This window comes from Hemicordylus capensis, chromosome 3 (genome assembly GCF_027244095.1).
Source record: "Hemicordylus capensis ecotype Gifberg chromosome 3, rHemCap1.1.pri, whole genome shotgun sequence".
Classification (NCBI taxonomy): Eukaryota; Metazoa; Chordata; class Lepidosauria; order Squamata; family Cordylidae; genus Hemicordylus; species Hemicordylus capensis.
Genome location: NC_069659.1, coordinates 38525599 through 38597687, shown reverse-complemented (window position 1 = coordinate 38597687; position 72089 = coordinate 38525599). Strand labels below are relative to the sequence as shown.

Sequence of the window (72089 nt, the reverse complement as noted above, 5' to 3'; positions counted from 1 at the left end):
AAATGAGAAAGAATGTCTGGATAAAATAAAGAGGAACACAATTTCAGTTAGTTTTTACCAAAATATTTGTGCAGCTGGGAGCATATATATTGTTTAAGTGTTACTTAGGTTCTGATTTTTATAGTCCACTTGTTTCTGGTCTGCCAGTCAGCAAAATTCACCTAGCCAGTTATTAATCTCAAGTGGAGTGATTATTTTCGTTTTTGATTATTACTTTAAGTGCACAGGACTAGGCCAGGCTGTTTTTCTGGTCAGCTGGTAACCCTAAATCTGCTGAAGTCTGGAGATATGGTAAATATGCCTGAGATAACAGGTGATCTTTAAAAGGCTGTGAAAATGCTCTTTGTTTATGGAGATTAGAGGCAGATCTACAAGCAAGCTCTCAACACTTCTGGTTCAATGCTGTAGCACAGGGTTTCTTAACCTTGGGCCCCCAGATGTTGTTGGACTACAACTCCCATCACCCTCAGCCACAAAGGCCATGTCTGGGGATGATGGGAGTTGTAGTCCAACAACATCTGGGGGCCCAAGGTTAAGAAGCCCTGCTGTAGCATGTACTTGGAAAAATGGGATCTATTCTTGTAAAAAGGCAAGTGCCTTTTCCCTTAAGACATCCATCCACTGACCCATCTGCAGCAAACAAGCTGTGTACTGCAGGCTGTTCAACCTGTGCTGGTCCCAGAACTGACCCTGCCAGCTGTGTGGACAGAAGGGAGGTAGACAAGGTTGGAGAGTGTCTCCCCACATTTCCATGGCACTGTGCACATCGGATGCATTATATGAGCAAACCCAACCCCTGAAAAGAACATTATGTAGGCATGACTTTGGCAACCAAAGCCCTTCTAAGTAAGTTTTATCTGGGAACCCAAAGAATTAAAAGTGACCCCAACTTTATCTAAACATCATTATCAGTAGAATGAAGCTGAAGATGGGGCCAAGACCTGTAGATTACTGGAAATGTTACCAATAACTCCGGCATCAGATGACTGGTGAAACAGCTGTCTAGTGCTATAAGGATGCCCTAACCCTAGACTGATGACAATTTGGTAAAAGAAAGAGAACTAGACACAAAGCTAGGTCAGGCTACCATCTATGGAGTGGGAGAAATGAAAGGATTGGAAATGAGAGTTGCCAGCTTTTGAACCAATCTCTTCAGCTCTGAGCCCTTTTGGGACAAAGGACCATCTTATTTTTCGACATAAATGACTTTGAGAACTTTTTGTTGAATGCAGTATATAAAATATAATATTCCCAGAAAAGCAAGTGGGTGGGTTTTTTCATATTCTAAAGATGTGTGTGTAATTGATAACATTCCACTGTGCTTATCAACCATTTCTACACTGTGGATATCGATGTTATTTTTGATGTTATTAAAACATCATGATTGTTAAAAATAACGATGTTATTTTTATATACTATGTATTTGGCAACAGCATCACTGTCGTAATGCAAAAAGGCAAAGCCAAAAATGCATAGATCTTATAAGGTACAATATACCTGTCCATTCCTTGGATGTCAAGTGAGCTGAACAATTTGCATGGAGCAGCAAGAGTCATCTGATGAGACACACTCCAAACAGGCTCCTCCATACATTAATAAATAACACTTTCCCATGGCGGGTACAAAAATTCATAGAATAGCAAGGTTCATGCTCCCTTGAAGAAAGCCTGTCTCAGTGTGTGTGTGGGGGCTCCGCCTTGTACCCTTTAATCTGGCCCTGGGTGGTTATCCATTACAGATAATTCCTAATCCTATCTGCAATGGAAGTGACCATCCATTCAATCCTGCTTAATTAACAGAAGTGACTTCCCCTTCTTCAGAAGTGCCCTTCTTCCTCCAGCTGGCCGTTTACAATCTATTGACCCCTAGTACTGGAAACAATTAGTGTCACGACATATATATATCATCTGGCACAATTAGCACACTCTCCGAGCTCCTTTACTCCAATGCAAAAGGCAAGCTAAACAACAAGCGGGCACCCAATCACTTACAGTCTTTACTGCAGGAGGGTGAGAGGAAGCAACATCGAAGGGGGAAAGGTCAGGCAATCAGAGGGAGAACACACGGCAGCAACAAATAGAGCAAGCCTGGAAAACCCAAGGGCCCTGTTCACAAGGGGGAAGCATTCTAGGCCCCTTAGTCATCCTCCAGGTGCTCTTTGATGTCAGAAGCCATTGTTAGCTCTTCTGGTCCTTGCCTTTGGGCCAGAGCCTCTTCCTTTTACTTTGGCTCTCCTGACTTCAAAGAGTCTTGGGTGCAAGTTTTTCTGAGCGTGGACTTTTTTCGGAGGCTGGAAAAGAATGGCGCAGGATAACCAAGTGTTACTTTAATGCAGAAGGAGGATACTGCACTCTGCTTGCTTCCTGCAGCCTTGGAACAGGGCTTAGATGCATTCATCATGCAGCTAACAGGCAACTCCACTCCCCCTCCCCGCCTCAGCCCATATGCCCATGGGTTTTCAGCTTATAGGGCACTGGTTCCTCACCCATCTGCAGGGCAGATGGGAACAACAGCAGGACCAGCACCAGCTGCTCTGTTGATGTGGTGTCAGTGTAAGGCTGACCCATGCAGCGCCAGACCTTCTTGGTGGGGCTGTCAGAATTGTTCCTATCTGTAAATAAGACTTCCTTCCCCACACATGGGCATCTGGAGGGGGGCAAGGGGAGGGGGCCAGCCTCAGATTGAGCACCCCATTGGATTCAATGGGGCTTACTCCCAGGTAAGTGGGTATAGGACTGCAGCCTTTCCCCGCCTCCCCCAGAAAACATCCTGTGGGTGCCCATGTTCCCACATTAACTTAAAAGCATTCAAGCTGTTGTGCTGTATGCTGAACGTTCTAGGTCAGGGCTGCACAACACTGTTGTGCAGTCAGGGCTGTTGGTCTGCAGTTCCCTTAATCCCCAGCCACAATGACCAGTGGGGTATAATGGGAGTTGTATTGCAACAACAATGCAGCCCTGGTCTAAGTGATGTGGGAGGAGCATGGGAAGTTGCTCCATCCCACCTTGGTACTGCCCCCATTTCACAAGAGGTTCGTGTGTGACTCTGACGTTGGGTGCGTCATGGACTCTTTCTAAGTTGCCCAGACCTAGAGTTGCCACCTTGCAGACTTTGCTGCAGTCCTGGGTTCTCCCACCAATTTCCTCCCTGATCCTGTTTTCTGCCTCCTCCCTCTCAACTGCTGTCACAGGAAGGACTCCAGAGGAGTAGGGCAGGATCAGGAAGAGAGAGAGGCTGCCATGGTCTCTCCCCTTCATTTTCCCATTGCATCAGGGCTTTGAAGACATGCATTCAATTCAGATTACAAGATCGTAATCCTATCGAGAGTTTCAGATGTTATTGTTGTGGAGCAGGAAGAACACACTTTGCAACAGCTCTCCTGCTGATAAAGGGATGGGAGGAGGGAGCCTAGCCCATCGGACTGGGAGTTCCATTCTGCTGGGAACATTCCAATGCAGATAATATGCTCCAGGGAGGTGATTGCCTGTTCTTCTGGGATGTGACCAGCAGTGCTCTTTGCAATGTTTGGACATACATTATGAAGTGCAGGGAGACGTGCTAGAGGTCTATAAAATCATGCATGGTGTGGAGAAAGTGGATAGAGAGAAATTCTTCTCCCTCTCACATAACACTAGAACCAGGGGTCATCCCATGAAATTGATTGCCAGGGAATTTAGGACCAGCGAAAGGAGGTACCTTTTCACACAACACATAATCAACTTGTGGAATTCTCTGCCACAAGATGTGGTGACAGACAACAACCTGGATGGTTTTAGGAGGGGCTTGGATAACTTCATGGAGGAGAGGTCTATCAACTGCTACTAGTCAGAGGGCTATAGGCCACCTCCAGCCTCAAAGGCAGGATGCCTCTGAGTACCAGTTGCAGGGGAGTAACAGCAGGAGAGAGGGCATGCACTCAACTCCTGCCTATAGGCTTCCCCATGGCATCTGGTGGGCCACTGTGTGAAACAGGATGCTGGACTAGATGGGCCTTGGGCCTGATCCAGCAGGGCTGCTCTTATGTTCTTATGAAGTCTTTGGCGATCCCTTGCAATCGTGCTGCTTGAAAGGGTAAAGTTGGGCACTTACCTGTGAGAGCCCTACTCAAGGGTCAGTATCCCAGGCTGCAGTTTCATGCAGCAAGTAGATCTATGCATAAGTGAATGCCTCAGTCTGATACTTGAAATGGCAGTTCCTCTGCTGGGGGATTCCTCTGCTGTTCTGCTTATGAGGAAGGATTCCAGTGTGCTCTTTTACAAATAAGGTTGGAGCCTTCCAGTCCCTTCCAGTGGATTTATTCATGAATAAGTGCCCCATCCCTTCAGATGACCTTGCACAAACTGGTTTATACAGCATAAGTTGAACCATGTTGACCCAGGAGTCCCATTGATCTCAGGGATATTTACTCTCAGGTAAGTGCTTTGGATTCCAACCTTAGGCTTAGAACTAGTGCCATCTAGTGGCATGTAATAAAGGCTGGGAAGTTGGACTTAATGAAACTTTGGTCTCTGCCATTGATTTTACCTTGCAAAATTAAACACGTCACATCAAGTTCTTTGCCTCAGTGGCTCTCTTTATAAATGCATACTTAGTTTCTCTCACATGATCTTAGTAAGTGCTCATTCATGTTTGCATGTAGTGAGATGCTGTAAATTTGGGGTTGCATTAAAACAATGCATTATATATTAATTTTATTTATTTTTATTCTTGATCTACATAGCACTTTTAATTTGCAAATGGCTTTACTGTCTTTTTATTACTCTTTTTATTACTTGTATAAACATCCCTGTGAGGTAGGTTACTGCTTTCCCCCATTTTAAGAATGGGGAATTCAGGGTGAGAAAGAGGGAGACCTACAGAAATCTTCAGTGAGCCCTGAAATATGCACTGTTAGCTTTCCATTAAGTTCCTCATTCTTACAAGGCAGTTACTGAAAATTCCTCCAGGACTTGATCCCCAGGGCTTACTGAGTCAATGGAAAGTTTCCAATTTACTTACCTTGAAATTGGACATTGCTCTTTAAGACCCTTAAAGACTCTTGTAGATTACATAGAGCTTTGTAGCCTGGAATGACGCATTAGAAAATAGTTTAAAATATCAGAATACACAACTGGTTGGAACAATTGTATTTCTTCTGGTGTGCAAATATAGATAAATATGGGCCTAGCCATTAAAAAAAAAAACCCCTCAAAAACCAGTCAGCACAACTCTCATTTCCAGAATGTATCCCCACAAAATTATTTGTGGATATTTGTTTCCACAAAAGGAAAGCAAGGAAGTGTGATCATTTTACTGATCATGTCATGTTTTTATATGGTAGGTGTGTATGTATGATGCTTATGGTTGATTCACTCACTTATGGTTACAGACTTCTTCATCAGTTAGAAAGCTGAAATACAGTGCACACATATTCTAAGCTGCTCTGGTTATTAGAAAAGTTGTACGAACATGTATTTTTATATAGGTCTCCCTAGAGAGGCATGTCATATTTTCAGATTTCTCTAGTAATCGGGGTGCTTTGGACTACACCAAATGTCTGAGTTACCCGTGATCTGGGTTATCTGCAGCAACATTAACTGTTTAAAAATAGTGACGGCTGATGGCACTTCACTGGAGATAGCAATCCATATTTGCAAGGCGATGGGGTAACAGTATGGGTGAAAGCAATAGAGGAACAGCCCTGCTGGATCAGGCCCAAGGCCCATCCAGTCCAGCATCCTGTTTCACACAGTGGCCCACCAGATGCCCCTGAGAAGCCCACAGGCAAGGGTGATTCCCAAGACAAGGTGACTCCCAAGAGTTGCTGCAAAAAGATGTATCACTGCATAGATGTATAACTCTCAAGACAGTGATACAGAGGCTCCAGTTTGTACATCTCCTGATTTCCCAGGGATATATACCCATGTGTCATGGGTATATCTGGAGTTAGCATGGTTACAAGGGTTTTCCAAGAGTGTATATGAACTGTGGAAGCCCCATTCCAATGCTTTAGCTTCCATCTCTTCCAGGATTAACCCACAAAGCAGGAGGAAGAGCAGGTGAGTTATTAATGTCATTCTGCACTTGCAACTTCAGAGTGCCATCCTAGGGTTCCATGGCTACTTCCAGATGACAGTGGTGCCATCCATCTTCAGCCACCTTCTTCTGTTCTTAAGGGTGGTCCTAATCTAGTTTCTTGGAGGAACCCTTCAAGGCGGACACTGTAATGCAAGGTATCTTTTGGGCCTTGTGGCCTAAAAAAGAAGTGGGTATCTGGTAGTGCAGTTTCTGGGAGGACGACTGTAGCTCAGTGAACCAGTATCTGTGTTGCATGCAGAAGGTGCTGAGTTCAATTCCTGGCATCTCCAGGAGGTAGGGCTGGAAAATAACCACCTGAAACCCCAGAGGCCTCTGTCAGTAAGAGCAGACAGTCCTGAGCTTATAGATGGGGCTGAGAGAGACTCCTGCCTGCAACCTTGGAGAAGCCGCTGCCAGTCTGTGTAGACACTACTGAGCCAAATAGACCAAGGGTCTGACTCAGTAAAAGGCAGCTTCCTAGGTTCTGATGCTTTTGTAGAAAACAGTGGTCACAGTCAGTGTTCCCTCTAACAGAGATTCTCAGATGTTGTTGACTACAACTCCCAGCATCCCCAGTTGCAATAGCCTTTGGCTGGGGATTATGGGAGTTGTAGTCAACAACATCTGGGAATCCCATATCTGGGTAAGAGCGCTTCTGTTGTTAGGTTTCTGGGTTTTTTGTTTGTTTATCTAAAAGGGGGGGATTTGAGAAATGGGATGGGTATTTATATATTTTATAAAGTTGAGTAAAAGAAATAGACAATGCAGCAATATGTACTTTTTTGTATATAAATGTTTTAGAGAAATAAATAAATAAATAAATAAATAAATAAATGATTTAAAAAGATCAGGTATGTTTCTTTATCTTAATGTATGTTTGTTGAAATGGTTAGTCCTGTATGGAGAATTATTAATAAAAGAAAAAAAGAAAAAAACTGAGCTAGATGGTCCAAGGTATTCTGATGCATGAGGTAAAGAACACCTATCTCTGTGTCGTGGGTGCTCAGTATCCCACTGCCATTGCAGCAGCATCACACAAAGCACTCCCAGACTATACCACCAAGCCAGGCAGTGGCACCAGGGGCATCCCTAGCTCAGATGAGGAGGGGAGAGAGGAAAGAAGAGGTGCACCCCAGCATGGCGAGGGGGAGAAATGAACAGCTTGTCCTAGTGGGGTGAGGAAGGCCAGCAAAGTCCATGAAGTGGTGTGGTGCCCGTGGTGATGGCACCATGGACAGCGCTTCCCCTGCAACCCATGTGCCCAAAACTTCATGGAAGGGCTACTCCTAGATGGACCAATGCTCTGATTCAGTATAAGGTAACTTCCTACATAACCGATGTCTGCCAGTGGCCCACTGCCCATTTCTGGTGAGCCTTTCTGTGCCTGCTGGTTTCTGAGATTCATTCAAGAATGCCGCTATAGGTGGGCCTTGGTGTGATTCAGTCAGCAAGACACTTCTTTATTTTCCTAAGCAAGAGTGGATACTCAGGATCATTTAACCCAGTTTATTATTTTTATCCACAGAAAGCACTATTCAGGAACACTTAGCACAGGCTATGTATTACTGTTGTCAAGAGATCCTTCCTGAGTGTGTGTTCTTGCTTCATTACATCTTGCTTGGCCACTGAGTATCTAATAAGTTTACAGTTTATGTAAGTAGGGTTGCCAACATTCCACTCCCCGAATAAGAGACATGAGGAGGGACTATGCAGGATGAGAGTAATTGGGAGCCTGAATGCCCTATATGTTTTTAGCAAACCCAGCTTAAACTACGGTATAAATCTCAGCTTAGATTAGTTCTACTCTACATCTTGATATAACCATGGTTAGCCAAACTGGGTGTGATGTCATTTTGTTTTCCAGAAAGAGAAGCGCTATTAGCTAGTAAAAATAGGTCTCAGACATGAGCTTGCATGTTTTTCATGAACCTGATACCTGGATAGTTTTTTTTTAAAAAATGTCCCCAATATGGGACTGTTGGCAACCCTAAGCCTGCAGCCCACCAGAAGCATAGAGTACTCTGGTAGGGAGGGAAAAGGGAAAGGAGCTGGAGCTCATTGATTATTTAGTTATTGGTGAAAATAATTGGTTTGATCGGAGCCATAGGTTCTTCCCAGTAGCTGAAAATAAGGGATGAATGGCATCCTAAAAGGGACAGACAATTCTGGGCTGAAATTAGGGACATCTCTGCTAATCAGGGGCTGTTGGTAACCCCAGATGTAAGACTAAAACCAATTCATAACAGAATAATCTCGAGGCGTCCTAGACTATTTTTTGAGCTTGACAAGTGTCTGTTCTTAGCAGTGTTGACAAAAGGCCAGTAGATGGCAGTGTTGGCTCTTACTCAGGAGTCGGACAGAAATGGTTTCAAAAGTATGAGACTATTGCTGGCTCCCTGTCATCCCCCACCCCCCGAAATTCCAGAGCAACTCTTCTGGACTAGTAAGGGGAGGTTTGCAGCCACAAACTTGTTCTAGGCAGACAGCTCTTGTGCGCTAAATGAATACAACTAATGCAAGGATTCTAACACCTCTCAGTTGCCTCTTGGAAACACAAGGCTCACGGGGCGAGGTGAGTACAGCCTCGTAGGAGCGGCTGTCAGGACAGCTGAAGCACGATCTCAACACCTGCGCTGTCTTATTTGTCACTTTCCCCGCAGATCTGCCACCTATCCACGAGCCCCGGGCCATCAAGTCTGCTCGGGAAGCTGTCGGCGAACTGCAGGCATTCTAACGAAGCAGGAAGCCACATGCAAAGCCCAAAGTTCTGTTTGAGAAGGCTGTAAGCAAAGCGACTCCTATTTAATTCATGCCGTAAAAGCCGTAAAGCGAATAAAAGTTCTGCTGTGAACTTGGCGGATTTTCACACGCATGGGTAACTCTGCAGGACACAGTAATCCTGTGTCTCATCATTTAATGACCTCGGTTGCAGTTGCATGGCGCTTGTCTCCGACCTTGTTTTTATCCAACACAGACTCAAATAGGGGCTTCTCCTCATCTAATCATCATCATTCAAATAGCAACTCAAATATGGGGAGTACGCACAGCTCCCGAACTAGTCCCTAACACCAGCCTAATAATAAATGTAATATTAAGTCTAGCCTAATAATAATCATTGTAAGACTGATCCAAAATGCGCCCCCGCATTTTCAGGCAGTAAAAATGGGGAGGAGCGAGAAATTCACTAACTTTGGGGGAAATTTCAGAAATTTCTCCACCCACAGGTGGCCACCATATTTACACAGAAGCCTCCTTGGCATGCCACTATGTTATGGACATACAGTAAACCAGAAATCAGACTTGATTCAAGCCATGCTCCCAAGCCTGCATTTCATACCTTTCATACAGATTTCATCATTGACCTTAGCTGTGGAATGCCGGGCACCAGGTCTGACTTCTTGCACGAGTGTAGAGAGCGGGAAGGGGGAGAGTATTTAGGGCTTCAGGGGGAGGAAGCACTTGGTTCTTATAGACAAATTTAGGAGGACAGGTCTATCAATGGTGGAGGCAAGAAGATACCTCTACCTTTTTCTTTCTTTTTTTTTAAGATTGTGAGCCCTTTGGGGACAGGGATCCATCTTATTTATTTATTACTTCTCTATGTAAAGTGCCCTGAGCCATTTTTTGGAAGGGTGGTATAGAAATCGAATGAATGAATGAAATACCAGATGTAGGGGAGCAACAGTAGGAGAGAGGCATCTGGTCGGCCACTGTGGGAAACAGAATGCTGGACTGGATGGGCCTTGGGCCTGATCCAGCAGGGCTGTTCTTATGTTCACTTGTTCTTGAGATCCAGTCTTGTCTTTCCCTTGCTAGGACCAGTTAGCTCTGATGGGACCATGACTCAGAGCAGAGCACATGTTTTGCCTGCCAAAGGTCCCAGCTTCATCCCTGACATCTCCAGGTAGGGCTGAGAAAAGACCCCTGTCTGAAGTCCTGGACAAACCCTGCACCCTAGGCACGCATGGTCAGCTGGAGCCTGTAACTGTGCTCTCACACTCCCCTAAATATAGTGTTTTATCTTCATTACAAGCAGGCAAACCTCCTGCTCACAGCAAAGGCGAAACTGAGCAGATATTACTAACCTCGGGCTGGAGCCTGGAAGTGAGATCCTAAGTACATTACTCAAAAGTACAGTCTTGTTTGCTTCATTGGGAATTGCTCCCTTAGAAGTAAGAGAAATGAGGGATTCATTTGCATAGGGGTGCTTATCAAAAGAGAAATCGGGAGCTTGGTTGTTGCTGAATGTCAGCTGTGATGGTATTTAGTGGGGAGAGAATGAGTAATGCTTGGGTTTGTATACAGGTTCATCTGTATAAGAAGGGAGATCATCTGGAAGTTGGAGAGCTGGTCTTGTGGCAGCAAGCATGACTTGTCCCCTTAGCTAAGCAGGGTCCACCCTTGTTGCATATGAAAGGGAGACTAGAAGTGTGAGCACTGTAAGATATTACCTTCAGGGGATGGAGCCGCTCTGGGAAAAGCAGAAGGTTCCAAGTTCCCTCCCTGGCAGCATCTCCAAGATAGGGCTGAGAGAGATTCCTGCCTGCAGCTTTGGAGAAGCCGCTGCCAGTCTGTGTAGGCAATACTGAGCTAGCTAGACCAATGGTCTGACTCAGTATATGGCAGCTTCCTATGTTCTGCAGTATAAGTGATTGAATGAGGATAGCCATGGCAGAGAAAAGCAACCTTGGTGGTGGTGGTGGTGAGGAGCCCTCTCATGAGGCAAGGTGAGGTGGTCACCTCAGGCAGCAGATTATTGGGGTGCCAGTAGGGCAGCAAGGTGCCAGCCAGATGCTGCTGCTGCTGCCACCACTGCAGTGGCTCTTTGGGACTTCTCTGACTCTTACCACCTTTGCCTGGAAAACCTCTCCCATCACTCCATGCAAAGCTGTCAAGGAGCACAAGGAGAGAAGCTGAGGCAGCCACCTTCCCTCCTCTCTGCCGCCCATGCCGCTTGCAAACGTGCATGGGCCAGTTGTGAATGGGGGGCAGCCCCCACCAGGGCTGTGGGGCAAGGAGCATTTGGTGCCTTGCCTCAGGCAACACAGCCTCTTGGGCCCCCTCTGCCTGCTTGGTTTCAATGGGAATTCCAACCAGATGCGTCTGGTTCAGGTAAGTGGTAACATGGGCCTGGGCTGCACATTTCCACCTGTCCAGATTTCTTCTAGACCGCCAAAATGCACAACTGTGGGGCAATTGTGGGAACTTGAGGGAGGAAATGGAGAGGTTCCAGGACCAGCCCTATCATGAGGTGAGGCAGTGACGGTAAGGCGGCAGGTTACTTGGGCACTAGCAGGGTAGTAAGATACCCTCCTGCCTCCCCTCTTTTAAAAAGAAAGAGGGAAAGGAGGTTGTACATGGGTGGAGGGACATTTGATACCATGCCTTGGGCACACAGAGATCTCTTTGCATGTTCTTGTGGCGTGTTCAAACTTGGCCATGCTGGCTGACTTCTGTTCAGACATTATGCTCTTGTAGCAGCACACAGGTGTCTGTACACAATGGACATGTGTTTGTGTGATTTCATAGTGAACCTTGGTACAGGCCCCTCAAAATGCAGGGTACAGGCAGGGTTGTCGTTGTGCAGGCGCTCTCCATGACAGCCCCCAAGGCCATGCCCACCCCAGCAGCCAGAGAAGCCAAGAAGTGCCCTCCTGGTCCTCCATCCCTGCGCATGCCCCCTCCAGGACACCCCTGGGTATAGGAAGTGCACTGGTGGTGTGCATGGGCTGAACATTGCGTGTAAATAGGGCTATACATGTTTTAACTGTTAATGGTTTTATGCTGTTCTTAAATTGTTCTGTAAGGATTGTTTTTAAAGGACGGATTTGTGGGTTTTCTTTTTGTTGTTGTGCACCGCCCAGAGCCGTCTGGATAGGGCCGTATATAAATGTAATAAATAAATAATGAATAGATGCATAGAGATGGATCAATGTTTCAAGGCGGCTTCATATGCTCTATGATTGTAGACAGACCCAAAGCCAGGGAGAAAGCCCCCCTGCGGTCAGGACTTGCCCATCCTGGACATCTTGCAGCCCCCTCCATCCTATTTTTCACCCCTCCCTAGATTCTTGTATGCCAGACCTCCCTCTCCCATGTAGACGAAAAGGCATATATTGGGGTTTTTCGAACCAAGCAATTGTATTTCCAGCCTAGGGCATGTTGAAGAAGGGCGTATTAATCTGCTTTACATTCAGGGATCTTTCTTCCCACCCATATCTCTCCGTCGTTGAATATGTGTTACACTGAACAATCATTTAGATATCCCTTTTAAAAACATTTAACCTAAACGCGTTTCTTTGCAAGGATTCTAAACGGAGACTGCATATGTGTGTGTCTTTTAAAAAAAAAAATTACAGAAAGGTGTCAAGGAAAAGTACCCGCGCCTCCTCCCCCCGCGCCCCCCCTTCCTTACACACTCGAGCCCCCAACCTCCACTCCTCCCCAGGGATGAAGTAGTCACTTTGGAGTCAATGGGGGGGGCTACTCCAGAAATTCCTCCAGAGTTTCTTGTGGTTGGAGTCCTCCAGAGGCTGACTAGTCTCGCACGGGCGCCCAAAGGCTCCGGATCAGCCGCTGGCTTCTCCCACAGGCGCCCCACACTCTCGAGCGTTGGCAACCCGCTTCACCGCTTGTCGTGCTGCCGCCGCCTGGGGGACTCCGTGGGGCTGGAGGGGAGCAGCTCCATGGAGGCCAGATTCCCGGCAGGGCGCTCCTCTTCCGACTCCTCTTTCCCGGGGAGGTCCCCCGAGGACACCACGCAGTCTTGCTCCGGCTCAAGGCTGCCGCCGCCGCCGCCTCCTCCCGCCCCGGCTCCCCGCTTCTTGTCCTCCTCCTTCTTCCACTTCATCCTCCGGTTCTGGAACCAGATCTTGATGTGCCGCTCGGTCAAGTTCAGCATGACGGCCAGCTCCACCCGGCGGGGCCTGGAGATGTACTTGTTGAAGAGGAACTCCTTCTCCAGCTCCAGGAGCTGCGCCCTCGTGTAGGCCGTCCTGGTCCGCTTGTTCTCCTCGGGCTCAATCACGTAGGGGCCACCTAAAGAAACCGGAAAGTTAGAAACGGCCCAGAGGACGCCTTCGGGGCTCTTAGGGACTAGAATCTTGAAGAGCAGCTCTTCTTAGGGCCATCATCCCCAGCCAAGGCTGGTGTGGCAGGGGGTGAGATAGGAGTTGTAGGGCAACCACATGTGGGGACCCAAGTTTAAGAACCCCTGTCTTGACGGAATGGCACACCCGGGTTGCAATCCTGTGCGCACTGACGTGAGAGCAAGCCCCACGGGACACAGTACAGTAGGGCTTGCTTCGGGGTAGGCATGCACAAGACTGGGCTGTGAATGGTCTCCTCCCTCCTGCCTGTCTAAAGGAAAGAGATTCTTGGCTTCAGAAGGAGATGCAGCCTGGCTTGTTGTCTAGACCTGATGCTAACTGAAGTCTTCTGTCAGAATGTAACCAGCGTTATTCGGGTCTTGGGGCAGAGCTATAGGAAAACTGGGGGGGGGGATGAATTGGAGCTCCCCTGTATAGTTATTTCTAGTCCCCTCATATTATGGACCCCATATTGTTATCTATAGACGATTAAACAACTATTGTGGTAGGTGTTCGTGAGAGTAACGTTTTCCAAGGTCACTGGATAAAAATGACACGGAAAAATAGTAGGAGTCGTTTGCATCCCAATTACTGACATTTTGGTTTACAAATTTACCTAATCTATGATTTAGGAAGCTGCCATATACTGAGTCAGACCATTGGTCTACCTAGCTCAGTATTGCCTACACAGACTGGCAGCGGCTTCTCCAAGGTTGCAGGCAGGAAGCTCTCTCAGCCCTATCTTGGAGAAGAGAGGGAGGGAACTTGAAACCTTCTGCTCTTCCCAGAGCGGCTTCATCCCCTGAGGGGAATATCTTGCAGTGCTCACACATCAAGTCTCCCATTCAGATGCAACCAGGGCAGACCCTGTTTAGCTATGGAGACAAGTCATGCTTGCTACCACAAGACCAACTAGCCACATTTCTACCCCAGAATGCATTTCTGTTCAGTTTATTCTCTGGATATGTATCTATAACCAGCATAGCATAGTGGTTAGGTGTTGGACTAGCACCCAGAAGACCTGAGTTCGAATCCCCATTCAGTCATTAAACTCACTGTGTGACTCTGGGCCAGTAGTGTATCTCTCAACCTAACCTACCTAAAGATAACCATGTTCACTGCTCTGAGCTCCTCCGAGGAAGAGCAGGATATAAATGTAATATATCCTAAATAAATAAATAAAAATAATTAATGAAGTGCTGGTGACAAAAGCATAGCCATTTAATGGAAGTAAAATTGTCCATATGTATCCATATCCAAAACCTACAGGTGGCAACTTCTCTCCAGTGGTTGCTGGTGTCTAATTTGTCTTTTCTTTTTAGATTATGGACCTTTGGAACAGGGTACAATCTTATTCCTTTTTCTGTATAAACTATTTTGAGAACTTTGTTTGGAAAGAGACATATACCTCTTCTTAATAATATGAAATTGCACATTGCTAAAACAGGCAACTCTATTAATATGCAATACGCAAAAGAAAACCCAGATACCTTACACTCTTATAAGCAAAACGACATTCATCAGTAGAAAATGTTTAATTATTTTCTTTTTCATTCCGTGTCACAGCGATACACCAGAATTAAAAAGACCCGAGAAGGAGAAGGATATATGCTGAAGCCAAAATCATAGCCCTGTAGTGGAAGTAAAACTGTGTCCCTATGCAAGACCTGCAGCGAGGGAGAACACAATTACCCCTGCTAACTTTGCAAAGAGGCACCTTTTAACATGGTGATTCTCTTTATTTAGCAGGGGGAGAGTAACTGGCCCTATCCACCCCCAGCACAGTACCTCCAGTGACTGTTGCTGGTGTCTATCTTGTGTTTCTTCTTAGATTGTGAGCCCTTTGGGGACAGGGATCCATCTTATTTATTTGTTATTTCTCTGTGTAAACTGCCCTGAGCCATTTTTGGAAGGGCAGCATAGAAATCGGACAAATAAATAAATAAATAAATAAATAATGTCCCATCTATTTTATCATTTTATCTTGAGAGACTGGCCCTATCCACCCCTAGCACAGTATCTCCAGTGACTGTTGCTGGTGTCTATCTTAAGTTTATTTTTAGATTGTGGGCCCTTTGGGGACAGGGAGCCACTTCATTCATTCATTCATTCATTTCTCTGTTTAAACCACCCTGAGCCGTTTTTGGAAGGGCGGTATAGAAATCGGATAAATAAATAAATAAAAGTCTTCGTGAAATCAATGGGATGCTCCTCCTTTGCAGGGGTGTGGCTATAATTGAGCAGATGGGTCCAAATAACCCGCCCCCCAGCTTCTGAGGGCCCCCCAGCTCCACCCTCTCTATTTGCTTCATTATCTCCCTCACTCGGAGGGGCAAACGTGGCCCTACCTCCCCTATCTACACCCCCAAAGAGCTGGCAATGGTAGAATCCTTAAGGATGGAGACCAGGGATTGCCGCTTGTGGGAGATATGGACAGACCTGGGGTGATCCACCCAGAGACGAAAGTTTTTGGAGGTATAAAAATCAATCAACCAATCATACAATCGGTGGACAAATAATTCTAAAGGGAAAAAATCAGCCTTAAGTGGCCTAAAAAACCAACCACCCTCAAAGTTCTCCAAGTTAGTCAATGGGACAGAATGCAGGTGAGCGCGTAGACTGTTAAGCAGGTGGGTGGGGCGACTAACGGAACTCATTGGGGAGGGGAGGTCAGCAAAAAGAAGGGGAAATCCCCCAGTTTGAGCAACCCTTCCTGTAAGGGGAAAGCTGGTTCATAGTCTCCACAGAAGAACTGAAAGTCTAAGGCTCCGCCAGCAGCCTTTTTGACACAGTTAATCTGCTTGTTATGAAGTTCTGCCCTCCCAGGTGCTTGTGGGCAAATTTTGAGGCAGTTTCCTCACAACCCCCCAACTTTATGGGAACACTCTGGGGATTCGGATAACCACAATAATAGAAGAGAGGCTCCTTCGCCCGCTCTGTAGCAGTTACCAAAAATGGGGACAGCCCTGCTTCTTAATATTAGCTCTCAAAGCTTTAGGGCGGGATGAAAGTGCCCTGCCCTCGCTACAACCCACCCACCCCCGCCGAAATTGGGAAGAACCGCACAAAAAGTTAGACCCAAGTAAGAGGAGGGACTCCACTCTGGTCACCACAGGCTCAGATAACACATGCACACTAGGGCAAGAGCGAGGTTGGTGTCCTTCCATCCTTGCGTTTTTCTATATCGGCTGGCTGATAGTCAAGCTAAGTTACTAGCCACCAGTAGAAATAATCACGACTAACTTGTTACGATGGGGCGGCTCACAAGTAATTTAGACTTTGGATGTCAGTCCTGTACAGAGTTCAATGGGACTCACTCCCAGTTGAAGATATCACTGGACCGCAGCTGGAAAAGTGCTTCACGTTGACTGGTTCACACCGCTATAACTGCCAAAAGGGATACAGAAATGTCTTGCGTTGCGGCACCATCACAAAAGGTAAGTAGGAGGTAAGAAACAAAGAGAAATTAGGAAATGAAATTAGGAAGTGTGTGTGTGTGAGTGAGTGAGAAAGAGGGGGGGGACTTTGCTTTAGGCCAGCGTCCTAGGTTGGGGAGATGAATTCGCTTGTATTCCGAATGGACTGTAGGCACAATTTAATATCCTCCACCGTCCAGCCCCGTTGCACAAGTCAGATCGATGTGCTTTCGTTATTGTTATGGGAACAAACACTTTAAAAAGAAGTGCAGGGTCATCCTGCCCAAACCAAGTATTTGCGAGTCCCATTTAGTTAAATGGGGGGATTTAAGCCTAACCCAAGGCTCTTTCTGCCTTGGTCTTTAGAAGTGCTTGCTTGCTTTGGGCAAGATTGCATCTCAGATACTCCTATTTATTTAAAAGAGTTGTGTAAAAGAATCCCGGCCTTCGGAACATGTTCTCTGAGCGGCATGGTATCATTAAAGAAAATTAACAGTAAAGCAAATACTTTGGTTTAACTCATTTGTGAATCAGTTGCTAGGCTGGAATAGCTGGAAGCTGAATTACCAAAAAACACTACAAAGCCAGGCCCATACGTGCTTCTGTGGACCAAGGTCAATTTAGAAGAAGCAAGGTTAGAGGGAAAACTGGGGTAGAAGTGATTGTGTGGAAGCAAGGTCAGTGGAAAAACTACAAAGGTTTTCCTCCCACCTTGCTTCCACACAACTGGAAATTGGGAGCACAAACCTGGGTAGAACACAGTTTTTGATTGTGTGAATGACCTCATTGTGTGTCAAGTTTTGGTGAACTACAGTTTTCCTAGAAATTTGGAAAACCTACTGCTTTATTTATTATTATTTTTTATTTTTACATTTTATATCCTGCTCTTCTTCCAAGGAGCCCAGAGCAGTGTACTACATACTTAAGTTTCTCCTCACAACAACCCTGTAAAGTAGGTTAGGCAGAGAGAGAAGTGACTGGCCCAGAGTCACCCAGCAAGTATCATGGCTGAATGGGGATCTGAACTCTGGTTTACCCGGTCCTAGTCCAGCACTCTAACCACTATACCATGCTGGCTTCCTACACTATTGCATGCCTCCATTGCTATGCCAGAGCAAGCAACTGGAACAAGGTGCATTCTTTCTGAATTAGGGGTTTTGGTGTCATTATATTGAATGCCCAAAATAGCCTCTTCCCAGGAAACTATGGGGATTTCATTCACTGATGTACAGAAAGGAAGGGCTGGGGAGTAGGGCAAAGAACAGTCACTCCTGTTAGGGCATCTGCTTTGCATACAGAAGGTCCCGGTTCAATCCCTGAGATCTCCAGATATGGCTGGGAAGGGAAATATCCATCTGGAACCTGGGAGGGCTGCTGCCAATCGGTGTAGACAATGCTAAACTGAGATGGACCAATGGTCTGACTCGGTATAATGCAGCTTTCCACACAACCGTATGATAAACCTCCCCTGCTAAGTGAGCAAAAAGATACCTTTTTAACCTGGTGATTCTCTTTATTTAGCAGGGGAAGAGCAAATGGCCCTACCCATCCCCTGCACAGCATCCCTCCAGTGGCTGTTGCTGGTGTCTGCCTTATGTTTCTTTTTAAGATTGTGAGCCCTTTGGGGATATGGATCTATTTCATTTCTTTTTTTTAAATATCTATGTAAATCACTTTGGGGACTTTTGTTGAAAAGTGGTATATAAATATCTGTCATATTTGTAAAGGATTTGATTGCTTGATTAAGTGCCGTCAAGTCGGTGTTGACTCTTAGCGACCACATAGATAGATTCTTTCCAGGATGATCTGTCTTCAACTTGGCCTTTAAGGTCTCTTGGGGTGCACTAAGAACTTAAGAACATAAAAACAGCCCTGCTGGATCAGGCCCAAGGCCCATCTAGTCCAGCATCCTGTTTCGCACAGTGGCCCACCAGATGCTGTTCGAAACCTACAGCAGGAGTTGAGGGCATGCCCACTCTCCTGCTGTTAAACGCCCCCACCCCCAGCAACTGGTACTCAGAGGCATCCTGCCTTTGAGGCTGGAGGTGGCCTTTAGCCTTCTGACTAGTAGCTGATGATGATGATGATGATGATGATAATGATAGACCTCTCCTCCATGAAGTTATCCAAACCCCTAAGTTTAGCCTGGCCATTTGTGTCTTGAGTGAAAATTCTGGACTGATTTGTTTGATGTTCCATTTGTTTGATTTCCTGGCTGTCCATGGTCTCCTCTAAAGTCTTCGCCAGCATCAAAGTTCAAAAGCGTCAACGCTTTTTCTCTCTTGTTTCTTCATTAGAGCAATCCATAGAGGGGGGCAGGGCGGGAACCATTGTCCTAACTATTCTAATCTTTGTAGGTGTAGACACTTTATGGCATCTAAATATCCTTTCCAAGGCCTTCATTGCAGCCCTACCAAGTTCTAGTCTGTGGTGTATTTCTTGACTGCTGGGTCCTTTATTGTTGACGGTTGAAGCTATCCACCACTTCAACTTTTTTTCATTGTCAATTCTAAGAGTGGTTGCTGTACCCATTGTCATTAGTTTAGTCTTCTCTTTACATTTAGCCATAGTCCCATTTTTTCACTGTTCTCCTTGACTTTCATTACTAGAGCTTGCAGATCATCTGCATTCTCAGCTATCAGAGTGGTGTCATCAGCTGCGGGGGGGGGGGGGCAGTGGTAGGCAGGCAAGAAGATGGGGGTGGTGGTGGAGAAAACTGCAGCAGCAGGCAAAGAAATGCAGCAGTGGTGGGCGGTGGTGGTGGGGGAGAGAACTAGAGGCGCCATGGTCTGTGCCCAACCCAGCTAGTTATTCATTAGTACATTTGCATTCTGTCTACTTATGGGGCTTTATGTTATCCTGGAAAAAAAAACTGTAAGGTCAGGCTGGAGCAGAGGTTCCCAACCTTGGGACCCTAGATGTTCTAGGACTACAAATTCCATCATCCCCAGCCTTGAGGCTGGGTATGATGGGAGTTGTAGTCCAACAATATTTGTGGAGCCAGGATTGAGAACCCTTGCTTTAGGCAGTTTGTCTTAGGCCTGGCCTAACATGTAGCAGAATGAATTGGTAGAATCCTGGGATGAGAGGATGGCTTGTACCACTTCAGGATGCAGCTGGGTGGGTGCCATGTTTGGATGCTCCCCACAAATACTATCTGCAGATAAGAAATACCAGCACAGTGGGAGGCAGAACTGTTTTCGTCTAGCCTGTTTCCTGCTGTGCTGGTTTTTGTACTTGCAGGGCATGCTTTTATGTAAAGGAGAATTCAACAATGTGGTTTCCCCCTATCAGTAATCTGAAGTGGTCCAATCCACTCTACGACTTCGACTTCATTCTGCAAAAGGTGTCGTCCTGGCTTGGGAAAGGGGCCCTTCCAATGTTCATTGATGCCAGAAATGAGGTAAGATGCACTCAATCACGTTAATTACTGTGACTAGGTGGTGGTGGTCCTGCTCCCGCATTAATTCACGAAGGAAGATGGAGGATATGCGCTTCATGGAGGATATGCTGAAGGGTGACATAACAGACAGTTTATTGGTTCTAAATCAGGGCTGCACAACTTTGAGTCTTCGTTTGTTGTTGGACTACAACCCCCATCACCCCAAGTCACAAAGAGAAGACCAATAGTAAGGGATGGTGGGAACTATAGTCCCTACATCTTCAGGTGGGCGGAAAGTGCAGCCCTGTTTGTTCTGAAGGCTCTGTCAGGAACCCAGGAGCCTAGGAAGCTGCCATTGAGTCAGACCAGTGTTTCCTGGGCCCTGCCTCGTCTCCATCTCTGCAGAGCTCCCAGAGGTGGAGGCCCCCACCGGCTCGGAATTGGTTTGCGGGGCAGAGGCGTATCTAGGGAAAATAGCGCCCAGGGCAAACACTGAAATTGCGCCCCCTGTCCAAACATCTGACACCATCTTTCAGATAACTTTACCATAATATCAGCTGAAAAATACAAGTCAGGCTCTTTAATCTTTTAATCTTTCAAAAACTATTTCAGCAGTGGACTTAGCCAGACCAAAAAATGCTGGAAAACTACAAATTTCAGTATGTGGGGGCTCATGAAATACCCAAATACTACGTGGAGGTGTACTTGGAAAACTAAACAGAAGTGCCTGTCTAATTCTCTACTATGCATTGTAGCATCACCATTACGTAAGCTTTAAAAATAAATGGAGAATTTGACTTTTCCCAGATACTCTGTAAATAATTAAAGGATATGCAGAGTAAACTGTGTCACTGCTTGGAATATATTCTAGTCTTTCAGAAAGACAGTTAAAATGAGAGAAAGAGAGCAAGAAACTCCCAGTGGGCCTTAATATTAAGGATTTCACACTGATTCAAAGACAAATTCACCATTAATAGCCATATTAGCAAGACATCACATTTAACTCACTTATCACAAGAAGCAAAGTAAGAGCAAGTGAATACAATCCTAGCTCATAAGCATCAGCTCAGTATTCACAAGCCCTGATTCTCTGTACATAGTGCCAATCTGAATATGTGTACAGTGACTTATATTATATATTATTATCTTTTTACCTGTAGCCCCTTTGGGGGGCTTCCTAAAGGCTGGGAGGTTTGCAAAGGTTCCTCCTCCCCCCACTGGCCTCTAGGGCCTCACAAGGACCATTTGAGCATGTGCAGTGGCCATTTTTAAAAATCTTTTTTTTTAAACGGCCACTGAAAACAAAATGGCCACCGCACATGCTCAAATGGCCTCTGCAAGGCCTGGCATGACTTAGGGCCTCACAGAGGCCATTTGAGCATGCACGGTGGCCATTTTGTTTTTGGCAGCCATTTTTTAAAAAATTAATTTTACAAAGTGGCACCCCCTTCAAGTGGCACCCAGGGCACGTGCCCTGCCTGCCCTACCCCTAGATACGCCCCTGTTGCGGGGAGGGGTTAATTCATCATGGACGGCACTCACGGGTTGAGAAACACCAAGTCAGACCACGGGCCCATCTCAGCCAGATCTTGGAGATGTCAGGGAGGGAACTTGAGATCTTCTGCATGCAGGTGCGCTTCCTAGAGCGGCCCCCTCCTTTAGGGGACTATCTTACAGTGCTCACAGATGTCTCCTATTCAAATGCCAGCCAGGGTGGACCCTTCTTTGCAAAAGGGACAATTCATGCCCGCTACCACAAGACCAGCTCTCCTTCTGGCTGAAGGAGATGGTGCCAAGTGAAGCACTCTTTCTCCTACCTCTGTTCAACATAAATGTGTTTCTTGGGAGTCAGTCTCGCTTGACTCAATAGAACTTTCTTTGCAACCCTAGGCATGTGTTTTCAGAATGGGGCTGTACCTCGCTGGTGGTGGCCGTGTTGAGTGTAGAAGGTCTCAGGTTCTGGCGGCATCTCCAGGGAGGATGGATGGACCAAAGACTTGACTCTGAATAAGGCAGTTATATATGAAGAAAGAAGCCTCGCTGTGTGTCCAGCGACACAGTTCCCGATTGCCAGCCTAGATCTGCGGAAGCAAGCCCTACCGATTTCAAGGGAGAGGGCGCAAGGCAAGCCGTTGCTTAACAGTGTCTTCCGTTCCTGCAACCAACCAGCCACAAAAGTACCTCACTTCCACTGCGTCGTGTGTGCGTCCGATATTATTACTGTCATTATCGCAAGCAAGCTGGGGGGTTGATGAGCAAAAGTGATGCTGGCGAGCAACTGCAGCCTGAAATGAAACCTCCACATGAGACGAGCATCGGAAACAAGGAGAGGATTCGAGTCCGCCTGTGCAGGTCTACTCCGAAGCAAGTCCCGCTGACTGTGGGTCGGAACACACGGCGAGTCCCTGGCAAGGCAGGTAAGGTTCTTCGTTGTCCTCGCGTATCCGTGTAAGGGGCAACGTCGTCAGAGAGCAACTGTCCTTCAGAGACGTCCCTACAGCAGGGTCTGGTTGGGCGCCTGTGAGACGACCACCGCCCCACCGCAAAACATCCCTCGGGCCTCGTTGCACGCCCCCGCCCGAGACAACAAGAATAAACATTTACTGGAACACGAAACCCCTCGGGATCCGCTGTCCAGAAGGAGTTGGGCGCCTTCAAGACCAATCAGCCCCTCGGCCAGGATGTCGGATCTCTTTTCCCTCGCTTGAGTTGCTGTCCTTTTCACTGCAATTAGGTCGGTTTCGAGTCCATTTTCAAGCCCGCATAGCAGACCAAACAGCTTTTTGCCACCCATGAGTAACCAAAGATTTGCCGCCCTGGCTTGAGGGGCTCGACAGCTATACTTTGTAAAGGGGAATCCGACAAGGATTCCGTTTACAAGTCAAGGGCTTTAGTGGGGGAGTCACTAAAGTGGCTTGGGTGGGGGGAATTTAATCTTCCTTCTCTACCTTTTAAAAACCACCAAAGCACATCGGGATGGCGGCAGCGAGAGCTCCTCCCACGGGTCCACCTGCCCAAACACTGGGAGTCACTAGTGGGGGAATCTTTTTCCCTTGCGCAGAGAGCCGCAAATGGGCGGAAAACGAAACCTGTCATTTCGGAGGCAGGTGGACCGTGGGAGGAGCTCTCGCTGCCGCCATCCCGATGTGGTTTGGTGGTTTTTAAAAGGTAGAGCAGGAAGATTTAATTCCCCCCACCCAAGCCTTTTACATATACACCACTCTCAAAATTTGCTGCCCTAGGCAAGTGCCTATATTGCCTGCCTATGCGTTCATATGCCCCTGAATGACGCATTGACCGCAAATGGGGTGTTCGGCTTTCCCCTTGGTTTTCTAGGCTTCTCTGGAAAACGGATAACGGGATGCGATCCCGCCCCAGGTTGAGAAGCCCCGTTGAAGGCAGATCTTCGACGCTCTGTCACTGAAATCATTGGGACTGCTCAGTGTTGGCGGCATCTTGCGCGACTTGTGTTGACTTTCCCAGTAGCACGAAGACCTCCGATTCGTCTCATCAGAGTATGAGCGGCGGTGGGAGATATAATCTTCCTGGGGTGTTTATGTGGGGTCGTCTTCCCCTCTTTTTGATATGAGAAAACATATAATGAGAAAATGAGAGAGGAAGAAAATATCCTTGACATTGTCGAGGAAATCTTGGACATTTAGAAAGTAATTAACTGCGTACGAAGGAATCCTCCGACCGGAGGCAACTTTTTCGAATTATCCTGAATGAGGTCTTCCTAGCCAGGGGTCCTCAGATGTCGCTGGATTACAACTCCCACCATCATCTCTATCCCCAATGGCCTTCTGAGAATGATGGGAGTTGTAGTCCTCCTCCCACAAGATCTGGAGACTCAAGCCTGGGAACCCGCCCCGCCACCGAAACCGAAAACTGGTGCCTTGACGTTGGCGCAGTTTCCAGAGATGTAAGCAGGCGGCTGGGGGAGGGAGGCAACAACCTGCTCGGAGGAGGGTCTCAAGTGGCAACCTGGGAGGGGGGCGGGGGGGAGGCATCATCACCAGGCCTTGACAACAGCTGCGCCAGCTCTTTGACAGCTTTGGTGTTTGCTTAGGAGGCAGAAGCGGCGGGAAGCCACACACCGTGGAAGCGCCCCTTCCAGTAAAGTCTTCATTTTAAGCCTGTTAACATTTTGAGGTGATCTCTGAGTGAGGATGCTGCTCCGTCCCCACAGTAGACTCCTGCCAAGAGAAGGGCTGCCTTGCACTCACTCCTCACTCCTTGCCGGCTTTCCAGAGGACCCAGGCGTCCGGGCCGCAGGGAGAGGGAGAAGAAGGTTCCTCTGTCGGGTTCGCTCCTCAAGCACACTTTCCTGACCTTGCCATCTCTTTTCGAGGGACATAAACACGCTTCGCTGTCTGGATCCTATCCTACCTCGATTATGCATGCATACATACGTGGGGCTGCAAAGAGCTAAATACAACAACACCTGTCAGCGCCATCCTCGAGTATTTTATATCCTTGCACGTCGAACACACAGAACTAGAGACAACCTCCCTTCTCTGAAACGTGGAGCTTCTAAAATCGATGACATGAACGCAGTAATTGGGGTTTGAATCCCAGAGGTTTGCAGGCGGACCCGATCCATTTGGCTTGGAAGTAAATTTCATTGAGCAGTCAGGAAGTGCGCAAAGGACTGCAGCCCTGATAACTTTGGGGCTTACTCCCGAGTAAAATGAATAGTATTTTTGCAGCTTGCCTCACCACCTGCCGCGTTGTGAGTTTGACACTCAGCTCCTTGATCGTTTGAGCTAACCCACTGCCGGATCCTAATCCTGATAAGCAGGATTCATTTCAATGATTCCTACTTTTGTTCTATTTAAGGGATGCAATCCTTAAACATACTTATTGTGGAGTAAATCTCATTTAACTCAATGGGACTTACTTCTGACTGAGTAAACAGGCTTAGGTTTCCTCTGCAGATACGGCAGCCTTACTTGAGACGGGAGTAAATTCTATCTGTCTATCTGTTTATCTATTTATGCCTCCTTTCTGTCACACAGCGCAAGGCGGCTCACACAAAAACAGACCATTAAAATAAAAAGCAGAAATAATATAAAAAGCAGCCGTAGAAGATAAAATAAATCCATATCGCAACGCAGCAAAAAGACAAATCAATGCAATGCTAGTAGTCACAACCCATAATTAACAACAACCAGAACAAAAGTTCCCCAAAATTATACCTTTGTTTTTAATAGGACTCCCTTCCATGTAAATATCTTCGGGGACTGGGAGTTATAAATCGGTTTAAAAAAAAAATACTTGAAATCTAAATTCTCTACTGATAGATTGCCTCTAATCAAAAACCTCCCCGGGTGTTACCAATAAAATCAGCATTAAAAAAATCTGATTTACATTGCCGTTCAACCCGATTACATATATACACATATATAACCCTAATACACATACCCCCCTAATGCATATACCATGCAAATCCTTTTTAGTTGGATTACACTTTAAGTTAACTCAGGTAATTCGGAGTGCTTGACACCTGTTCGCAGGCCCCGGTTTAAGGGGTGGGGGTGTCGGACTGATACCATTGGAATATTTGAAAAGCAATTGAAACGGACGAAATATCAATTTCAAATGCTGTTGAAATCAATGAAGTGTCGCATTGGATTGTAGCATAGTTTATTTAAAATAATCCAAAAAAGAAATTGAAAACACAGCTTTTTCACGATCAATTCCTAGCATTTGTGATTTCCTATGAATAATTTATGAATAACCTGTGATTTCCTCTCCAATTATCAATAGAGCCATTTTGCAACCATAAAACAGCCTAGTCTTAGTATAGAAACCCGGACATTAAGTGCATCACTTGTATGTCAGTATAATTGATTAAGTCTCTTTTCCGATCGATTAATTCATCCTGGTATCTCTCCAGTTAAGTCATTTCCACATAAATGAGTTTAGTAGTGGGTTTATTAATCGAGCTCATTTTAGCGGATTAACTGTTTACGAAATCCATTAAAATTGTCTGTTATAACGAAACAAGGAATGTTTTGAAAGTGTTTGGTGCTTTTTTACGAGCAGATTAAACCGGATTGCTTCGATATAAATTGGCTGACAATACAGTGCTAGAGACAGTGGCCGGGGAGGACCCCATAGATCTCGAGGGACTGAACTGGCAAGAAACATCCGGATGCAGAAGTTTTTGGAGCTGAAACAGTTGTTGAACCGTCATGCGTCTAAACGCACATGCGTAAAAAGGATTGGATGCGTAAAAAGGATTTACGCACATGCGTAAAAAGAACTGGTAATAATAATAATAATAATAATAATAATAATAATAATAATAATAAATTCCGTTTCTATACCGCCCTTCCAAAAATGGCTCAGGGAAGTTTACACAGAGAAATAATAAACAAATAAGATGGATGCCTGTCCCCAAAGGGCTCACATTCTAAACAGAAACATCAGATAGACACACCAGCAACAGTCACGGGAGGTACTCTGCTGGGGGTGGATAGGGCCAGTTACTCTCTCCCCCTGCTAAATAAAAGAGAATCACCACGTTAAAAGGTGCCTCTTTGCCAAGTTAGCAGGGATAATTAATCTATTAAATTATCGAATGTGGATATAAATCAATTTGGTGCAAAGAACTTTTAAAACGAAAGACATCACCTTCGGATTGCTGCTGGTTAGGGCCAGAAGGCTGCGATTCTGTGCACACTTGCTAATAAATCCCACCGAACTCAGAGGGATTTATTTCCGATTAAACATGCATAGGATCGGGATGCAAGGCTGCTTTCCTACGCACTCTAATTTGAGACTCACTTTTCACAAAGTGGACTCGATCTAACCAAAATTAAACGCTGATAAAGTAGCATTTGGGAATATGCGTCATCAAACTTACTTCCGAGGAAGCATTCAGAGGATCTTCCTGCAGAGTAAGGATCGGCCAAATCGTCTGGACAGGAGGTTAAACTGCAATACTTGGTAGTAGTAAGATTATTTAATTCAGAGGGATTTACTTAGGAGTAAATGCGCCGAGGCTTGAGCTGCCCTTCTCTCCTACACCTGCAATACTAACATGGGATTTCAAAAGCTCTTGTTTGGCTAGATCCTGTCTGAGCTACTGACAATCGACTTCTAACTCCAGGCTCCTACCAGGTAGGAACATTAGAATTGGTGTCGAAAGTCTATAAAATCTGGATGGGAACTTTTGCATCACTTAAAGGCAAAGTGTGCCGTCAAGTCGATTTCGATTCCTCACCCACAGAGCCCTGTGGTTGTCTTTGGTAGAACACAGAGGGGTTTACTATTGCCTCTTCCCACGCAGTATGAGATGATACCTTTCTGCATCTTCCTATTTCTGCTGCCCGATATAGTAGCAGCGGGATTCGAACCGGTAACCTTCTGCTTGTTAGTCAAGCATTTCCCCAGTGCGCCACTTAAGGTGGGCTGTGGCACATTTAGCACATTAAAAATAGCAAATAGAAGCTTTGGTCCATTAGGGGGGAAACCCCAAAGCCAAAATTCTAATAAATATTTTTATTAGGTGCGGGGGAGACCCTGAAGTTGCTTAAACAACAAAAATTCGAAAACTTGCTGAAGATTGACGGGATTTTGGTTGGACCCAATTATTATTAGATCCGCGGCTTTTAAACGCATTTAATGTGAATGCGTTGTTCTACATCTGAGTTGAAGCACTGCCAACCCAGTATTTTAACTTCAAACACTTCTTACAGGGAGTTCTTCCTTTCTGTTCTACTGTCCTACAGACCTGTTCCACACACTTGATTCCAACATCTGGCTTTCCCTTAAACGGTTTTATTAGAACCTCACCATCTGAAGTCCCCCGCTCCCAGGGGACACTTTTTAAAAACAGAATAGGGCTATGTGTTTATTTAATATTCTTTTGGCCGAGGTTAGCTTGGCACTACGGGACGCGATATTTAAATGCCAACGTGAATCTGAAAGCTATTTCTCCGACATGCAGACTGATTCCAAGCAGTTTTACTTGGAAGTAAGAAGTGAGATTTGCTCTCTAGAGGAGGTGGGCGGAGTGCTGGAGCCTTGGACAAATTTTCTTTTAAAAATGCTTTTATCCCTCTTAGATTCCGGCAGTTGCCTTCCGCAATTTGATGATGGGTATTTGCAAACAAGAGCGAGCGAATGATAAAAGAAATGGCTACTGTCTCATCGCCGCGGGCCTACTCGACTGTTATCCGGATCAATTATTTTATTTAGACTAATCTACCACTTTTCAACAACAGCAAAAAAGTACTCCAAGCGGTTTACCGGGCTGTCCCAAAAGGGCGCACAATCCAAATACACACACAGGACGCACACAGTCAAAGCCACTGGAAGGGGCGCAATGTCGGGCTGAATTGGAACAGTTGCTTCTCCCCTGCTACATATAAGAAGGGCCCCACTTTAAGAGGTGCTTTTTGTCCCGTTAGCAGGGGCCTCGGGGTGCCGAAGGAAAGCGGGGTGGGGTGGGGTAGCAACTTCTCACTTAAATACTTTGGGTGGAAGGAGAGGAAAAAACTCCGAGGGAGGAGCAACATGGAAGATATGGGCAATTAGATTTGGCAGGAGCGTTCAGTAAAAGGAGGCGAGGAACTCCTCAAAAGTTGAGGGCGATTTGCACCCCTACAGGGGCCAGTGTGCCCAATCTCAACGTGAGAGCACCCAATTACATCTGCCTACTTGGAGGGTAGCCACCTAATGGCGCCCTGGGGAAGCAACCTGCCTAGAGAGCAGCAGGAGGCTGTCGGTTCGAATTCCCTCTGGTGTGTTTCCCCCTATATGGGAAACTCTGAAACTGCCCGCGAGAAGGCAATGGAAACACCGACTGGACGGCACAACTTTACCAGGGGGGTGACTCTGTGTTGATTTTAGTCAACGTGTATGTGTTTGCTTCTTTTTTATGGAACTAGCACCAGAACTCTATCTAATTAATGAAATAAACGAACACACGCCCCTGACCTTTCCCATGCGATGCATATTTCATACTGTTCATACTGTTTGTTCTAATTTTGCACACAAGTTTTTGTCATGGCAGTCATGGTTCCTGTGGGTCCCCCGTAGTGTTGCATTCGTGGTTCTTGAAACAAACATGCATAATGTGAACGACAACTGTTACTAATTATGTCCTCAATCATATATAGAACATAAACGTTTAATAAAAGTTTGTGCTGATGATATCTCGATTTGTGCTAAAAGCTGGTTCATTCATTCGTTCATTCAGAGAGGCTTGTTTGCCCCCTTTCAGTTACAAAAACTCCCAGTACGGCTAACAACTAATTCGAACAAAACAAACCAGGTCTCCAAAACAATCCACAAAATTAAGTTTGGACAGAATGAAAACAAATCAGTCCGGTCTGACCTTGGTTCTTTGACTCGGGAATACACAGGGGCCTCAGACATGCTTTCCGTGTGTTTACCGTGGGAAACCAAAAGTAACACTGTCTGCTGTACCTGCGGCAAACATGAGCAAAATAAATCGCGGAATACATTCTATATCCTGTTGCTGCAGCCGCCTGTGACTCCTTCCAGGCCGTCTTCGTACGGACCATGGATTTCTGTGGGGTTTCAAATCTGCCTTGCGCGTAATATGGCAGCTGGGTCACCACCACAGCGTGTCTTCTAGCAGCAGAAGGTTCAGCCTGGAGCCCATGTCTCACGATGCTCACCCAGTGTGTTTAATACGGCTGGAGAAGGTACCTCTCCATAAATGCCATAAGTTGCTGTGCACAACTCGAGCTGAAGCCGGACTGTCATATGAAGCTGCCTTATTCTGAGTCTGATCTTCTTTGGTCCATTTAGGTCAGTGTTGTCTGCACTGGCTAGCAGGAGCCCTCCCAGGTTTCAGGCAGGGATATCTCCCAGCCCCACCTGCTGCCATCTGCATGCAAAGCACGTGGCCTCTGCTAACTGAGCCAGGAGGTTCCTTTTAAAGTGGCCACTCTCCGATATCTTATTTTGGGATTCCCATTCCCAGCATAGTCTCCCTCCCATGACTTTTGCAGGGGTCTATTACCTTATGTTTCTTTTTACACTATGAGCTCTTTTGGAACAGGGAACCATCTTATTTATTTATTCTTTATTTTCTACCTAAAGCACTTCGAGAACTTTTTTTGAAAAGTTTGTAGGATACATAGTAGTAGAAGTTCTATTGCTCAGCTAAAGGCCCTCCATTATTATTCTGAAGAGTGTGTGTGTGTGTGTGTGTGTGTGTGTGTGTGTGTGTGTGTTTAAAGAACCCCCCCATGCATGTATATTATGGATGAAATGTGCTTGGGTACTTTTTTTAAAAAAAACCCCAATACTTTTATATGTCCTTTGAACACTTCTATTACGACCCACCATTTCTCTCCATTGCATCCATGTATATACTCACACTGTACACAGCTTAGTTTCACTTCAGGCTGCCAACCTATATCAACCTGCAGCCCAAGGATTGGCTGGTGAGTTGACATTGGGATGTGAAATACCTGGCTCTGAGTGCTAGGGTTTGTTTGCTTGTTTGTTTGTTATATTTGTATACTGCCCCAAACATACGTCTCTGGGTGATTTACAACATAAAACAAAAACACCATTTTTTTGCCATTTTAACAGCAGCCAGACATAGGCAAGCTTTTAATGGGAAGCAGCTGCTCTAGGCTGCCCCAGCATTTGCCCCCCCATCCCCAGGCAAGGTGCCAAATCTTGCCCTGATGAGAGCCAGCCCCCTTTCAAAGCTGACCCTTGCAAGCTTTGAGACATTGGCACAAGTGTCGGGGAGGAGGGAGCGTTGCCAGCAGCCTCCTCTTCTCTCCCTGTGCCTCCTGCAAGCTTTGTAAGGAGTGTTAGGATGGGCACTCCTTGCAAAGCTTGCCAGGGTCCCCAGCAACTGCTCTGATGGAGGCAGCAGGACAGGGCTAGCCTGTCCCCTAGGCCAAGGAGGCAGTCGCTTAAGGCGCCAAGTGGGGTGGGGTGCCAATGGCCTGGGTCACGTGCCCCCCGCACTGGCACACGGTCATTGCAGCAAGTGAGTGGGCAGGTGGCCGCGTGGGTGCTCCCCACCCCTTTGGCCTGCCCAGCCGCTCTCTTGCTCTCCTTGCCACCTCTGCCGCTGCTGCAAGCTGCTTCTGGGCAGCCTGCCTGCCACGGTGGTGCATTCTCCTCACATTACCATGTCAGGTGGGCAGCTGGGCAAGCGATAGAGAGTCTGCTCACCTGCCCGGTGAGAGGCACCTGCCCATGCGGGCGAAGGGGGAGGGTGGGCCAAAGCCAAGCTTTGCCTGGGGCACCACCTATCCTTGGGCTGGCGCTGCAGCAGGAGAGATCTTGCCACCCTGCTGGCACCCCAGCAATCTGCTGCCTGAAGGGCCCACTTTACCTTGCCTCATGAAAGAATCGCCCTGGGCGGGAGGAGTGAAACCAGTGGGGAAAGCTTCACCTCTCGTCCACCAGCCCTTCCCTCAGCTACCTGCTTCTCAGCCCCACTTTCCCCTTCCTTCAGTCACTGCCTGCAGTCCTCTCCCTACAACTCAACTTTCCTATCGCCCGGATTTGTATGTTTTGTCCGCTTGTCAGGCCTGAGGCCTTCTACACACCGCTGCTCCTGCCCTGAGGATCTGTGTGAGGTCTTAATCCTAGCCAATGGGCAACTTTCCCTGGACTGTCTAAATTAGTTTGTGAAAACATTTCCCCCAGTGCTGCAGTGTGTTAAATGAACATCCCATAGAGCAGGGTTTCTCAACGTGTGGGTCCCCAGATGTAATTGGACTTCAACTCCCATAATTCCCAGCCAAAGGCCACTGGAGCTGGGGATTATGGGAGTTGAAGTCCAATAACATCTGGGGACCCACACATTGAGAAACCCTGCCACAGAGCTATGTAACTGAAAATCTAAGCAGGTCAGTGCCTGGGTAGGTGACCACCTTGAGCTCCATGACGAAAGAAAGGTGAGATACAATGTAATAAACAAACATACCCTCCCAACAGGGGTGTAACTACAATAGGGCAAGGGGAGACAGTTGTCTGGGGGCCCACTGCCTTGGGCCCCCCCAGAGGCAAATCACATGACTGACTCCCCCAGCCGCACACCCACCTGGGCTTTCTTCAGTTGTATTCATCCTCCGAAATTGATGTGGGTGTTAAGACCTGGAGCTACCAGAACAGCATGTTTTTCTCTAGTACCATGAAATGACTTGCATCGTCCACAATTTACATAACCTTAAAAAAAATAATTTAAGATGATGTTCTATTGTGGCACATAGTGGAGATATATATGCTTTTTGTTACCACTACTCAGCCTCATTTAAGATTTCTTTACTTCATGTGCTGAGCTTCAGTGGAGGGGGGGGGCATTTTAAAATCTTAAAGTCTCTGGATTTAAAAGTCTTTAAAATCTTAAAGTCTCTGGGCCCACTCCAACCTTGCTATACCCCTGCCTCCCAACATGATATTCCCAAAAGCACACTCATTTAGAAGTAGTTCTGGGTGCAGTCTGTGGAACTCCATATAATCATTAAATTTATTAACTGTTCAATATAGTATATTCTTCGATAGTATATTCTTCACACAGAAGTAAGTTCTAGTCTTTTCTGGCACTTGCTTCCAATGAAGTAAGATCAGGGCCCACAACCTAAAATTAAGAGCCAGTGTAGAGGAGTTAGCGCATGGGGCAAGGACTTCAACCCTTACTCATTGAGTGACCTTGGGCTAATTGCTATCTTTCTCCTGAACCTACCTCACAGGGTTGTTGTGAGGATAAAATGGGGAGGGGAGCCATGCAATAAATTTACACTCTGTTGCTACTAGTATTATCAATATTTATATACTGTTTATTTTCTAGTAAGCAGCAGGGGAAGCAGCTTGCCGAGGCTGTAAGTTCCAATCCTGCCGGCCTGCTTCCCACACTGTGCTTTGTAAATACATTTGTAGTCACCTAAATTGGGCAGCAGTGATATAGGGAAGTGCTGAAAGGCATCATCTCATACTGCATGGGAGGAGGCACTGGTAAACCACTCCTGTATTCTATCAAGAAAATCACATGGAAAGTGAGGACACAATCTTTCCTTTTCTTTAATAGTTTGATGGTTCGTAATAGTTTTGACGTTGTTTTAAGTTGTTGTAATGTTTTAACTTTTTTACTTCTTGTTTGTATTGTTTTGTTGTAAACCGCACAGAGACTTGTGTTTTGGGTGGTATACAAATATGTTAAATAAATAAAATAAAATAAATAAGAGTGTATGTTGGCTTTCAAATACTTAAGAAAGGCCGTTGTAATGCCAGTCAGCTATTAAATATTGCCAAAAATACAGTCAAAGACTGAAATCAAATAACAGAAGATGAAAATAAAAAGATAAAATTTTCAACAAATATTTGAGCATTTAAGAAAAATCTGGAGAATATTAGATTCCAAACCATTCAAAAGAGGATTTCTATGGACAACTTAATTTCAGCCACAAATGATATTTCATTCAAAATAATGAGAGTGTTACCACCAACTCCTCTTTCATTTCTTTAAAAATATACTGCAAAAATAGAAATAGTTTCCCCTTTAGATGGGTTGATTAGTTACTGTCAGATTTAGGACCAGGCACATGGATTCTGCTGCTTTAACTGCATTGTAATCTCCTTGAAGAACCTCATATGGAAAGGTACTATAATCGTTTGCAAATAAGGAACAGTACATTATGCTATTTGTGACAAACAGTTTTCCATTGTTCTTCTGGGAACGATTTTGTTATTTTGCACCCACCTTAAAATTCGAGTGTTACACGGTTTGAAGAATTCGCTGGTTCTTCAGACAGGCACAGTGGTATATTTCTTTTAAATTTCAAAACAACCACCAAAACAATGAAAGCACATGTTTTTGGGGGTTGTTGTTTTTTGCGAAAGTCCCTTTAATTTCAGTGAAACTCATTTCAAACATACCTTCATTTGCACCAGAGTACTAAAGAGTTCTACCCGTACCTAAGCACATTTGGGCACAAACCAGTGAGAGGTATTCCTGCGCAACTCCCACTGAAATGAATGGGGCTTGGGAAAACAGCGCGTCTCTGCTCATGCGCACTTTCCATTTATTTCTATGGGATTGTGTAGGAGTGCTTCGCGTTGGATTGTGCTGATAAAGGCTTCCTTGCCTTTCCTACGCGGAAAACTCTAGGCTTACATATTTGAAATAAATATACTCCTATGACATGCCGCACTTGGAAATGCCTTGTTAGAGTTCAAGGAAACTGAACCACTCGCGAAAACATTCCTCTAAATTCAGCCTCCTCCGACAACAGCTTTTCTATTCGTGACCACCATTTCCGACCCCCACCACCATTCACACCCCTCCAACACATTCAGATGGCGAAAAGCACCAGTCGAAACAAATCGGACTTCCAGATAATACAGATGGTGAGGATGGCGCAAGGGACGATCTAAAAAGAATCGTTACAGTAACGCAGAAACAGTGCACGGGGCGCACGGATAAATCTAATATTATTTATGCGGGAGGTCTGCAAAGGAAAGGTGAAGCCAGGGCGCGGACCCTGAGCTAAGTCAGGGGCTTCCGGTAGGTTCCTTCGTCAATGACTGTCAGAAATGAGAGAGAGAAGATCTCCGATCCTCTAGCTTTTCATTCCAAATGCGCTGGGCTCTCTCTCTCTGGCTGACATAAATTACTCATGATTGACTACTCCCATTAATTCTAGTGGGACTACTCCTGAGTAATTTAGTCTTCCGGATTAAATTACTCACGAGGTGTGTGTGTGTGTGTGTGTGTGTGTGTGTGTGTGTGTGTGTGTAGATCTAAATCTAGAGAGGTTAATCCAAAGTACAGAAGCGCAGCCTGCATTGAAAGGATTACAGGAGAGGTTTTCTCATTCTGTGCTCTTCTATGTATGACAGAGAAGCGGAGAGCTTTTTGTTTCCACTCTAAGTGTTGTTATCCCGCAAGCACTTAATCTCCAAGTGGTGTTTGTCTTCTTGAGCTGGAAGCCTACTCCGTAATTCCAAATAGACAGTCATAGGATTGGACTGCATGGCTGTTACATGAGAAGCTGCTTTATACCGAGTCAGAGGCCAGTGTAACTCTAGCTCAGTATAGCCTACAGTACCTACCACTGCTAACGAGGCAAAGAGGTACCTTTCAAAGTGGCGATTCTCCTCTATTTAGCAGGAGGAGAGCAACTGGCCCTATCCATCCCCATCATTGGCTGTCGCTGGGTCTACCTTGTGTTTCTTTCTAAACTGTGAGACGTTTGGGAGACAGGGAAGCGTGTTAACATTAATCATTAATTATTATTAACTATTAACTATTAATGTTCCTATTTGAGAACTTTTTCACTGAAAGTGCATATAAATAATAGTAGGAAGTAAATGCACTGACCGGGGGTCTCTCTCCCAGGTTTCAGAAAGGGGTCTTCCCCAACCCTATCTTTTGCTGCCAGGGATAATAGAACCTGAGGCCTCCTGCTTGTGCAGCGGTGCCCTTTTGCTGCTACAGTGAAAGCAGCAAACTAACAGCCGTACTGTGGCAGAAGCTTCCCCCGGCCAAAGTCAACTGCTCCATCCAAAGCAAAGCATAAAATATCTGTCTGTCTATTGTTTTCATTTGTAACCTTTATGATGCCAATTGGGGGGCGGGGGCGTTATTATCTAATTCCCTAGGATCTTTGTGGGAAACAGGGATTATTCCCCTACTGTTGTTTCCTTTTGATATGAACTGACCTTGCGGGAAGGACTATTTCTTACCCCGGGATTCTCTCTCTCCCCCACCCCCACTTTCCTGCTATCTATTTTAACAAAGCCCTTAATGCAATATTTGCAGAAAGGCGTGACCTGGAGCGCGCAAGACGCAAGGCCCGATAACATTGTGCAGCCAGAGACAGGAAGGTTGTTCGGTTCCCAACCTTGGAGAGTGGCGGGCTCTCTACCGGGAAACTGAACTATGCCTTCTTGACCAGGGTCCCCTTGGCGGATTGAAAATAGGAGCGGGCGGGCGTTTGCTGGCACGGACTACGAGGCTAGCAAAACAGCTGGGAGTCTGTACAGTTTTGAAACCTTTATAATCCAGAAGGTCTCCTCGGAGGAAGGGAGGCATTAACATGTCACATTAATTAAAATAAAATAAAATAAAATATTAAATTGTGTTTAGGATCGAGGTGCCATTCATTAAAGATATGTAGAGGTCCGGGCATGTTGAGGAAAATGACTCAAAGAAGTCCCAATGAAATTAAATTTCAATGCATTGCCTAACTTCTCCTTTTAACTTCAATGGGGCTCCTTTGATTAATTTCTTCCTTTCCCTAAACTCTCGACTTAACCCAGCTGTAATCTAGCAGGGTTTCTTAACCTTGGGCCCCCAGCTGTTGTTGGACTACAACTCCCATCATCCTCAGCCACAAAGGCCATGTCTGGGGATGATGAGAGTTGTAGTCCAACAACATCTGGGAGCCCAAGGTTAAGAAACCCTGATCTGTCTCCCTTCCTCCTCACAACCGGAGGCTGTGCGACTGCTGCTGGTCTACAACTCCCAACACCCCCAGCTCCAGTTTCGTCTACAATAGCAGCTGGAGAGCCTCTGATTGGCCACCCTTGAGCTCTCTAGAGGCTCCGGATGGGGACGTGCACCCCCGTCAGCATCCGAGGAGGACGCAGTCAGGTCGTCCGTGGGCCGGGTGAACATCCCTGACTGGACCAGGATTCAGATCGCACACCGGCACCAGCAAAGGCTGCTGCCAGACTCTATTTTCTCGGGCGAATCATCTCCCTTCCTGGAGGGCTCCGCAAGGGTACGTATTGCATATAGTTCCACACCATTTTCTTTTTGACACCACATTAAAATACAGGCATGCATAAAAAGGCAGACCTGCGGATCCTAAGCATTAAAAAAAGAAGAAGTTCACTTTAAACTCCTGGGGGTTCACTTTTTAGTAAAGAAGTTTAGAATTAGAGTGTCAACCCGGATTTAGTTTTATTTTTACTACCAATATTTGTACACCGCTTTTTAACCACAACAAACAAGTTTACAAAGCGGGTTAAAATAAGCTGCTTCCCTGTTCCAAAAGGACTCATAGTCTAACAAGAAACACAAAGTAGCAACAGCCACTGGGAAAACGCTAGCTGGAGTGGTATAGGGGCAGACTTATATTTATCCAGATTCCTTCCGTTACATGCATGATATAAGTTCCATTATGCTCAGTTCGCTACTCCTAGGCATGTTCACTGGGTGGGAAAGTCCCACCACGACTTACTCCCAAATAAGCGTGCACAGGACTGTCATTTTAAAGTTATATTGAACATTTCTGAAAGATAACTGAGGATCACTGCCCCTATAGAGTGAAGAGTCGCTCATTCTGTAAGGGGCGATAGGTTTGGCGGGGAGGGGGCAGGTTCAAAGTGGTACACACCTTCAAAGACACATGATGAGCCCAGGCCTGTAACTCTGCTAAAGGAAATTTGCTAATATGACATCGGACGGTTGTGATCTCTTCAAGCCGGTTAAGACGCTGCACGAAGGTTAGTGCAGCGCATATCCCGGGTACACCTTCTTGGGAGTAAACCTAAGATTCACCCCTGCTAATTGGAAAAGTCATGGCACTCACTGGGTTACTCCGGGCCAGTCATTTAACTCTCAGCTAAACCTACCTCACAGGGTTGTTGTGAGGATAAAAATAACCATGTACTCTGGGCTCCTTGGAGGGAGAGCAAGATATAAATGTTAAAGGGGGCTGGCGGGTTCCAAGTGGTGGCTATCTTATATTTAGGGTGATGTAGTACAATCAAGGATGTAGTACACCGCTCTGGGCTCCTTGGAGGAAGAGCGGGATATAAATGTTAATAATAATAATAATAATAATAATAATAATAATAAAGCATCCTTCCCAGAAGTTGTTGTTGTATTGTATCTCTTGTTTTGTTTCTAGATTGTGAGCCCTTTGGGGGACAGAGAACCATCTTCCGTTTTCTTTTGCTATGTAAACTGCTTTGAGAACCTTTTTCTTGACAAACGGCAGGTAAATATTTTTCATAATAAGTATGGGTAGGCTTGGACAGTAGCTCCGATTGATTTCTCTAAGGCCCACAACCTTAGTCCTAAGACTGTAAGGACAGCCCTGCTGGATCAGGCCCAAGGCCCATCTAGTCCAGCATCCTGTTTCGCACAGTGGCCCACCAGATGCACAGCATAGCTAACCTGAAAGGCTTGCTTTCACATCCAGGCCTGTGGGCCAGAGTGAATCCTTTTCAGCCCTGGGCAAGTTCAAGCACAAGTAATTTCCCCTGAGTTCAGTAGCACTTGCATCAGGGGGTCCCAACAGGGGTTTCTCAGAGAGCTCTCCTACCTCCCCATGGCTGACTCCCCACGCTGCCTGCTGAAACTCAGTGGTCACAGTGGTCTGTCTCCCTAACTTGCAACGCTTAAATTTGTGTTTTTATTTATGTGTGTACACACACACACACACATTAAGATTTTATGGTTATGAAATGGGCTTCTCCAGTCACTGGTTTACATCCAGATTAAATCATTCGCAAACAGTCTTATTGAAATGAATGAGGCAAGTTTACTTTCCCCATTAATTTCAATGGGAGTACTCACGAGTAATTTCATCTGGATGTAAGCCAGTGGGTGGAATAGCTTGGCTCATAACAGTAACATTTTAATTTGTGTACACACACACACAGAGTTTCTATGGGGTACTTGAGCTGAAAGTTTGCGACAGAATGGGTAGACTTGTTTTAAAAGGTTGGGACCCCTGGTGCAGTGTATCGCTGTCTCTGCTGCTCAGCTGGGCTAGAGATCCAGTCCCCGGTATTAAGCACAGAGGTAACCACCTAGTTGTTTGTGTTTTCCTGTTCCCCATTTATAGCTGTGTCGGAAATGGTGACTTGTCTGACAAGCGATGATTTCTAGGCTCTCTTGGCGTCAAGATAGGTTACTGAACTAATTGTGCACAAGCAGCCAATAAAGCGGCAGGAACGACCCGTATTTCTGGTTCAGATTCTGTTAGAACTGAAACAAGCGGCGGGTGGGAAAGTCTCTCTTTCCCCACTTTCCGGCTCATTTTCCGGAAGGGAATTAGCAGAGGAACTCTGAGATCCACCCCCAGCGAAATCAAAGTTGTTGGTTTTTCAGTTATTCCGATAATTTCATTTTGGGTGGAAATCAGTTTCTTCTTTCCTCTCTTCCTTGGAAAGCACACAGAGACTTTTTATTATTATTTTACTTAAAATGATCAGGTTGGTTTAAATTCAAAGATGTTCCTGAAAGATGTAGGTTACATCAGAGGAGAGTGAACGTGGAGTATGGATTTATCCAAATCCAATAATATCGTCTTATAGATGTGGCATTATCCTAACTATTTGTTATTTGCATTGTTTTGTTTTGTTGATCGTTTTGTTGATTAACTTGTTTAATTATCCTGTTCCTAAGCCTCTTTGAGACTCTGGGGAAAGGCAGGGCATCTGTCTTAAAATAAAGGAACAGAACAAAATAGAATCCTCCTTAGTATCTGTTAGAATATTCCAGTGTAATTAATTTCCAAGAAACAGCAAAGGACTTAATTAAGATCGAGAAAAGGCTGCCAAAAGTAGGCATTACAATATGGGAAAGCCGCTTCTTTTTACCGCACTTGTTAATCCGCATTAAGGGTGAAGGCTGTCCAAGGCTATTCTGGAGCAACTCTTTTATGGGCCGTAAATGAAAGTAAGCGGGTAATTCACTGCAGTCGTCGTGGGAGAAATGATAACTTTTTCTGGATCTGCTTTTTGGATCCCGAATAAGTGGAACAGGAAACCAAATAGTGCATATAGATTCAACTTCGGGGTTCAAGTGGCTGCTAGTAAATTGGTTCCCTGTCTTGTCTTCAAGAGATTCTGTAAACCTCCACGCATGTTGATGGCGCCACAGAAATCCATTACTGGCTAACATTCAGATGGTATTAAATATTAATAGTATTGAAATTAATAATAATGGCAGTTTCAACGCCATCAGTCCCCTTTGCATTTCAAGTTCTTTTGCCTGTTAGGTCAAATATATTACATTCTTGTCGTTTCTGATACTGTTAGAAAGTGACAGTGAACGAGAGAAAATGAAAGGTGTTGAATCCCAGACTCTCAGTTAGAACCGGCACTTTCTCCTGGATTAAGGCCTCTTGCAGAAACAAAGGTATAACCCTTCCATTGGCACACCATTAAACTTACCTTAACGAGTATGGAGGCAGACGGTGCACTGCCCCTTGAGCTGCACCGCAGTATACAAACACCTCTTAGGTAGATGATAATAATAATAATAAAAATCAATCATCATCTTCATCTACAATTTGAAAATCTGCTAGTCTGCTCTGAAAGCAGACTATGAAAACTGGGGTCTGTTGCCATTAAAGTAGCCCATACTTCAGAGAGGAAACGGAAGAGATTCATCATCCAAACAAGAGATATTTAATGACAAGCTTGCGGTGGGATTTTAAATGCAGGGGAAGGAATATTTTAGTGGAACTTACTCCTGTCTCCTTGCAATTCATTTCATTTCATTGCAAGTTATTATCAACTGAATGTGTTTAAGGCAGATAAGTTGGGAGTGAGTTTCTTTTTCCCTAGACAGACTGGAACTTCACTAAAGTCCTATTCACACATTATGTTCAATACTCGTACAAGGAATGGACAATGCACTCAGGTATAGATAGACCTGTACACAGGTACAGTTATTCACACCTTCTGTCGAACACAGATACAGCGGCGCATTTCCTATCTGTACCAAGCATACGAGGGGTCTGTGCCCAGGTTCCCTTCTAAAATGGACGCAAGTACAACCATTCATACCAAAACAAGCACAGTCCTAGCGTATAGACATCGTGCAACTTAATGTCTGAATAGGGCTGAAGTGTTTGCCACAGGTAAGCCTGAAGTGAAGGATGAGAGGCCATACTTCTCAGCCTGGACCAAGACCAAAGGGAAGGGAAGAAGGAAGGGGAAGGAGGCGCCTTACCTGTGCCAGCCCACTGTCCCTTCCAGGCGTGGGATTTGGTAGACTTCATCCAGGGGAAAGGCAGCTGGACTCTCGGCTCCTCTAACACGCCAGTGTCCGTCCCATCACCAAAGGGCAGGGCTTCCTGGTGCGGATGAGGCAGGTGATGGTGGGGCTGGTGGTGATGCTGGAGATGGGGGATGCCGGGATCTTCTGTGATAGGGGGTACCTCGTAGGGGGAAATGTCTGGCGGACTGCCTTGTTCCAGGGCCCCCAAAACACTGGGGTAAGGAGGCTGCGCTGCCTGCTGCTGCTGCCTGCCCATGTACAGGCAGGCTGGAGGGCTCTGGTTGTAATCCGGGGGCTGGGCTCTCTGAAAGGCGCACGGCTCCTTGTAGAAGGGTCTGGAGGCGTAATACTGGTCTTCGGCGTTCATGGCGAACGGGCTGTGCCGGCCAGCCAAGCGCTCGGTGCAGGTTGGGCGAAGCCTTTGACAGGTTCGCTTCACCTGCCAGCGGTGCTGATGGAACCGGGGAGGACCAGGACCCCTTGGGCGCCTTTCCCATTGGCTCTCCGGAATCCCGCGTGAGTCCGCCTGGGATTCCTATTGGGCGGCGCCTCTCCAGTGCCAACAGCAGCGCTTCTGGAGCTGGGGACCTGCGAGTTCCTTTCGCTTTCTTCATCACGGGATAATTTTTTTTCTTTTTCTTTTGCCAGGATGGTAGAAATAGTACGTAGCACTGCTTCCTTCGCCCTCCACGCAAGGCCACTATATCTGTGACGCGTACATCACGTGGTTACTCTAGCCGCTGGGTTTAGCCTGGGGAGCAAAAGGAGTCCCCTTTGCAACGTGGGAAATAATAATAAACTCGAGAGGATCTCTGAGCATGTACAAACTGCGTTGTCCTCATGTATCTGGGGTTAGAAAAGAGCACTAACTGGGGTTGGAAGGGAGATTTCAGATGAGTCATCGACTTCTTCCTCCCCCTTAACACCTCCCTGCGTGCGTGAGTGTGAATTAAATAAATATAATAAAGTAATTTATTTCGGTCATAGACCAGTAAAGAGTGTGAATTATATATCAGCCTTTACTATCCGAACCACAAGCCAGTTATGCTGCAGTACTGATCATGGTTCTTTCTGCTAAATTTTCAGGGCGCAGAATACTGCGCAGAGGCGACGCACCTGCTCAACGGTCTCAATTTGACTGGGCTTTACTAGGGCGGAAATCCCGGTCCCAGATTTTTCTGGCCGATGGGGAGAACCACCTCTCTGACTGCGAGAACCACATGCCGGCGGGAAGTCAGCGACCCAGCATTCGCGTCCGGAGTGTTAATGGGAGGGCTGCATTGCTGGTTGGCTTTCTGTCGTCAAGTGATTTCTACTCCTGGCGCCCACAGAGCCCTGTGGTTTTCTTTGGTAGAATACAGGAGGGGGTTGCCATTGTGTCCTCCCGCGCAGTGTGAGATGATGGCTTTCAGCACCTTCCTATACAAGCGGGGATTCGAACCGGCAACCTTCCGCTTGTTAGTCAAGCATTTCCCCGCTGCACCACTTAAGGTGCCAAGGTGCTTAAAACCACAGCTACTCTGTGTGTGTATAAGGGGGGAGGCTCAGGTGTGCGGGACAAGCTCCCCACACGTCACAGAACGAGGCAGGTGCTGCTGGAGGCTCGGCTTGCCCTCAGGTTTGTTTAAGCTCAATCAACAAGTGTCCAGGATTGTTGAATTTTAAACCTCCAGCCTGGGAAACCTGTCGTCGACCTGAGTGAATTCTATCAGCCAGAGATTAGAAAGGGCCACGGGTCGCTTATCGCCTTGCTCAGTTCCTGGAGACTCAGCAGGCAGGGAAGGGGAGTGAGAGAGCGAGAGGGCTAAAACGTTCCATAGACTGCCCCCTCCTTCAGAAAAACCAGGGAACTCGGTTCCTATATGCATGGCGAAGATTTGCATATATGTTGCTTTCCGATGACGTTGCGAATGATATTGTAAGCTTGCTTTTTTAGTACTAGAACATACAGGAACTTGCTCTGCTTTGAGGTAGAGTGTGACTACTATCTCAGGCAATAGATATTGGGTGCCATGACTGAAAACTGACAAGTGATGTGTCCATTATTCCATGCATTGTTATAACACTTATTAGGGGTGTGCTGTAGTGGTTAGAGTGCTGGACTGGGGAAACCTGGGTTCAAATCCAGGCTCAGTAAAAAAGCTCATTGGGTGAGGATCACCTGATGTACCTCACAGGGTGGTTGTAAGGAGAAGAGGTGGAATATGTATGCACCCTACCCTGAGTTCCTTGGAGAGCTGGTCTATGGAAGGAGAGCTAGTCTTATATATGAGCACTGTAAGATATTCCCCTTAGGCGGTGGGGGTGCTCTGGGAAGAGCATCTACATGCTTGCATACAGAAGGTTCCAAGTTCACTCTCTTGCATCTCCAGATAGGGCTGAGAGAGATTCAACAACAACAACAACAACAACAACAACAACAACAAATATTTATATGCAATAAGAACATCAGACCAGCCCCGCTGGATCAGGCTCAAAGCCTATCTAGTCCAGCATCCTGTTTCACACAGTGGCCCAACGGATGCCTCTAGCAAGCCCACAGGAAAGAGGTATGTGCATGCCCTCTCTTCTGTTCTTGCTCCCCTGCAACTGGTATTTAGAGGCATCTTGCCTCTTAGGCTGGAGGTGGCCTATAGCCCTCAGACTAACAGCTATTGATAGACCTGTCTTCCATGAATTTATCTAAACCCTTCTTAAAGCCACCCAGGCTGTTAGATTTCAGTTCCACTACATCTTGTGGCAGAGAATCCCATAGATTTATTATGCATTATATGAAAAGATACTTCTTTTTGTCTGCTTTTCAACAAAAGTTCCCAAAGATTTTACATAGAGAAATAAGAATAAACTAGCTGGACCGGATTCTCCCTCCACCACCTTCTCCCCCAGCATCGCCTGCCACCATTTTCTCCCCTGCCTGCCCCTGCCGGCATTTTCTTTGCCCACCCACCCCTGCAATTTTCTTCCTTCTCCTCACATGCCCAGCACCATTTTCTTCCTCCCCCAGCCTGCCCACCTGCTGCTGGCATTTTCTTCCTCCCTCCCACACACCACTGCTGTTTTCTTCCTACCCTGCATGCCACAATTTTCTTCCTTCCCCCTGCCCACACGCTGCCACTGGTTTCTTCTTTTGCCCCCGCTCGCATGCTGCCACCATTTTCTCCCCCTTGCACGCTGTCATTTTCTTTCTTCCTGCCCTCAGGAAAGCGTGTCCTGCACTGCTTTCCTCTCCCCTTGCCGGCAGCTCGCATGTGAACTCTCGCGAGAGGTGCCACGCATGGGATTAGCAACGGGTACACCTAAGATAGATAGATAGATAGATAGATTAGATAAAGATGAATCCCTGTCCCCAAAGTAAAATCTAAAAAGATACATAAGATAGACACCAGCAACAGACACTGGAGGGATGCTGTGCTGGGCTTGGATACGGCCAGTTGCTCTCCCCATGCTCATTAAGGAAAATCACCACTTTTGAAAGGTGCCTCTTTGCTCAGTTAGCACCTTAGAGAAACTGCTGGCAGTCTGTGTAGACAATATTGAGGCGATTCTCACGATCACCCAAAAGCAGGCTAAGGGAGCCTAGCCTGCTTTTGGGCAATCATGTGCTGCAATGGGAGCCACACGGCTCCCGGCAGCTAACCGACCTAAATATGCCTCCCCTAAGATGAAGTTAACTGAGCGAGAGCTCTGTTAACCTCCTCTTTTTGCTCGTGTGTTGCTGTGGTGCACGCCAACACCTTATGGTGTTTTTCACTCGCCTCTCTGTGTTCTCAAGAAGTGCGGTTTAAATGCTCAGCCAAGGTTTTGCACTGTTAAATTCCGGTAGTAAGTAGAAGCTAATTCCTGATCTTACTTGGAAGACTGGCTGATACAGGATGACCAGAATTCAATAGGAAGTGTAAAGAGAGAGGTCAAGAGAATGCACTTGAATATTGGTGAACAGTCATAGATCACCTGTTTGTGAAAATGGTGGTAATACTTTTATCATTTCTAGTGGCCTCCGTTGGACCACGATTTTATTTCCTTTGCTCTGTAAACCACTTTGTAAACTTTTTGTTGATGTTGAAAAGTGCTATATAAATGTTCATAACCAGAATCATAATCACATCTTTACTGGAACAGGGAGACCCATGTGGAACATAGACTGCCTATACTGAACCAGACCATTGGTCCATCTAGCTCAGTATTTTCTACACTGACTGTCAGTGGCTTCTCCAAGGTTCCAGGCAGGGCTCTTTCCCAGGCCTACCTGGAGATGCCAGGGATGGAAACAAAACAGATGCCCTACCACTGAGCTATGGCCTGAGATGTACAACAAGGCATGGTGCGTTTGTACATACACAGAGCTATCCAGAGGTGGTGTCTATGTGGCTGTGCAAGTTTCTCAGGGGAAAAAATCCACCTGGATACCAGTCTTATGGTAGCTGGAGACAGCGAGAAGGACGGGAGAGGGAGGGGGGAATACATACACAAGAGAGTAAAGAATGGCTTCGTTTGGTGGACTGACTCCCCTCTCTGCAATGACACCTGTGAATAAGCTCATTGTATGGCAGATGCAGTGTGCAGTGCTTCATCTAGATTGAGCTCATTGATTAGTCCAGGGCTAGTTTGGTAGCCCAAAAGGGGTTGACCCCTGGAGATAAATAATCTGCTCTTTCCCAGCTGGGACTGGTTGACTTGGCGACGAGGCTATGAAGGGGCGGAAAGCTGCCAAAGGACAAAGATCATTTCCCTTACCTGGTCTTGCTTGCTTGCGTACTCTCACTCATGCACTATTCATGTTGACTTTGCACTCTTTGCCTAATTGCACCTCTCTCAAAATCAAACCCCATCTCATGGCTTCATCACAGGCTCCCAGCAGACGCAAAAAAGAAGAGGAATGAGGGAATCAAGGTAGGCCGAGCTGGAGGAGATAGAAGCAGAGGGAAGGCCACATTGATCAAGGAGGGAAGGATGGAAACAATGAGCAATGTGTCCTTTGCTCCTATGGCTCTGCCTTATCTGCTCTTTCACAGTTAGCTGATGATCCCTGCCCACTCTCCCCCTGATTTAAGGGCCAGTTCACACATGCATGTACATCACGATTACTCAGCACTCAGCTGTCAGATGAAATGTGCGAAGAACTGACTTTAAAGCATAGAGTTTAAAGTGAGATGAAATGATTGTTCTGCCTGTTGATTTACGTTGATTTATCACACATGCGAATTAAACCGGATTTGTGGTGGTGAGCATGAATTGACTAAGGAGGGTTGGCCTGGGTAATTGATCCAACACATTCTATTAAAACATCTATCTCAAAGGGTGAGAACCATAGGAGGCCCATGGTATATGTGAACATACCAAAATAAAGCATATTATTTTATAAAGGAAGGGTTCACCTGGCTTGCACTTGGATGGGTGACTCTATGTGAGCCCTCTCTACTGTAAGATATCCCCCTTATGGGATGGGGGCTGTTGCTCAGTGGCAGAACATTTGCTTTGCATGAAGGCAGTCTCAGGTACAAGCCCTGGTGTCTCCAGGTAGGGCTGGGAAAGACACTTGCCCAGTGTCTTTGGAGAGCCGTTGCCAGTCAGAGTAATACTGAGATAGATGGACCAATAGTTTGACTCCGTATAAGGCAGTTTCCTATGCTCCAAATCATCCCTTGACACCAGCAGGAAGAGAGGGTACATGTTTAGTGGGAGAGCACATGTTTTCCATGCAGAATATCCCAGAGTCAAGGTTCAGGTATGTCAGAAAAAGAAAACTGGAAGAATCACTGCTAGATAGTAATGAGCGGGATGGACCAACAGGCTAACTCAGTGGAAAGCAGCTTCACAAATACATACGAGAGAACTGCCCTTTTTCAGTCCCTGAGCTGAAATTTGGTGTAGTGGGTTAGTCTGCCTTGGAGTGTGACAGAGCTAAAGGGATATTTCACAGCAGTTCAACCTTTGGCAAATGTTCAGATTTCACAGTTCAGATTCTGAAGCTGAAATCTGCCATCTGAAGGTTGGAATTAAAAATCTGATGTCAAAATCTGGTCATTTTGATTGGAATGAGCAAAGGGAGTTACTATTAAACTAACCTGTTGCTCATTATCTATTGGATGCTGTCAAATACAAATGGCATCTGACGGCTGTCTTGTATGGTCAGATATTAATTGCAGCATGTCAGATTCTGTCAAATGTCTGCAAAATAGTTGGATAGCAAATGTTGATGAAATATCCACCAAATTGTTGCACAGACAAAGAATATTTGCATCCAATATTTTCAGAGGAGAATGTTGAGAGATTGTTTCTATTAATTTCTAACTAAGATGAAAAGTGTCCTCTTCAAATATCACATCTATCATTAACTTAAAAGTTATTCATAGGGAAGCTTCTACTCTCTAAACTCAACCCCCTCCTTAAAATATGCATTTATGAAAATATTTTTATCCTTTCTCCTACAACAAAGCTCCCAAAGTGACTTACAACAACAAACTAACATATCAATAAAACATGAATAATAAAAAGCATGGGTAGGCTAAAAACCAATATTTAAAGAAGATTGAAGGATGCCTGCAAATACTGTCCCTTGAAAAGGACCATCGTTCAGTGGTACAGCATCTACTTTGCATGCAGAATGTCTCAGGTTCAATCCCCGACATTTCCAGATAGGACTCAGAAATACATATCTGATATCCTGCCACTGCCCGTCAGCATAGAAAACACTGAGCTCGATGGATCAAGGATCTGACTCCATATAAATTAGCTTCCTATGTAAATAGCCTTCCACAGAACACAGGCAAGGAAGGAACCAGTCTCACTTCATATGGCAGGGAATTCCCCATGGAGGGTGCTACTTCCGAGAACACCTGCTTATGTGTTAATACCAACCGAACTTTCAAAGACAAGCGAACATGCAAGAGGGCCTTTCTTGAAGATCTTAAGGATAGATTCCCAAGGAAGAAGGTGATCCCAGGGGTGTAGCTATAATTGAGCAAAGGGGTTCAAAGAACCTGGGCTCACCAGCTCCTGAAGGCCCCCCAGCTCCACCCCTCCCTATTTTCTTCATTATCTCCCTCACTCCAAGGGGCTGTCAGAGAGAAGGGCGAACATTAGGGCTTTAAAGGTAACAACCAGCACCTTGAATCATGCTTCAAAACAACCCATATGGGGTGGGTTAATAATGCCAGCTTAACCTGCAGGTAAGCCTGTGCAAAGTCAGATCAGTAAAATCGGACATGTTCCAATTTTGCCAATCCGACTTCGCATGGTCTGATTTTACCAGAACCAGAGGGGTTTGGAAAGAATCCAAACCCAAACTTAAATACCCCAGTTTGTGTCGGAATTTTCCGACCTCTTTTGGAAAAAATCAGAGCTCTCCAGAGCTCCAAATGGCAGCAAGGTTTCCCTCCCATCTTTGCAATCACGGCTGCAGGGGGGGAAACCCCATCTTCTCTCCTATCTGCCCACCTGTCTTCCTGTCCCATGCATATTCAGTTTTGTAAAGGTTTTTAAAAAGTTTTAAAGCCCATTTTAAACTATCAGTAGCCACCAGCCAATTTCTAGGTTTTCCGTGCAGTTCTCTTGTTATTTCACTTCCCCTTGGATTCTCTGTCATTACGTCAGTTCCTCTGCAGCTCTCTGGAGTTGTGTTACTTTTCTTCTGGGTTAAAATAGTGAGTTTCCATGGTTATTAACATAAATTTTCTGCTTGTCCCAACTCCGACCTGTACCCAATCCCGACCCCAACTTTGAATCAGACCCCGAATCTAACCACAATCCGACATTTGTGGGGTTGGTAAAAGTTGGGTCAGACCCGACTTTGACTTTTAGGACTGTGCACAGACCTACTTGCAGGACTGTTGTATGACTTGCTCAGATAATATATATAAAATGCTGAACAACTGGCACATGCAGATAAAATATTTAAATAAGAAGTGTTATTATACAATACAATACAATGATAATTAATTATAATATTATGTTACATTACATTACATTAGGTATTATTCCTCCTTCCTTGTAATCAATTGTTCATTCATTCAGTTAAGCCCTCTGGAGCAAAGAGGTTCCACTTCTACACAATATGAGCACAGTGTTGGAGTGTAACTATATGTTACATAGTAGTGAAAAGTAAACAGGAAACAATTCCCTTTATTTTTAGAAACAGAATTTAAGAGTTAGAAGGAATTTTGGAGGTCTTCTACTCCAACCCCCGCTCAGTGCAGGAATCTGTTACAGTATCCCTGACAAATGGCCGTTAGGGGTGTGCATGAATCGCCTTGAACTGGGCTGGTTCGACAGTTCAACCGCAAACCGGACCGGAGGTGGTTCGGTCCATGATCGAACTGAACTGAGCCTGGTCGAGGCAGACCGGGCCGAACCAATTCAGCAGTTCATGTCATGAACCCCAAGTCTGACACAGAGGAGTCCCAGGATGAAGGGGTCACTACCCCTGTGTTGGACAACAGGGGATCTTGAGGTGAAGTGGTTCTGACCCCTGAGCCTGACCGAGAAGACTCAGTGGACAAGGAAAGCTTTGAGGGGCCCTCACCCCTACCAATGGAAATGCCAGCACCTGCTGACCCCCTCAACACAACCTTGCTTGTGTCCTCGGAGTTGGAGGTTGAACCCGAAGCACCCCAATCCCCATCAGCAGCCCACCCAGCTAACCCACAGCCAGCGCTCAAGAAATAGGGTGTAGCCCCTTTAAGACATTCCAGGCTTGGGTGGGGCTGCAGCGCTGGCTCTGTGTTTAAGGCCTCCGTTTGCCTCCACCATTGCTGAAGCAACTTGGGTGTTGATGTGTGCGACCTTGATTCTGTGTCTGCTCCCTGTTCTTGATTTCCCTGGCTTCCCATTGCTTGTTTTTGGACTTCAATCCTGCCTGCTCCTAATGGACTGATCTTTGGCTTATTTATTTATATTTATTTTATTGTTAAATTTATATACCACCTTTCATTAAAACAAGGCGGTTTACAGCAAAACTTAAAAACAAGATTATAAAAATGATACAGTTAAAATATTAAGCTAAAAATATGAGACAAATCTGATGAAAAAATTTAAGACACAAGTATAAAAACAATACAAAATTCAAAGTACAAAGAGCAGCAGCAGACAATCATGTAAAAGCCTGGGTAAAAAGCCAAGATTTAACATGCTTTCTAAAAGCTGTGATGGAGACTGAGGAGCGAATAACCACTAGGAGAGCATTCTGGAATCCGGGGGCAGCAACAGAGAAGGCCCTGTCCTGTGTGCACACCAACTGAGCCTCTCTCATTGTTGGCACCCAGAGCAGAGCCCCCTCAGATGACCTCGTCAAGTGGGCAGCAACCCTTGGGAGCAGGCAGCCCCTCAAAGATCCAGGGGCCAAACCGTTAAGGGCTTTAAAAGTCAAAACCAGCACCTTGATTTGGACCCGGAAACAAACTAAATGGGTGTTATGTGCTCTGATCGGGCAGCTCCAGATAAAACCCTAGCTGCCACATTTTGCACTAGCTGCAGTTTCTGGATATTCTTCAAGGGCAGCCCCATGTAGAGTGCATTACAGTAATCTAGCCATGATGTGACTAAGGCATGGGTAACTGTGACCAGATCTGCCTTCTCGAGAAAGGGACGCAGCTGGCATACTAGCCGAGGCTGTGCAAAGGCACCCCTGGCCACTGCCTCCACCTGAACGTCCAAAAGCAGAGCTGGGTCCAGTAATACCCCCAAGCTGCGTACTTGCTCCTTCAAGGGGAGTGCAACCCCATCCAGAACTGGTAAAATCTCCTCATCCCAATTGGCTCTCCTACTGACCAACTGGCCAACATTCCCTCCGTCTTATCTGGATTCAATCTCAGTTTATTAGCCCACATCCAACCCATCACGGCCTCCAGCCCCTGATTCAGGACATCCACTGCCTCCCTAGGATCAGCTGACAAGGAGAGATAGAGCTGACTGTCATCCGCATATTGCTGACAACTCAGTCCAAGTCCCCAGATGACTTCTCCCAGCGGTTTCATGTAGATGTTAAACAGCATGGGGGACAAGACCGAACCGAGGGACCCCACAGGCCAATGGCCATGGAGCCGAGCAGTAGTTCCCCACCACCACCTTCTGGACCCTCCCCCTAAGAAAGGACTGGAACCACTGCAACACAGTGCCTCCGATTCCCATACTCGAGAGGCGGCCCAGAAGGATACCATGATCGATGGTATCGAAAGACGCCGAGAGGTCCAGCAGAACCAACAGGGACGCACTCCCCCTGTCTAGTTCCCGGCGTAGGTCATCCACTAGAGCAACCAAGGCAGTCTCAGTCCCATATCCGGGGCGGAAGCCAGATTGGAAAGGGTCCAGATAATCCGTATCATCCAAGACCCTCTGCAGCTGGGACGCCACCACACGCTCTATCACCTTGCCCCCAAAAGGGCAGGTTAGAGTATAGTAGTCTGGGTTGGAGGGATCGAGGGAGGGCTTTCTAAATAATGGTCTTACCATCGCCTCCTGACACTTTGCCTGTTTTGACTTTGCCTTGCCTGCCCTAATGGCTCCTGATCTCCTGCATGGTTGACTTTGCCTTGTCTGCTCTCACAGTGTGCTTCCTGCCACACCTGACCCACCCAGGCACAACAGCTCAAGGGGGCCATGCTATGCTTGTAAAGGTGAATCTGGTGAGGATTCCCCCTTTACAAGCAAAGGGATGGGGGAATCCTTAAAAAAGAAAACTTCTAAAGAGCCTGAGCAGCCTGGTGGCAGCCACACCACCACTCCTAGGAGGCCCCCAGCACTCACCAGCAGCCTGCCTGCATGGTGTGGCTCTGGCATTGATTGGCCTTTGTGTATGCATAGCCCCCTTGAACCTCTGAATTGGTTCGAACTGGTTCGACCTGGTTCAACCAACTGAACTGAACCGGTGGCCGGTTTGACTGGCCCAGTTTGCGGCCCAGTTTGAATTCAACTCAGATTTAAACCAAACTACAATAAACTGTTCCGTGCACGCCCCTAATGGCCACCCAACCTCTTCCTGAAACCTCCAGGAAAGGAGTGCTCACCATTAAGCAAGGCAGGCTATTCTACCATCAAACAGTTCTTACAGTTAGGAAATGCCTCCTAACGTTGAGTGCCTAAATCTGCTCCCTTGTAATTTCTTTTCTTTCTTTTTCTTATTAGTATTATAAGTAGAAACAGAAAGGTTACATCTCGGAGAGTCCAACAAAACCATACAAGTTTGTGTACAAGATCTTGTCCATCAAAAACAAGACATAAGAAGAATACAACAGTATTAATTGTGTCTAAAAGATCTAAGACTAGGCATCAATAGCCATCAATAAAGAATCTTGAACCCCTCAAGGAAAGATCCCCCCCAACCTAACTGATCATCATACTGTTGAGCAGTCTAAAGAAAAGAGAAACAACCCAGCTGTGACATACAAAATTTAAGCAATGTAAATAATTCAAGCACAGAACCGGACATCCTCAGTGCTCTGCAGTATGAGCTCCCCCCGCCCCCACCAATCCCACAAGCTCAAAAGTGTTGTTAAATATTAATGATTGGTTTCTATATTCTATAGGAGAGAGTATGAGTTCCCTCACTCCAATTTTGTCCTTCATCTGATTTAAAATCTGTATAAATAAAAATAAGAAAACCTAAAATTTATTCAAAAACTTTCATTTGGTGAATTAGTTGAATATTATAATGTATATGTTTAATAAAATGTTTTATTATGTATTATTTTCCAATACTAAATAAAAAGGAGAGTTCTAAAAAGTCATAGATCTTCTAATCTTTTCTGTCCCAGCTTCATTAAATGAAAAATTAAAAAGTTCCATACAAAATAATAAATGGTATATGCCATCATTTAATAATCTTATATATTGTTATATCCTATATTATGAATATAATATATAATCTTATATATTAAGCTTGCAAGCTGCCTTGTAATTTCTATCTATTGGTTCTAGTTCTATATTATTATTTATTTAAAGTGTTTATACCCCACATCTCCAGTACACTATTGCTTGGGGCGGCTCACATTCATAAAAAGATACAATGTATTGTAAAATAAGACTAAGTTAACTAGCTTTAAGTTAAACAGGTTAAAAGAGCAAGCTAAAACCTCATTTAAAATAGCATTTTTAAAAATTCATATTAAAAAAAGTTATTTTAAAAGCTAAAAACTGAGAACTATAAAAACTAAAGAACCTACCAGAGATGAAACATTAAGAATCCTCTTTAAAAAGATGTGTCTTCAATTATTTTGTTAAAAAACACACTGACGGAGGGAGCATGGCAAAGCTCTTCAGGGAGGATGTTCCAAAGCCAAGGGGCCACAACTGAAAAGGCCCTGTCTCTAGTCCCCGCCAACCGGATCTCTGTTAGTGGCAGGGCTATGACCTCTTTACCAGCACAGAATAGAGAGGAATGATTCCACATTCTCTGATCTTGGACATTATGCCTCTGTTTATGCAGCCCAAATTGCATTAGGTTTTAGCAGCTATATCACACAGGCTGATGTTCAGCTTAGAGTCCATGAAGACCTTTTCACATATGCAGCTGCCAAGCCAGGTCTTCCCATTCCTATACTTGTGCATTTGATTTTTCTTACCCAAATGCAGGACTTTACATTTGTCTCTGCTGAGCTTCATCTTGTTGGTTTTGGCTCAATAGTCAAGCCTGTTCAGTTCAGATTGAATCTTGATTCTGTTTTCTAAGGTGTCTGCTGTTTACCCTGCCCCAGCTTCCTGTCATCTGCAGATTTGATAAGCATCTCATCTACTTCCTCATCCAAGTGACTCAACTGCCCTGAGCCATTTTTGGAAGGGCAGTATAGAAATCAAATGAATGAATGAAGTCATTTATAAGAATATTGAACAGCGCAAGGCCTGTTTAGGAGAGGAGAGCTGGTCTTGTGGTAGCAAGCATGACTTGCCCCCTTAGGTAAGCAGGGTCCGCCCTGGTTGCATATGAAAGGGAGACTTCATGTGTGGGCAATGTAAGATATTCCCCTTAGGGGATGGGGTCTCTCTGGGAAGAGTAAAAAGTTCCAAGTTCCCTCCCTGGCATCTTCAAGCCTGGACTGAGAGAGATTCCTGCCTGCAACCTTGGAGAAGCCAATGCCAGTCTGTGACAATACTGAGCTAGATAGACCAGTGGTCTGACACGGTATATGGCAGCTTCCTATGTTCCTAAGGCCCAGAACAGAGTCCTGTAGCACTCCATTCAATACCTCCCCTCAGTCTGACATGGATTCATTAACAGGCAGTCACCCTATTTGTTAGCCATTCTGGTTTTTTTAAAAAACCAACCAATCAATATATGTCAAAGTACAATTTTATTAACTACTTTTTATACCTCCTCCAGTCCAGTTCCCAGTCCTTTAACCTTTGCTACAGCTTAGCTTCTCTCAAATGTCTTAACTATCCCTCTTCTTTGATTTTGTAACTGATCAAAGAAAAGCCACATGATATCTCTTCAGTTCTAAAGCACTATTCTCAAACACTGGCTGCTGTATTTGACAGTTCATGTCATAATCCATTAGGAATGTGCAAAATGTGTTGATGTCAAAACATTTCGACTCAAAATGGGCTGTTCTGAGTGTTTCAAGCTCAAAAAAGCACGGCCTTTAAAAAGGGCCAGTTTCGTGCTCAGAACAAAACAACTCTGTTTCGACTGAAAAGTTTTGATGTTTTGCATACTATTATGGAAGCCTGTTTCCCCCCCTTGCTGATTGGTTTTCTGGCACTGGCTTCTGATTGGCTTGAGATCTTGCTTCTTGGTTGGCTTGTTATCATACAAATCAAGGGTTGTCATGGGCAACTGTGCCCCCATTGGCTGGGTGGAGGGAGGAGGGAGGGGGAACACAAAAGGAGGGTATTTCAAAATGTATTTAAAGGGACTGGGAGTGGGAGGCAGAGAGGGCCCTTATGCCTCTCTTGAAGAGGATACATCAGGAGAGGAGGAAGGAAGGTTTGATTTTTGTGAGGTTTCCCCCTCAGCACTGTGCTATTGCTGCTATAACCATCTGGTTTTGCTGGATCTCTGATTGACAAAGGCAGAACTTGGGTGCTTGCCTGCCTTGAGGTTTGTTTTGTTTGTGCTATAGTGTTGTGGTGAGAAATGGACAGTGGCAGCTGAGTGTGTGTGTAATATTTCTTGGCAATTGCTGTGATGAGCTCCATGTCTGGCCTTGAGCCTAACGTTTGCTTCACTCTCAGTGCTCTGAATCTGCATTGCAAGGTGTACTCAGTCAAAATGTGGCTGAAGTTGCTCTAGTTGAGCTTATGGCTATGCTTGCTGCTAAGGTTGCTGCTGTGGCAACTGTTGCAATGCTAGGAAGTAAGGAGTCATAATTGTGTGTGAGAGAGCAACTGCTGTCAATGCAGGCACCGTGGCTGGCAATATATTCAATGGTGGATTTCCGCAGAGGCAGTATAGGTAGCCGCCTATGGTGGCAAATCCTGGGGAGAGGCATCGTGGAGGACAACTTAATTCTGTTTTAAAAAAAAACATTTTAAAATGTTGCTGTGTAGCAGTGGAGGCTCCGCCTGCCTCCTAAAGCATCAAAGGAGCGGAGGTGAGGTCAGGCACTGGAGGACGCCAGCAAAGAGGTTTTCACTCAAGCCCGGCTAACTCGCAAATGAGGCAGAGCGGGCGATTTCGGGCCTCTGCGCAGTGGCATTTAAAAAAGTTTTTAAAAACAGAATTAAGTTGCCCACCCCCAAGCTCCCTTACTTTTGTTCCTGCAGTGGCAAATCTTTTGCTGCCTATGCGTGGCAAAAAGATTAATCCACCCCGAGTATATTCTGGGTCAGTGATTCTTTTTTGGCCATTTTTTTTTTTACTGTGTTAGAAATCTGTGTTTGGAGGGACAACACAGGCATGATATGGTCCATATTTCCATAATACTTAAGGAAAGAGATTTGGAAAGGTACAATAGTTATAAGGTCCTGGCAAGCAAAGCTAATTTAAATGATCAGTTCAAGGTTTCTCCTGCTGATTACAGAAACTAGGCTTCGATGAGAAAATGGGATGCACGATGCTGGGGTGCGGAGACATTGCAGCATTGGAGAGGGAGAAGATGCATTCTCTGGACCTGAAAGTTGGGTCTGTAGTATTCTGGATTTATTCTCTTCTTTGTCCTTGACTGGTTTTGGAGTCAGTCCTCATATCAATCAAAACTTATTGGTATGGCAACTCCAGTGCCACCTATCTGGGCTTGGGTCTTCAGATGTTCTGTAGATGTTCTCCTCTCATTGTCAGCATACACAGCCTCTTACTGTCTGCACCCTGAGACGTTCAAGTCAGTTGTTTTCACTTTTCCTTAACTCAAGTGATTAGGCTTTGGTGATTAGACGCAAATCGCTAGTAATCACTTTTTCTTTCTGTTCTTTTGGTCACAAAGTCTTTATCAGTCTTTCAAAATGGGGATTTATTTATTTATTTATGTGATTTAATTTATATACCACCCTTCCAAAAATGGCTCAGGGTGGTTTACATCAACGATTTGAGGAAAGGGGGACAGGGCAAGATTACAATTATGCTAAATTGCTATATAGAATACATATACCAGGTGTCTTGAGTAAAATGCAGCAATACACCTGTCATAAGTACAAGGCCACAGAATTATTTATTTATTTATTTATTTATTCGATTTCTATACCGCCCTTCCAAAAATGGCTCAGGTCGGTTTACTCAGAGTAATAATAAATAAATAAGATGGATCCCTGTCCCCAGAGGGCTCACAATCTAAAAAATTAAATTAAATTAAAAGCTCATTATTTCTATCTATGGGGCTAATACCCCCAAAGTAGCTAACAAGATATCACCCAGCACATTCAGTGTCTGGTGCCCTTGGCATAGCGTTGGTGGCCGCTGACACAGTAGTGCTGCTATTTTCCCCTTTGACATGAATAGAAAAGAGATGCAAGAGTAAAATGGTTAGCCAAAGGAATTATGAAAAAGCCCTTAGAAGCAAGGCTATAATACAGCAGAATAGCTAGGAAGACAGGGAGTTCATATCAGTAGCTCCTCGGGACACCAGAGTAGCTTGTGTGGTAGAGCATGATGGGATCCTATGGGGTCTGGGGGAAAGGTTAAACATTTGTTTAACAAAGGCTAAGCAACAACATTTCATTGTTGTTGTTTTAATGCATGTAAACCGCCTCAAGTCTATGGAAGTCAGGTGGTCAATAAATTTGCTAAATAAATAAATAATAAATTTGTTAAAAATTGCCTGCTTGCCCATTTCTTTTGTGGGTTGGGTGGCAGGTAGCAACCATTATGCCCTACTGCACAACCTCTAGGAGCTACCCATGGGGAGCAATGTGGTGTTTTGAATCCCCCCATTGTTCCCTATGGCTGTGGAGTTTGTTTTGTCAAAACAGCCGGTTCAATTGCTGTTTGAATAAAATATTTTGACCATTTTGCATTTCATTTTGAGCTGGAAACAAAATGTAAAATCCATTTTGTGCAGATCTCTACAATCCATCAGGCAGCCATAGCACTTTTGTTTTTGATAACCTTTCCCCGCTGTGAGATGTGACATCATTCACCAAAAGAGCCCTGTTGGATCAGACCAAGGGTCCATTTAGTCCAACATCCTGTTTGCAACAGTTGTCAGCCAGATGCTTCTGGTAAGACCATATGCATGACATGATCCCTACCCCACTGTTTGCCTTCCAGTGACTGGGATTCCTAGGCATAGTGCTTCTGCACAAGAAGGCATTGTGCAGCCATCATGACTGATATCCATTGATGGACACATTCCTGGAAGATAGGTCTAATCTCCTTGTAAATCCATTTAATTAAGTGGCCCTGATGCATTTTGTGAAGGGTTTCCCCCACTCTGTCCTGAATCTGCCAGTCATCCTGTTCAGGTGACCCTGAATCCTAGTATTATGTGCAACACACACACACACACACACACACACACACACACACACACACACACACACACACATTCTCTCAGTAGGAAGATATTTAGATCTGTGGTTCCCAGGTTCACATCCAGCAGTATCACTTGTTTTGGCCTCCAAATGGATTTGGAAAGATATTGGCAGACATTCCATGCAGGCTAACACAGGTGAATTGCCTTCACCACTGCACCTCTAAAGCAATACCAGCAGTATGGTAGAACAGGGCTCATCTGCTACTCCTTAAAAGTTTGCAATCACTGTTGCAAAATGCTACATCCATTGGAAATAGAACTGCCCACATTAGCCTGCACTGAATATCAACCAATAGGATAAAAATAGACTCTTCTTGTATTTTATGTTAGCTAGTTAGTTTTAGTTTTAGGTTTGCATATTTATTCAATTTATACCCTTCATAAAGTGGCTCAGGGCAGTTTACATTAAAATAAAAAACAAAACAAAACATTTAAACCAGATTAAAATTAAAACTAGATATCATTAAAAGCCAGGCCAAAAATATGGGTCTTTGAGGTTCTCCTGAAGGCCTCCAAGGAAGATGAAGTGTGCCCTGAGATGAAGGCAAGAAAGGAGGCGCCCAGGACAGGGGAAAGCATAACATCGGCCCCCATAGAGACCAGTTCTGGCCTGTGAGGACTGTTGGGGCAGCCCCCCTCTTCCCAGGAGTACGGAAAGACCAGCGTGCCCTGAGAGGAAGGCAAGAAAGGAGGTTCCCAGGCTAGAGAGCTCTTGTCCTCAGCTCCTGAAAAGAACCAACAGCCTGAGACGTTTGATTAATCTTCTGTAAGTTGCTTCTTTTAATATTGTAAACCTCTTTGGGTGTCTTTGATCTTCTTATATTTACTTTATTTTATTTTTTACACTTATATCCCACTCTTCCTCCAAGGAGCTCAGAGCTCATGATTATTTTTATCCTCACAACAACCCTGTGAGGTAGGTTAGGCTGAGAGACACATGACTGGCCCAGAGTCACCCAGTGAGTTTCATGGTTGAATGGGGATTTGAACTCAGGTCTTCCTGGCCCTAGTCCAGGGGCAACAAATGAGAAGGCCTGGTCCCAGATCACCTGAAGACGGACCTCTCCTGATGATCTTAATGAGTGCTGGAGATCTTGTAGAGAAAGGCACTCTGTAAGGTAACCTGGACCTAAGCAATTCAGGGCTTTAAAGGTAATAACCAGCACTTTGTATTTTGCCCAGAAACATATTGGCAGCCAGTGCAACTGTTTAAGAACAGGCATAATGTGGTCTCTTCATCATACTCCAGAGACCAATCTGGCTGCTGCATTTTGAATGAACTACACTTTACCTTTTACATAGAACACATTGCAGTAATCCAACTTGGAAGTTACCAGCTGGTGTACCACTGTTTTCAGGTCATTCTCCTCAAGGAATGGGTGAAGGTGTTAAGTCAGTTGTAGCTCTAGTAAAAAGTGCTCCTGGCTACAGCCTCAACCTGAAGCACCAGGGTGAGACTCAGGTCCAAGAGCAGTCCCAAGCTACGAACCTGTTCTTTCTGGGGGAGTGTAACCTTGTCCAGAACAGGAAGTTCTATCCTGTCTTGCAGATTATGAACCCCCCACAAATCTTGCTTGGATTAAGCTTCAGTTTATTGTCCCTCATCCAATCCATTACTGTCTGTAGGCAGGCATTTAAGGGGCTAATGCCATTTCCTGATATTGATGACAAGGAAAAATCTGTTTGGATGACATCAACATATTGACAACACCCAGCACCAAATCCCCTGATGACCTCACCCAGAGATTTCATGTAGATGTTAAAAAGCATTGGTGACATAATGGAGCCCTGAGGAACTCCATATGGTAGTTCCTATTTAGAAGAGCAACTGTCAACAAGCACCACCATCTGAAATCTACCTGAGACATAGGAGTAAAATGACTGTAAAACAGTGCCTCCTATCCCCAAATCCCCCAGGCAATCCAGAAGGATACCATGGCCAGTGGTATCAAAAGCTGCTGAGAGATCCAAAAGAACCAGCTGAGTCACATTCTCTCTGTCCATTCCCTAGCAAAGGTTATCTATCAGACCGACAAAGGCCATCTCAACCATCTCAAAGCCCACCCTAAAGCCAGTTTGAAATGGGACTAGATAATCAGTTTCCTCCAAGGCCGCTTGGAGCTGGTCAGCCACCACCCTCTCAGTCATCTCACCCAACCGTGGGAGGTTGGAGACTGGCCTATAATTATCCATCACCAGGGGATCCAGAGTGGGCTTGGGGTCTAACCACTGCTTAGAAGGGGTCTAACCACTGCTTCCTTCAAACAAGGTGGCATCAGGCTCTCCTTCAGTGAGGTATTGATGATATCAACTAGTCCAGCTCCAACAAATACCCTGCAAGAGGAAATTAGCCATGTTGGGCAGGGATCCAAAGAACAGGTGGTAGGCATATTGCTCCAAGCAGCTTATCCACATCCTCAGGAGTCACAAACTGGAACTGATCCAATCTAATCTCACAAGAGGGATTGCTGGATACCTCCCTAACTGGCCCTGCAGAAATACTGGTGTCCAGATCAGCCCAAATGTGAGCGATTTTATCTGTGAAGTACTCATTGAATGTGTCACAGTGAGATGTTGTTTCTGGAAACAGCTTTGCAACAGAAAGGGATTGAGCTAAACCCCCAACAATCTGGAACAGCTCTGCTGGACAATGACTTGCAGACACAATACGTGCATAATAAAAGTGCTTCCTTGCTGAACATATTGCCAAAGCATAGGCCTTCGAATGGGCTCTATGCTGTGTCTTATTGAATTCAAGACGAGTCCTTCGTTTGCACTCCAATCAGCTACCTTGCTGCTTCAGCTCCCATAGTATTTCTTGATACCATGGAGCTGATTTTGAAGCAGGTTGGAGAGGATGCTTAGGAGTTTGTCTACTGTCCTGGTAAGTTCCTTGTTCCTGTATCCACTAGGGCATCGACAGAATCACCGGCAGAACCAACTCCAAAACCCTCCAAGGCCCTTTGGAATCCTACTGATCCAACAGCCTTCTCGGGAGGACCATTCAAATAGGTCCACCACCCCTGCAGGGGTCAGATGTGACTGTGAGACCAACCTTAACCAGGAAGTGATCCATCCATGGACTAACTGGGATAGTCTCATAGTTGTCATGGCTGCTATGAACTCCAGAGCAGCACCAGACAAACCATTTCCAAAGTGGATGTTGAAATCACTCAGCACCAAGACCTGGATGACTCGAACACCAATTCATCAGCTCAGGGAGTCTGTTAGGCAGCAGGGTGCCCCGGTGGACAGTACACCAACAGAATCCCCAGCCTATCCCAAGGCCCCAACCTAAGATACACACACACACACACACCCCACACAAGAAGTCAATTCTCTCACAGGGATCCTGGTAAGGGAGATGTTATTCTTATGGACCACGGCCACTCCACCTACTCTGGGGGAAGATGTTGGGCCTACACAGGACCACTAGCTTCTCCCAACCAGGTCAAGTCAGGTCAAGTCAGCTCCTTCATCCACGATCAAATCATGGATGATTTTGATCTTATTTTGAACTGGCCTGACATTACAAAGGCACATGGTTAGGTTCAGTGGGGAGTTGGAACTACCTCCTGAGGCCTGAGAGCTGACAGGGCAGCTGGAAGGGAAAACAGTAATTGAGTTGCTGGGCTCCCTTCCCATGAAATGGCCTGCAGGCCTGCAAATGCCCGATCCTCTCTTCCCCACCACTACTGAAACAGCCACCCCAACAGCCACCCTGTTAACTGAGCAAAGAGACACTGTTTAAAAGTGGTGATCCTCTTTATTTAGCCGGGGGAGAGCAACTGGCCCTAACCATCCCCCTACACAGCATCCCTCCTGTGGCTGTTGCTGGTGTCTATCTTGTGCTTCTTTTTAGATTGGGAACCCTTTGGGGACAGGGAGCCATCTTTATTTATTTATTCTTATTTCTCTATGTAAGTCACTTCGGGAACCTTTGTTGAAAAGTGGTATATAAATGTCTGTAGTAGTAGTAGTAGTAGTAGTAGTAGTAATCTCACTGAACATGCCCCCTGGTCCATCCTTAACAACTGAGCCCAGACACATCTCTGTAAGCAACCTGGCACAAACCACAAAACAAAACAAAACAAAACTAACATTAAAACTGGAGGACTTTGAGCATAACTTTCCCTCAGACCTCAGTCCCACACCGAAGGCCTAGCACCAAAGGCTCGCCCCCTTTATTTAATTAATTAATTTATGCATTTATTTCGATTTCTATAACTCTTTTCCAAAAATGGCTCAGGGAGGTTTACACAGAGAAATGATAAATATCTGGCCAGCTTTGGCGGCCGGCTACCAGTGGCTATGGCAGTGGCTGTGCCTCTGGCTTGCCTCAGTCCTTTTAAGTCAAACTCTCCCCAGGCCCCACATCTCATGTGGGCTCTGGAGCCTGGCTGGCGAAAACTGGCCCTCATAGCTGCAGCTCATCAGGGCAATCAGGACGGTGGCTCAAGCTGGCAGCAGGAATTCCAGCAGCTGGTCTTCTCTGCTGGTCAAGGCCGAAGGGAGGAGGCAGGGCCGGCTTGGCAAATCTCCCAGTTTAGGCCAGGGAGATTCAGATAGAAGAAGAGTCCCCGGCTTCTCAGCTAGCCACCCCCCCCCCCACACTCTTCCTCCCAGTTTTTAAAAACATGCTTTTTAAAAAATAGATCCTATAAAGTAGCAATGTTTTTTTTAAAGATATGAGCAGCAAACTATAATTTAACCATAATGACAAGAGCAGTACTAATTAAGATCCTATAGGAAGCTGCCTTATACCAAGCCAGACCATTGGGCCATCTAGCTCTGTATTGCCTACACTGACAGGCAGCGGGTCTCCAAGGTTCCCGGCAGGAGTCTTCCCCAGCCCTACTTGGGCGCTTTCCATATTAGACCATGCAATGGGGTCATGGCGGATCTCAGAAGTGTGTTTCCACACTTCCTGTGTTTGTGACACCGCAGGCCCTACGCTGACAGCAGGGTGCCATTCACATTTCTGATGCCTTGTTTCAAATTTAATTGCTGCGATATAGTGCTATGATGTCGTGTATCCAGTGTAAAAAAGTTGCTGGTTTTTTCGTGTTGTTAGTTTTCACAAGACTGCTCCCCCTGCTGTTTATGTTTTGAATGCAGTTTGCCTGAACGGAAGCATTTTGACTCTGTTGAGCAGCTAATCTGGAAAGCACCTTGGAGATGCCAGGGAGTGAACCTGGGACTTTCTTCATGCAAGCTGATGCTCTACCACTGAGCTTTGTCCCCATCCTAGAAGGTCTTACAGCAGATAGTGCTCACATATAGTCACCCATCCAAATGCAAACCAGGGCAGACTCTGCTCAGCAAAGAGGATAATTCATGTTTGCTCCCACATGACCAGCTCTCCTCCTCTATTTTGCCTATATATCCCATATAGCAATAGCACTTACATTTATATACCGCTCTATAGCCGGAGCTCTCTAAGCGGTTTACAATGATTTAGCATATTGCCCCCAACATTCTGGGTACTCATTTTACCGACCTCGGAAGGATGGAAGGCTGAGTCAACCTTGAGCCCCTGGTCAGGATCGAACTTGTAACCTTCTGGTTACAGGGCGGCAGTTTTACCACTGCGCTACCAGGGGCTCCCTGGCATAGACAAAATAAATAAATGTTATAATGAAAATGATAGACCAATCATTTAAGCCTTACCACTCCAGTAGCTAACAAGTTGTTCTAGTAAGAACCAACGGCCTACTTTCCTTTCACTGTTGGTGCAAATTGAAGTCCACAAGTTAGATCACTTGTGCCTCAAATGTTCCTGTGTCTGCCATCTTGGATTGGGGTTGGATGTCAACATTACAAACTGCACCATTGAGGTGTCTCTGTGTGTCATTCACTACAGCTGTTCCAAATTTGATTCAAATTAGTTAGACAGTCCTCAAGTTAGTGCACTTGTGCCTCAAAAGTTTATGCATCCACCATCTTTGATCTGGGTGGGTGACATCATCACAAACTACACCATTGGGGCATCCCTATGTGTCCATTCAGCTGTAGCAAATTTGGTTCAAATCAGTTAGATTGTCCACAAGTTAGTGCACTTGCACCTCCAAAGTTTACGTGTCCACCATCTTGAATTGAGGTGGATCAATCTTGAATTTAATTGAGGTGGATCACAACATCACAGCCTTTGCCATTGAGGTGTCCCTATGTGTCCCTACAGCTGCAGCAAATTTGGTTCAAATCGGTTAGGTGGTTCACAAGTTCGCCCACTTGCGCCTCAAAAGTTTACGTGTCTGCCATCTTGGATCAGGGTGGATGACATCACAAGCTATGCTGTTGAGGTGCCCTTATGTGTCCCTACAACTGTACCCAATTTGGTTCATATTGTTCCATGCTTCTCTTACTTTGATAATATGCTTCTTACTTCATGGCCTTCAGGAGAGCCATAAAGACCCATCTTTCTAGTCTGGCATTGAATGAGATTTAGTTTTAATATTATCTAGTTTTAATTGTGAATTTAATTTGCTTTTATCTGATTTTTGGTTTTAATTTTAATTTTAATGTGAACTGCCCTGAGCCACTTTTGGAAGGGCAGCATATAAATCTAATAAAATCAATCAATCAATCTTCCATTTAATATTTGTCAAATAAATACTAGGGATGTGCACAAACCTGTTCGGTGTTCTGTTCTTAGAACCAGTTCAAACACAGGGGCAGGGGTGGCTTTAAAGACGGGGTCCCTTTCTGGCGCTCTGTGTATAAATAGTCCGGCTGGGCAGCAGCGTACCTCCTTGCCGCCCAGTTGTTTCCTGTTCCATGACTGGAAGTGACCCAAAGTGCTGTGTGTGCGTGTGTGCATCGTGGGCGTTAGCATGCTGCATGCACACATGACATGCGCACACACGCAATGCACACATGTGCACACGGCACTTCCAGTCACTTCCAGTCAGGGAAACAACGGGGAGGTGGTCGCCCCGCCGGACTATTTATACCCAGAGCACTGGAAAGGGAAGCACAGCAGGTGTGTAGGTATGTATGTGTGTAAGTGCACCCTCCCCCATCCTTAAAGCCACCCCACCCCACCATGGGCTCGAAGGGAGCTGGTTCCATGCACATCCCTAATAGCAGGATTCATTATTGGTGAGTGAGAGGGTGGTAGTTTCTGGGAGCTTTCCTCTAAATACAGGACTATCGCCTTAGGATTAAAGAGCCACCAAGTCCATTTCACTGAACAGAAGTTTCCTTTAAGATTCCAGTTGGGCCTCCCCACTCCCAACCACATCCAAAGGCCACTGAGCATTTGATTCAATATTGAACCATTAAGCAATTGCTCTCCCAAGCCATTTAACAGCAGCCCTTATGGATAAATAAACAGAAAGGGCAGTAAAACAATTACACTGAGGACAGTGAAAATGTATTCTATTAGCAGCAATTAGATAGATGCTGAAGCTTCTTTAACGCACTGGAGGCCTTCTTCTTATGTCCATAATCAGAGGAATAAAGTCCTGGAGAAAGGGAAGATAAGTCAGATCGAACACCCAGATCTGACCTATTATCTCTATAATGTTAATTCAACATTTCTAATCAGATTGCCTGCTCTCCTTGCACCTCTGGTATTCCAATTATTGGGGTATCTGTCCAGACAGCAGAACCTATACAGCCTGTGGAGCAGGCTGAAGATAGCAGAACCTATACAGCCTATATCTATACAGTCTGTGGAGCCTGTAGTAATGTAGCAAGAATGAGAGGCTGAGAAGTCTGTTTTAGGGCAGGTTCTACTACTACTACTAGAACATAGCAAAAGCCCTGCTGGATCAGGCTCAAGGCCCATCTAGTCCAACATCCTGTCTCACACAATGGCCCACCAGATGCCTCTGGGAAGAGCCCACAGGCAAGAGCTGAGGGCACACCCTCTCTCCTACTGTTACTCTACTGCAACTGGTATTTAGAGGCATCTTGCCTCTGAGCTGGAGGTGGCCTATAGCCCTCAGACTAGTAGTTATTGATAGACCTCCATGAATTTATATAAACTCCTCTTAAAGCCATCCAGGCTGTTGAGTTTCACCAGATCTTGTAGTAGATAATTCCATTGGTTAATTATGTGTTGCATGAAAAGTACTTCCTTTTGGTGGTCGTAAATTTCCTGGCCTTCAGTTTCATGGGATGACCCCTGGTTCTAGTGTTGTGAGAGAAAGAGAACAATTTCTCTCTCTACTCCATGCATAATTTTCATGTTTCCATCATCTATCATGTTTCCCTATAGCTGCATTTTTTCCAAACTAAAAAGCTCCAGATGCTGTAGCCTTGCCTCATAAAGAAGCTGCTCCAGGCCCCTGATCATCTTGGGTGCCCTCTTCTGCACCTTTTGCAATTCTACACTATCCTTGTTAAGATATGGTGTCTAGAACTGTATGCAGTACTACAAATGTGGCCACACCATAGATTTGTATAATGGGAGGAGAGCTGGTCTTGTGGTAGCAAGTATGACTTGTCTCCTTAGCTAAGCAGGGTCCAGCCTGGTTGCATTTGAATGGGAAACCACATATGAGCTCTGTGAGATATTCGCCTTAGGGGATGGAGCCGCTCTGGAAAGAGCATCTAGGTTCCAAGTTCCCTCCCTGGCATCTCCAAGATAGGGCTGAGAGAGATTCCTGCCTGCAACCTTGGAGAAGCCGCTGCCAGTCTGTGAAGGCAATACAGAACTAGATGAACCACTGCTCTGACTCATTATATGGCAGCTTCCTATGTTCCCATTATAACATTAGCAGTTTTTTTTTTCAAACCCCTTCCTAATGATTCAAAGCATGGAATTGGCCTTTTTCACAGCTTCCACAGATTGAGTCAACACTTTCAATGAGCTGACCACCACAACCCCAAGATCCCCAACAGTGTATATGTGAAGTTGCGGGGGGGTTGGTTGCCTCAATATGCATCACTTTACACTTGCTTACATTGAACTGCATTTTCCATTTTGTTGCCCACTCCCCCAGTTTGGAGAGACCCTTTTGGATCTCCTTGCGATCTGTTTTGGATTTCACTACCCTAAATAGTTTGGTGTCATCTGCAATTGTGGCCACCTCACTACTTACCCCAACTTCTAGATCATTTATGAACAAGCTAAAGAGCACTTAGTACAGATCCCCGGGGGACCCCACTTCTGACTTCCCTCCATTTAGAGAACTGTCAATTTATCCCTACCCTCTGTTTCCTATCCTTCAATGAGTTGCCAATCCACACATGAAGCTCTTTCCTTATCCCCAGCAGCTAAGTTTTCTCAAAAGTCTTTGATGAGGAACTTTGTTGAAAGCTTTTTGAAAGTCCAGGTATACTATGTCCCCTGAATCACCTTTATCCATCCACCCGTTGACATTCTCAAAGAACTCCAAAAGGTTAAGAAGGCAAGACTTTCCCCATTAGGGCCTGTAAAGATTAGTGCGGTGGCCATTTTGGATACAGCCACGCATGCTCAAATGGCCTCTGCAAGGCCTGGCAAGGCCTAGGGCCTCACAGGGACTATTTGAGTATGTGCGGTGGTCATTTTTTAAAATAATCTTTTTTTATAAAAATGGCTGCCAAAAACAAAATGGCCTCCACACATGCTCACATGGTCCCTGCGAGGCCCTAGGCCTTGCCAGGCCTTGTGTAGGCCATTTGAGCATGCATGGTGGCCTCTAAAATGGCCAGTGTGACAATGTTTGCAGGCCCCAAAATCAGCCTGGGATGGGCTACAGCAGTAAATTAAGAGGCCGGCGGGGGAGGGGGAACCTCCCCATGGCCTTTTGGACCCCCCCATGGCCTTTTGGAATCCCCCCAAAAGGGCTACAGGTAAAAAAAATTATTATTATTTTAAAATTCACGAACTGGGGAGGGGGTGGGAAGTTGCATGGCACTGGTGCCCCCTTCAAATGGCACCCAGGGCATGTGCCCTGGCTGCCCCACCCTAGATATGCCTCTGAACTGGATACTGCCCAGCTCCTGTTGGCTCCCCGCCCATGCCTCATGCTTAATTTAAAAAGCTGCTCTGCAACCTTTTTGATTTTAAGTGCCAGCAGTCTGGTTCCGTCTTGGTTCAGGTGGAGCCTGATCCTTTTGTACAGGCCCATCTTGTCACAAAATGTATCCCAGTGCCTGACAAATCTAAACCCCTCCTCCCGGCACCACAATTTTATCCACACATCAAGACCCCTCTGCTCTGCCTGTCGCGCTGACCCTGTGCATGGAACAGGTAGCATTTCTGAGAATGCTAACTTTGGGGTTCTGGATTTCAATATGCTACCTAGCAGCCTAAATTTGGCTTCTGCTACTCGACTAAATCTAAGGTATTATAGTGGGTAATTGGGATCAGGCAGGTTCAGACATCACACCCTCTGGGAGTGCATGTTCCCCATGATCCCTGGTTCCTCTTGTACCTACTTGGTAAGTACTTACACATGGTTGCAGAAACCCACCCTTAATATTGCCAGGTTACTGTTCACTGAAGGCATGAAATATGGTGGATTTCATCTGTGGAAAACATTCTAATATCCTCAGTATGAGCCTACTGATCTCCGTTCTCCAATTACCAGCCAGCCACTTTCTAAAGCTATGAAGTTCCTATGATGCACTGCTGAAGTATGGAAGCAACCAAGCCTAAGCCAATCCTGTGGAATTCATGTTGTAAATAGATCCCTGTCAACCTTCCTACTTTGCCCTCCCATCTCTGGTAAGTAATGTGAAGTAGGGATGTGGCAGGGAGGAACCCATTTGCAGCACAAAGACTTTGTACTAGGTCCTGTAGGCATCTGGGTAATGCTAGCAGTTCTCAGGAATCCTGCTCTGGATTCATTTTGGACCAAATGGCCAGCAGGTGATTGGAGTCCAATACTGAAAGAATCTGTTTGGAATCAACCCTCAAACCCCAGTAAAACATCCAAATCAAATAATCCCAGGGTTCATTAACACTTATTAATTCCTCTCTTCCTGACTGTGTCTGCCCACTCAGGTCTGGGAGTGTATCCTGTTCTAGGTCAAACTGGTGTCTCTGTCAAGGCAGAGAACCAAGAAGGACACAGACCTTGGTTCCTTAAAGAAAAGCAGGACCTTGGCTAGCTCCAAGCAGAAACATACAAGAACTGAGTCTAGCTACATAAAAACAGATGTTGCTCCAGCAGCTGCTTGGAGCAGACTGCTGCTTTTTTTAATGGCAGCTGCTCAGGTGGTATGAATTGGCCCCTTCCCTTCCTTTGAGAAGGCTCAGTTACTGAAATTTTCTAAGCACTGGCTCTGATGGGTTGGGGAACTTCTACTGGCAAGTCTTTGGGGGATTCCTCCGAGTCAAAGGTTGAAGGAAGGGTTGTGTCCTTGGGCCACGGTGGGGGTACCCTGGTGCCACTGGTCTGCCTGGTGTGAGGTCCTGGTAGCATTGGGGTCACCTAAGATCCAGGGTGTAGAGTCTTTTTACCCTCTCTCATCCCCTGATCTAGCCTCATAACAGGGACAGAGAGCCTTCAGTGTCCTGGCACTACTACTAGAAATCTGTCTAGTGCATATGTGGGAAAGGGGCTTCTCCATAGCAGGACCCAGACTCTGGAACTCCCTACCTTGGGAGAACCGCCTGACTCTCCCTAAGAGCATTTTGATGCCAGATAAAAACTATCTAATGCCTATGAGTGTGTGGGCTTTGTTGTTTGCTGGATTGTGTTTTCTCTCTCTCTCTTTTAACTTCTGCTGTTTTTAGATTGTATTTTGGTGTGTCTTTTTGGTGTTCGATAATTCTGATTATAATATTTAAATACCAAAATACAATCTGAAAACTGCAGAAGTAAAAAATAAAGACAAAATACTGGGGAAGCACAATCTAGCAATCAAAAATGCCCATAGGCATAATTTTATGTCTGCCTTGCATGTGGCTATACATAATGGAAAGGCAGGATATCTGGAGGAGAGCTGGTCTTGAAGTAATGAGTATGAATTGTCCCCTATGCTAAGCAAGGTCCACCCTAGTTTGTATTTGGATGGGTGACTACATGTGAGTGCTATAAGATTTTCCTGTTAGGGAATGGGACCATTGGAAAAGCATCTGTTCTGTATGCAGAAGGTACCAAGTTCCATCTCTGGCTTCTCCAGGTAGGGCTGGAAAAGACCCCTGTCTGAACCCATGGAAAGCCACTGTCAGTCAGTGTAGACCAGGGCTGCTCAACTTCGGCCCTCCTCTAGATGTTGGCCTACAATTGCCACAATCCCTGGCTATTGGCCACTGTGGCTGGGGATTATGGGAGTTGAAGTCCAAAACCAGCTGGGGGGGGGGGGGGCTAAGTTGAGCAGGCCTGGTGTAGACAGTACAGAGCTAAATAGACCAAATGTCTGGATCAGTATAAGGCACCATCCTAGGTGTCTGTAATAAAATATATATGACTGCAGCACCTATGCAAAGCGTAACTTGTGGAGCTTCCAATGTCTCACAATGTTGCACTCATGAAAGAGCCCTGAAACCCACTCATATTTACTACTCTGCTTAAAAAATAAAATAAAATAAAAACCTTGCCCAGAGGCAGATCTTTAGATTGGTCTGAAGGAATTCATAATTTGGGCGCTGGGAGTGTGTCAAGCAAGCTCTCTGGGGCTTATTGCTTATTGCCTTTAGTTTCTGTGCTTCACAGAAGAAGCAAGGCAAAATGAAAGCAGTTGCAGCTTGCATGGAGATGGTTTATTCTGTGGGTACTTAAGTATTAATATTAAGAAATAATAATATGAATTAATGAACTGGGGTTCAGAGGAGGGCAACAAGATGATGAGGGAGCTGGAAACCAAGTCCTGTGAGGTCCTAGGGTTAAAGAACAGTAGTTCTTTAACCCTAGACTTGATTACTCAGGGGCATAACTATAATAGGGCAAGGGGAGACAGTTGTCTGGGGACCCACTGCCTTGCCCCCCCCCAGAGGCAAGTCACATGACTGACTCCCCCAGCTGTGCACCCTTCTGGGCTTCCTTCAGTTGTATTCATCCTCCGAAATTGATGTGAGTGTTAAGATCCGGAGCTACCAGAACTGCATGTCTTTCTCTAGTACCCTTAAATGATTTGCATCATCCACAATTTACAAAACCTTTTAAAAAATAATTTAGGATGATGTTCTATTGTGGCACATAGGTGTGTGTGTGTATAATTTTACTATGCTTTTTGTTATCACTATTCGCCTCATTTAAGATTTCTTTACTTCATGAGCTGAGCTTCAGTGAGGGGGGGCATTTTAAAATCTTATCTCTGGGCCCACTCCAGCCTTGCTATGCCCTTGTGATTACTGCAATGTGCTCTATGTGGGGCTGCCTTTGTATGTAGTCCAGAAAATGCAGTTGGTTCAGAATTATCTGGTGGCTACTCAGGGAGGGACGAGCCTTCTCTGTTGCTGCCCCGAGGCTTTGGAACACACTCCCTGCTGAAATAAGAGCCTCCCCATCTCTTACAACTTTTTAAAAGGCAGTCAAGACACATTTGTTCACCCAGGCTTTTAATTAGATAGTCTTTTAATTGTGTTTTTAATAATGTTAATATTTTAAATTTTTTAATTGTTGTACTGGTTTAATCCTTTTATCTGTTTTTATTATTTTGTTGTAAACTACCCAGAGACTAGCCACCAGACAAGCCGCTGGCAAATGAAGATGAACCTCTCCAGATGATCTCAATGGATGGTGTGGTTCATAGCGAAGAAGACATTCTCTTAAATACCCAGGGCCCAAGCTGTTTAGGGCTTTATAGGTTATAACCAAAACCTTGTACTCTGCCCGTAAACTTACCGGCAGCCAGTGTAGATGTTTTAAGATAGGAGTGATATGGTCTCTTCGAGATGACCCAGAGACCAATCTGGCCTCCGCATTCTGGACTAACTACAGTTTCCGGACTATGTACAAAGGCAGCCCCACCTAGAGCGCATTGCAGTAGTCAAGTCTGGAGGTGACCAGCAGATGTACTACTGTTCTGGGGTCATTTATCTCAAGAAATGGATGCAGCTGGCGTATCAGCCGAAGCTGATAAAAGGCACCTCTGGCCACTGCCTCAACCTGGGACACCAGGGAGAGTTTTGTGTCCAGAAGCACCCCCAGACTGCGCACCTGTTCCTTCTGGGAAAGCGTGACCCTATCCAGAACAGGCATATAAATGAAAGAAAGAGAGAGAAAGAGAAAGAGAAAGTAGTGAGATATACTTAGTCTGGAGAAAAGGCAACTAAAGGGTTTGTGCGGATATGATAGCTGTCTTCAGATAGCTAAAGGGCTGTTGCATAGAAGAAGGAGCCGACTCAATCTCTGCCCCTCCAGACAACAGGACTAGAACTGGTAG

At 45.6% G+C, this 72089-nt stretch overlaps 1 protein-coding gene across 1 annotated transcript; it reads right to left on the bottom strand.

Annotated features, from left to right (window-relative positions):
• Nucleotides 1–12604: 12604 nt before the first annotated feature.
• PDX1 (pancreatic and duodenal homeobox 1) lies at nucleotides 12605–41290 on the bottom strand. The gene is made up of 2 exons (XM_053310846.1): nucleotides 40876–41290; nucleotides 12605–13095 (listed from the first exon to the last, which is right to left on the bottom strand). The coding sequence occupies exons 1-2, from the start codon at nucleotides 41288–41290 to the stop codon at nucleotides 12683–12685; spliced, it is 828 nt and encodes a 275-aa protein (XP_053166821.1). The 3' UTR covers nucleotides 12605–12682.
• Nucleotides 41291–72089: the final 30799 nt, after the last annotated feature.

Bases quoted from the DNA above. Each gene is read 5' to 3' on its own strand.
- PDX1 (XM_053310846.1), bottom strand. From the start codon at position 41,290: ATGAACGCCGAAGACCAGTATTACGCCTCCAGACCCTTCTACAAGGAG. The intron at 13,096-40,875 runs GTAAGGCGCCTC...CGGTTTCTTTAG, and splicing joins GGGACAGTGGGCTGGCACAG to GTGGCCCCTACGTGATTGAG.